The 69,024-nt window shown below is 33.2% G+C and overlaps 11 protein-coding genes and 1 non-coding gene across 17 annotated transcripts in view; 7 read left to right on the forward strand and 5 right to left on the reverse strand.

Annotated features, from left to right (window-relative positions):
- Window positions 1–364: 364 nt before the first annotated feature.
- Window positions 365–3,257, reverse strand: LOC100777742 (uncharacterized). Its single transcript, XM_003520834.5, has 2 exons — window positions 2,587–3,257; window positions 365–1,287 (listed from the first exon to the last, which is right to left on the reverse strand). Exons 1-2 carry the CDS (start codon window positions 3,149–3,151, stop codon window positions 1,259–1,261), a joined length of 594 nt encoding a protein of 197 aa, XP_003520882.2. The 5' UTR covers window positions 3,152–3,257; the 3' UTR covers window positions 365–1,258.
- An 8,441-nt stretch (window positions 3,258–11,698) lies between these two features.
- Window positions 11,699–13,077, forward strand: LOC100791962 (60S acidic ribosomal protein P1-3). The gene is made up of 4 exons (XM_003521777.5): window positions 11,699–11,810; window positions 11,924–11,999; window positions 12,515–12,730; window positions 12,835–13,077. The coding sequence occupies exons 2-4, from the start codon at window positions 11,931–11,933 to the stop codon at window positions 12,886–12,888; spliced, it is 339 nt and encodes a 112-aa protein (XP_003521825.1). The 5' UTR covers window positions 11,699–11,810; window positions 11,924–11,930; the 3' UTR covers window positions 12,889–13,077.
- A 1,347-nt stretch (window positions 13,078–14,424) lies between these two features.
- On the reverse strand, window positions 14,425–14,496 carry TRNAC-GCA (transfer RNA cysteine (anticodon GCA)). Its single transcript has one exon. It is a non-coding gene; the product is annotated as a tRNA-Cys (tRNA).
- Window positions 14,497–15,410: 914 nt separating this feature from the next.
- Window positions 15,411–19,357, forward strand: LOC100778279 (pyruvate dehydrogenase E1 component subunit alpha-3, chloroplastic). Its single transcript, XM_003520835.5, has 3 exons — window positions 15,411–15,964; window positions 16,535–17,315; window positions 18,816–19,357. The coding sequence occupies exons 1-3, from the start codon at window positions 15,767–15,769 to the stop codon at window positions 19,091–19,093; spliced, it is 1,257 nt and encodes a 418-aa protein (XP_003520883.1). The 5' UTR covers window positions 15,411–15,766; the 3' UTR covers window positions 19,094–19,357.
- Window positions 19,358–20,355: 998 nt separating this feature from the next.
- LOC100778820 (conserved oligomeric Golgi complex subunit 4-like) lies at window positions 20,356–28,230 on the reverse strand. Its single transcript, XM_014774061.3, is given in 5 exon segments — window positions 20,356–21,050; window positions 22,807–23,773; window positions 24,078–24,735; window positions 26,284–26,303; window positions 26,773–28,230. Coding segments are annotated over 5 exon segments (3,663 nt in total). The 5' UTR covers window positions 28,161–28,230; the 3' UTR covers window positions 20,356–20,420.
- A 3,829-nt stretch (window positions 28,231–32,059) lies between these two features.
- On the forward strand, window positions 32,060–36,913 carry LOC100779346 (two-component response regulator-like APRR5). 3 transcript variants are annotated; one of them, XM_006577292.4, is made up of 9 exons: window positions 32,060–32,218; window positions 32,308–32,505; window positions 33,343–33,504; window positions 33,599–33,729; window positions 33,836–33,982; window positions 34,282–34,450; window positions 34,536–34,941; window positions 35,431–36,199; window positions 36,519–36,913. In XM_006577292.4, exons 2-9 carry the CDS (start codon window positions 32,325–32,327, stop codon window positions 36,630–36,632), a joined length of 2,079 nt encoding a protein of 692 aa, XP_006577355.1. In that variant the 5' UTR covers window positions 32,060–32,218; window positions 32,308–32,324; the 3' UTR covers window positions 36,633–36,913. The 3 variants fall into 3 exon arrangements, with proteins under 3 accessions (XP_006577355.1, XP_006577357.1, XP_040870188.1); XM_006577294.4 differs by having other exon boundaries at window positions 34,339–34,450; XM_041014254.1 differs by lacking the exon at window positions 32,060–32,218 and having other exon boundaries at window positions 32,227–32,505.
- Window positions 36,914–38,426: 1,513 nt separating this feature from the next.
- LOC100792483 (NDR1/HIN1-like protein 12) lies at window positions 38,427–39,546 on the forward strand. The gene has a single exon (XM_003521778.4). The coding sequence runs from the start codon at window positions 38,741–38,743 to the stop codon at window positions 39,332–39,334; it is 594 nt and encodes a 197-aa protein (XP_003521826.1). The 5' UTR covers window positions 38,427–38,740; the 3' UTR covers window positions 39,335–39,546.
- Window positions 39,547–41,852: 2,306 nt separating this feature from the next.
- On the reverse strand, window positions 41,853–43,720 carry LOC100793015 (protein CURVATURE THYLAKOID 1B, chloroplastic). The gene is made up of 6 exons (XM_003521779.5): window positions 43,144–43,720; window positions 42,939–43,066; window positions 42,762–42,848; window positions 42,601–42,663; window positions 42,286–42,323; window positions 41,853–42,188 (listed from the first exon to the last, which is right to left on the reverse strand). Exons 1-6 carry the CDS (start codon window positions 43,445–43,447, stop codon window positions 42,131–42,133), a joined length of 678 nt encoding a protein of 225 aa, XP_003521827.2. The 5' UTR covers window positions 43,448–43,720; the 3' UTR covers window positions 41,853–42,130.
- A 1,913-nt stretch (window positions 43,721–45,633) lies between these two features.
- Window positions 45,634–48,436, reverse strand: LOC100793902 (protein DMR6-LIKE OXYGENASE 1). Its single transcript, XM_003521781.5, has 3 exons — window positions 48,133–48,436; window positions 46,561–46,808; window positions 45,634–46,477 (listed from the first exon to the last, which is right to left on the reverse strand). Exons 1-3 carry the CDS (start codon window positions 48,352–48,354, stop codon window positions 45,898–45,900), a joined length of 1,050 nt encoding a protein of 349 aa, XP_003521829.1. The 5' UTR covers window positions 48,355–48,436; the 3' UTR covers window positions 45,634–45,897.
- A 3,731-nt stretch (window positions 48,437–52,167) lies between these two features.
- MYB114 (MYB transcription factor MYB114) lies at window positions 52,168–60,819 on the forward strand. 4 transcript variants are annotated; one of them, XM_041013823.1, is made up of 8 exons: window positions 52,168–52,403; window positions 52,522–52,699; window positions 52,915–53,106; window positions 53,198–53,309; window positions 53,537–53,598; window positions 58,334–58,558; window positions 58,649–60,061; window positions 60,144–60,704. In XM_041013823.1, the coding sequence occupies exons 3-8, from the start codon at window positions 53,068–53,070 to the stop codon at window positions 60,537–60,539; spliced, it is 2,247 nt and encodes a 748-aa protein (XP_040869757.1). In that variant the 5' UTR covers window positions 52,168–52,403; window positions 52,522–52,699; window positions 52,915–53,067; the 3' UTR covers window positions 60,540–60,704. The 4 variants fall into 4 exon arrangements, with proteins under 4 accessions (XP_040869757.1, XP_025983483.1, XP_040869756.1 ...); XM_026127698.2 differs by having other exon boundaries at window positions 52,186–52,403; window positions 52,674–52,699; window positions 52,882–53,106; NM_001249471.2 differs by having other exon boundaries at window positions 52,258–52,403; window positions 52,674–52,699; window positions 60,144–60,819.
- Window positions 60,820–63,878: 3,059 nt separating this feature from the next.
- On the forward strand, window positions 63,879–66,845 carry LOC100779880 (probably inactive receptor-like protein kinase At2g46850). The gene is made up of 3 exons (XM_003520838.5): window positions 63,879–64,858; window positions 65,255–65,338; window positions 65,567–66,845. The coding sequence occupies exons 1-3, from the start codon at window positions 63,904–63,906 to the stop codon at window positions 66,628–66,630; spliced, it is 2,103 nt and encodes a 700-aa protein (XP_003520886.2). The 5' UTR covers window positions 63,879–63,903; the 3' UTR covers window positions 66,631–66,845.
- Window positions 66,846–67,737: 892 nt separating this feature from the next.
- LOC100780413 (soluble inorganic pyrophosphatase 1) overlaps window positions 67,738–69,024 on the forward strand; it is a 2,641-nt gene continuing 1,354 nt past the window's right edge. The window contains exons 1-5 of the mRNA XM_003520839.5: window positions 67,738–68,031; window positions 68,176–68,296; window positions 68,386–68,414; window positions 68,684–68,749; window positions 68,860–68,967. Coding sequence (XP_003520887.1) covers window positions 68,176–68,296; window positions 68,386–68,414; window positions 68,684–68,749; window positions 68,860–68,967 — 324 coding nt within the window. The 5' untranslated portion in view covers window positions 67,738–68,031. The remainder of the gene's footprint in view (window positions 68,032–68,175; window positions 68,297–68,385; window positions 68,415–68,683; window positions 68,750–68,859; window positions 68,968–69,024) is intronic.

The following is a 69,024-nucleotide window of genomic DNA, read 5'->3' on the forward strand; positions in this document are numbered from 1 at the left end:
CTTTACAATACAAAATCAACTATTAATTTTTTTTAAAAAAAGCAATACCCATTAAATATAATAGTCAACTACTAATTGTGTAAATTACACTTGAAAGACACCTAAAATTCTAAAATATATATTGTTTGAAAATAAAATAATACATTTTTAAAAAATATTCTTAATTTAGTATCAACTTTTAATTACTAGATTTTTAAAAATTGTTTACAAAATTTATGGAACCCCACAAAAGTATGTCTTAACGGCCTAGTTTATATACTATCATGATAGTAAAAAAATTTAAAAATTATTATGAATCGGCGATCTGTGAAAAAATGAAGGACATTTTTGTCCTTTTACTGTTTTGCTGGGTGTCCCATAAAAATATTGTGTACCTCTAGAATAACCCTCGAGTGAGCTAGGCCAATCCATATCAACCTATTTTTATTTTCAATTTTCTTGGTGTTGTTTTTTTTCTTTTTTACATGCTTATCATTTGAGTTTGTTTTTATGAATTAACATGTTGACAGAGTTGTTGAATTTGTGACTTTTTGTTTTTCTTGTATTTTCTAGTTTTTTAAATTAATTAAATTCATAAATCTTCAAACTCCATGAACATAGATAATTATTATTGTGCCAATTGCATCATGAATTTTCATTAAGCAAAATAATTAATTGTATTCTTTTGCAGCCATTTTTAGGTTAGTAATTAAAAAAAATTGTGAATCATCTTTGATTTTTCGTATAAGCATGTTAAAAGTCTATTTTTACATCCTTGACACCATGGGCCACACAAAAAGAATGTTATAAAAGAGAGATTCATTTTGTGTCACAAAAATTTTAATATTTTCAAAATTAATGATGACAAATTCAGTGAAATGTTTTTTTTATGTATTTGTGGCCAAGAGATTACTATTTTTTTATAGTAACCAACTCATTATTTCCTTCAAGTATTGATTTAAGTAGGGATATAATGATAATTGTGAACACCAACATACAAATTAGAGGCCTAGCTAAGCCATGAGTAGCTTGTCTTCAGATGTAGCAAACCTTGAAGTTTCCTCATGGACCATAGGCAAACCATCCTTTGAAATGGTTCGAGCTCCTCTGAAGTTTCCTCCTTCATCACGCAGGCACATGCTAACTCCCCAACGCTTTAGGTCTTTGAAGAAAGCAACATCTATATTATCACTTTCATTGAGGTTCCTTAACAGCTCAAAAATCATGTCTTTAAAAGCCTCCGCTCAATCTACAAAAGACGATATCTTGATCCATAGTTTCAGCATGAACGCGCAAACGAGCATCCCACTAGCACATGCCAACAGTTCTCTAAATCAGTGCCATATTTGACACAGAGGCCAGCAACCCACAATCTCTAACTGCAATCTTCAAACTCAGCAACTTATGCCAAGAGATTACTAAAAAAATAGTATTGTGATAACTTAAATTACCTTGAGACATTAAACACAAATTGCCTTCTCATAAAATGTTTAGACTATATTGCCCTTTTTTACTTTTTTATTTTTTATTTTATTTTCGGAACACCATTCCAACCTTTTCTTATCTGAATATGGTCCATTTTCTCGTTGACCATTGATCCAATTTATATATATTACATGAGGGCTTGATACTTGAAGGGGAATTGCTACTCTCAATCCAAATTTTCTACTTACACCTCACGTGGTTTAAAAATTTTATCTCCAAAATACCCTTTAATTTTAATGAAAATATGTTTTGATTATATAAAATATTCAATAAAAATATATTTTTGTTATTTGCATCCCCTCTTACATAACATAAATATGTTTCCATTGTATATCTTTTAAAATCCAACATGAAATAATCTATCTGCATGCATATATACATACGATATTTTTTGGGGCAATCTATATCATGAAATCGATTATATACGTAAATAATATATATGTTTTCTAAAATCCAACATGAAATAATTAATCTATTTGCATGCATATATACATACGAAATTTTTAGGGGTGGTCGGTGTATAGTTATGTACAATATATTTAGATTCATAGAAGGAGAGAATTTGCTGTATTCTTAGAAATTTAAAGGGTTTATATAAAAAATAAAAAATTAACGGTTTTAGTTTTTTTTTCCTAAATGAATAAGGGTTTTAGTTTAACGCTACTATTGATAAAATCTCTCTCTATCCTCCCTTTTTATTTCTCCTTAATTTTGTAGCATAGGATTTAAAATAAAACACGCATACCGTTAAACCAAAACTAGACAGCTTTTGATAAATAAAAAAAAAGTTATATTATTTTTTGTGTGAAATATTATGAGATCTTCCTTTTCAATTATTTTTTTTAATTACAATCATAAAATTTGAATGCGAAATTTTACTCAAGAAAACCATGTCGAGATCAGGCATACAAAGACTTATTGGTTAGACTACGAGTGTGTATACTATTTTCTTTTCTCTATTACTACAGCAATTATCTTCTTATCTTATAAATAAATAAAAGAAAGGTAAAAGACTAAAAACTAGCTGTGAGTTTGTGAAATAAAGATAATCTGGGTTATCAATTACTGTAAATAACAAAAGGAGCAAATTATTAATTAATTAATTTAACCATCTAAATTAACCTTGATTCTGAGTCACAGGGGATACAGTGGAGTGATCGGAACTCGCCCCCGACGGCATCCCATTGCCGCACTTTGCCACCGTCCTCAAGGTCTCTACGAAGGCCTCCGTCCGCGACTCCTGCGACAAAATCTCCGACAGCTGCTCCGGGTTTATCACCAACTTCACCTTCCATACTCCCTTCCTTGGAAACACTTCAGCTGCTTCCGACCACATCCTATTGTTATTGATGTCGCATGTAAACATTCGGTACGGCGTTAGGGTGGCAGCGTTGTTGGATAATTGTCTGGTGATGTTCTTGGTCGATGACAACCTACAAGAAGGGTCGAGAGGGAGGAGGTAGTAGAGCTCCCCCGCATGAAGCTCCTCGTCGTGGTGCAGCTGCTCTGAGAACAAGTCGCGGCGGCTTCGGAATATTCCTTGGCCGGAGAACTCGTTGGTTATGCACTCCGCGGTTATGGGGGTGTACAGCTCCATGATGCCTCCGTTTGGAGTCACCACCTTCACCATCTTGTCATCAGAAGCTCCCTCACTTGTGCTAATCCCTTTGAACGCACAGTTCCCCATTGATGGATGCGAACGGTGGCAGCTGACAAGGTTTCTTGTATATGGGAGGAGGTTTTGGAGGATAATTAACTAGCCGACACATAAAGCATCAAATTCCTTTCTTCTTTCTTTGCGAACCTTTCGGGGTATCTTTGTATGTTCCATGGTTTTTAATTTACTGGGGGACGGACCCACTTAAATATTTAAGATTTGAATTCGAAATAACTTATCAAACTAAAATAATGCTGCACCGGTTGATGAATATTGAAATGTAGAAGGTTTAAGACTTTTTAAAAATAATTAATAAGATGTATATAACATTTTTCAATCAACAATATTCTTGAAATAATTGCTACCATCTGTAATAATTATTTTTGCATGCATATCCTCTGTTGAATCAGTTAAAACTTAATCGTATAATAGTTGCAACAATCTCTGAAAAAATGGGCTGGGCAATATGATATGATGTAGAATGCATAGGATAAGAACTAAGAAGCATGCATAATGTCAAACAACGTTTGACAGATGATGGATTCATGGTCAATGGACCGTATGATGAATTCAAGGAAAGGGCAACGGGGGGCATGTGGCGTCGACTGGCATGAAAAGAGGAATATTAATGGGTACTGTGGAAGTTTCAAGATGAAGCTACAAATGTTTATGATTTTATTTTTGGCAAATTATAGTTATATATGTAGAAGAGAATGAGATTGAGAAGTGAGCAAGACTGATGTATATGACGACCAAATTCACATGTGCCCCTTGACGTACTTGATTACAATTTGACGCTTCACTTATGATCATGGACTCTTTCCTTTTTACTTTCTTTTCTTGCTGAACAATGTGCATACTTTTCACACGTGTAAGCAACATATGCAATAAACTATATATAAATTTACCCAAACAATAGTAACATGTACATTTTTAATCTTGGTCCATCAATATCGAAAAATATTTGTTAAAAAAATATCAATTTCTTTAATGAATATCCGAAAAAACTCTTACGTAAACACCAGCCTAACACATCATTCGGCACAACCAATAAGAATTTTATAACTAATAAATAAAATAATTAAAAATCAAAATATCAAGTAAAATTAAATTTGATATTCTTTCTATTTTTTTATAACCTTCTTCCTAGTTTTTTTTGCTAAATTGCATTGAAATTATCAACAATAATTGACACACAAGTTATGGTGATCACTTGTTGTATTCCTTAACTAAATAGTTTAGAGTTTTAATAATGATTGATTCTTGAGTATGTAACAAATCATGTAATAAAATATTATTCACTTTATGTGCACTCAAAATTTCCAATAAATATTTGTTGTTATGTTTTCGGTGGAATAACATGGTTAGAAAGAATTAGACTGAAATTGAAACATATACAAGATTGTAATTTGAATTTAGAATATATAATTTAAATTTAAAAATAATATATTTTTGTGGTGTAAAACTATAGAATATTTTATTTTAAATAATAAATTTATTAATGTAAATAAAAAACACATTGGTTTTAAGCAATTGTAAGACTTTGTTGTTGTTGGGTTTATAATTTTAATTTTTAGAATATAATTTTAATTAAGATTGATAATAAATATTATTACTGTAATATTACTATTCGGCATATTTAAAAAAGAAAGGCATGTTGAGTTTGATACAATATATAATAGTTTAAAATTAAAATCAAACTCTAATTATAATTAATAAATTTTAAAATAAAAAGTTAAAATTAAGGAAAAAAATTTCTCAATGTGAAGTGACCTATTATATCAATTATAAGCAAAATAAGTCTTACGCTGTTATATATATATATATATATATATATATATATATATATATATATATATATATATATATATATATATATATGTGTGTTATTATTTCATGTATCTTGTACATTTCATAAAATCAAATTTCTTTAAAAATTTAACCTACCTTTAATATTATATATTAACAAAATAATTTTGAAGAAATTTTTTATTTTAATTTATTGTCATTATAATTCATTTACTTTGTAATTTATTTACTTAAATTATTTGTTGGTTTCTAAAATTTAAATTATGAATTTTTTTAAAACATTATTTGCCTACGTACTTAGACTTTTTCTTATTATAAAAGAAGAAGTTTTAATGACTTCTGCCCAATCTATCTCTTATAACAAAATGATTTTGTAGGTTTTATTTTATTATTTTAGAAGTTTTTCTCATAATCTGTCTCTAATTTACCAACACTCGGGAAGAAGATTAAGAAAAAAAGACGGAAACATACCAATTTATTTTTTATTTGACATTTTGATTTTTTATTTATTTTATTTTATTAGTTGTAAAAATTTTATTAGTTGTGTCTAAAAATAACGTGTTAATTTTGTGTTTACCTAAGTATTTAACTGAATACCAGTACTTTAAAATATTAATCATAAAATTTTGATTAAGAGATATTTGTGTTAAAAAGATGAATAAGTAGCTAGCAAAAATATAATTTAAAATTATTTAAGAAATAACTAGTTAAAATTATTTTTCAACAGTGAATAGATTAAGAAATTAAATTACCCTAAAAACAAAAATATGCATATATATATTAAAAGAAGTTACTCTATATTTTTTTTGGACAAGAACATTAAAAGCTTAATAGAATTAATGGCCAAGAATAGGCGCAAAGAGATGACGAAAAATTGAAATAACTTTGATTTCAATTGTTATTGAACGCACAACTTTTATGTTCCAATTGTCTGTTGTGAGAGACAAAGCTCTTTTTCCTTTTCCTAATCACTCATTAGTTTTTGTTTTACAACTCAAAGTTACTTTTAGCAGATTCTTTTTCTTATGTTTCACTTGAAAGTTGAAACAAATGCTATCCGGTAAAATCAGTGTTCGATTTATAGAAGATAAGATAGGAGATACCATAGGGGCGTAATGATATTCTTCTCAATTATATATTAATCTCTCATGTATAACGTATTTCTAATTATGGAATAATTTCTCCATGATGTTTACAACAGGCTTGAACACTTTTTATTAAATCAATATAAGCATATAAGTTAATTTTAATTTATAAAAAACTCATTTTTTTTATATTTTTCTTCAAGTGTTTATTAAAAAGTTTATCCAACATATTACTTGAGTATTTGCTTTATCTCTTGAGGCCCATGGGCCTCAACTTTAAGTCATCCAATTGAAATAGGCAACAATGAGTGGTCATATAGGGGTCCATCACTTAAGATTTTTTTGGACTAAAAACTGACATACTAAATGTACCACTCTCAAAATTGCTAAACGGCCCTTCTTCTCCATTTTTGGTATCCTCACAAAAGAATACCCCTATCTGAAAATTAATTTCCGAATGGTGCAAGTGCAATATGTGAATGCTAAGGTGTTCGACTTCTCCAGGGCCATGCTAAACGTGCATGTTGACCCATGGACTTCAAAGCTTACTTCAAAATTTCGGGGCATTGCTTTGTGCACCCAACACAATTATTGGTACACCCAGCAGAATAATGTAATTCCAATTTTATCCTTCCATAAAGCAGATACGGATGGCTCAATCTGTACGTCTCATACAGACGGTCCAAACGATTTTTTTAAAAAAAAAATTAAAAACATGAGCCATTAATTCACAAGTTCCATTCTTGCGTGAGCCATTAATTCGTAAAACATATTTTTTTGTTAAAAAATCATTTGGGCTGTGGAAGCTATCAAATAATTAAGTACATGGTTAATCCGAAACTAACATGGTTTAGCAACGAGGATAATTTTAAGGATGATGGTGTTGGAGACATCAACGGATTTGAAACCAAAGATAATCCCCCTTCTCTTGCATAAACCTTGACATGACCATAAATCAACAATGGTGGGGACTTTTTTATTCCTATGAGACAATTTTTTGCTGTTTGGACTATTAATCCGCAGATTTTCCTAATCAGAACATCCTTAATTGCCAAATATTCTGGAGAAGGAAAACTAAAAAATGACAAAGCTAAGCTGTGGTAATTCTAAGGATTCCCCCGGGAAAAATAGAGAATCAGAATTTGAGATGCTTTAGGGTGCAATATGTATGCTTTACAATTTCAGAAAGAACGCACTTGCAATCATATAATTAATTATACACCACTATATCTTTTTTTGGTAAAGGTGAAAACTAAATACACTACCATATCTAAATACAATTTTACAATAAAATAGTATTTTATAACTTTTTAAAAAATTTGAGAAATCCAATAAAAAAAATGTTATAAATGAAAAGAGTGAAGAAGTGTAAAAATAAGCATTTTTATTAAAAGAAAAGTGATACATTTTTTTTTTTCAAAATATATTCACAATTGTTATATTATTTATTTAATTTACATATATAAATTCAGGTTCGAGGTGCATGCTTTAACATTTTCCTGAGCACTTTATGCATGTTTGGTGTTAAATGTAATACCTGGTTGTGATAGCTAGGCTCGGGAGAATACGCAATGTTAAGAATGAAGCCTGAGCATGCATCGTGCATCATGGTTTCCACCATGGCACCATCAATGAATGACTACAATAAACCAAGTTGAAACCAGGACTTTGTCATTTCATAATACGACTAATTTTAACATTTAGAAATTACTCAAATTAGAAGTTAGAACAAAAACTAGAACGACGACGTCAACCTCTCTGCGCTTGCGTGCCAAACAAAAATACTTTCGTAAACTCTACTTAATCATGGCTGATTAGATTAATTAGAAATAAATATTTTTTTTGACTGCAAAAATAAGTAATTTGATTTTTATAAATAAAATTCATATATTTATTCAATAAATAAATAACTATGTATTTTTTCTGTTTAATTTAACGTACTTAATTTGCGTAGAAAGTATCTGCAAAAATAACTGTCTGGAAAATGGGAACACTGCCAGAAGTCATAACGGTGAATTTTAATTTTTAAGCTTATTGTGGCCATTCCCATCTGATCACGAGTCTGCAATTTTCAATATCTACAGATTCTTTTCATGACGACGAATTATTTTAAATTTTATATTTATGATTAATATTTTGATTTTTAATTTAATAGATAAATATTCAGTGCGCTATTTTATTTTCTTAATATAATAAAAACTATAAAAATACTTTAAAATGAAAATCATTGAAACAAAAACAATAAGTAAAACGTATTGCTGATATTATGAAGTGTAATATAAAGGCATATTTAAAATTTAATATTGCCATGACTGAATTATATAACTTTATTAGTGAAGCTCACGACGTATATGTTCATTAAATAAGCACTTGATTACACTGCTGCCCAAACACACACTAAATTTGTAACATGGTAACTCATTAAAAACTTATAAAATTGTGAAGCTTAGTAAATAAGCTAAAAATATAAATGGTTTAAACCAAATTCATTAAAATAAGTCCAAAATAATTTAAAAAAAAGGTAAAAATCACTTTCACACGTATGAATAGTTATAAGTTGTATCGAAGGCGTCCCCAAATGAATTGTCTCTATGCCCATACACACATGTGACATGTAGGAAAAGAAATGATGTAAGAAAAGAAGCAAGCAATAAATAAGATTTGAAAAAGACGTTAACTTGCTGACCAAAAACGGAGCAATAAATAAGGGCAATGGAGAATTCTATTTTGTTCGGCAGAATGGTCCTATTGGTCCATGCATGGTTTCAGCGAGGCTCATGATGTTTATGTCCAATTGTCAACCATAATGTCTTAGCTTCATACGTTACTTTCTGTTTGTTGCACAGGTTTTCTTATTTAAAGAGGACGGTGTGCTTTCCATGAAGTAAATTTTCACCAAGGAGGACATAGACACAATAATAATGGGTAACGCTTGGTTTGGGAAGAAGAGAAGCACAAAGGCAGTGGTGCACCCTGAAGTGGTTCGAGGCGTGACGACAATCAAGGTGCGAATGACCAAAGCCCAACTCATGGATTTAACACAGAAGGTGGATATGACCAATAATTATGGCAATTCTGAATTAGGCCGTTTGATCGTTCAAGAATGCTCCAAAGGAAGGTTTCATGCTCGTGTTGTTGTTGTTGCTGCTGCTGCTGCTAGTGCTGGGCATGATTCACAGAGGGCACACATGTTTTCAAGGGAACGGGGTTTAACTCCAATTCAAGAAAACAGCGATGAATGATGAATAGTTATACCAATATACCATATCTTTCTGAAAGAGTTATTTTGTGTTTCTAGTTTCATCAGAAACATAGAGATTGTCAATCTTTTGGGTTTTGAATAATTATTACTAAGATAACAGCTTAATGTCTTAATTTCATGACCAGGATGGAAGTTATAGAATACCAAAAGCAGAGCGTATACAAATGTAACATATATACACAGATTCTATAAATAAACACATATTGCAATTGATTCCAAACAATCCCCCTCCCCCAACTTTTTCTTCAGAAGAAAGAACTCCTTTATATATTTTAGCCTCTAAAATCCGGTACCATTAACTTATCACAGTCTCACAAGAGATTTTAATTTAGGTTGTTATTTCAGTGTGACTTAAAAATAAGTCATACCATTACATAAGATAATTCGGTTTAATTTTTTGTTTGTTTGATTAAAGTATAAAGGATTTTTTATTTGATATTTTTTATATATTTTTTTAATTTAATGTTTTTGTTAAAAGATACTTTATTCCTGATTAATATTCCTATTCTTCCTAATTCTAAATCTAATATTCTCTTTCATGTTTATCAATCTTCTTTTTTAGGATGACAATATAAGTGATGTGACAATACATAATTGGATAATACATAAAAATTATATTATAACTTATTTGTAAGTTACATCAAACTAACAACCTCTAATTTATCAGTTGATTATCATTTTATTTTTGTCAGTTTTTTTTTCATGAAGAAATGTTAGTATATAATTAATAGGTTATGTTAGTAAAAATATACAAACTCATCACCTTCTTATAATTTCAACCCTTATTTCCCTCCCTCCAACCACCAAACCACCATATGACTCCCTTTATTTCGATAACTACTAACTAGCCAACTTTTTTGACATTTTATCAATTCATGTGTCTGTGTTTATCTATATCTTACAAGCATTAAGCAGCATACTGCGTAATTTTCTTGTAATTATATTTAGTTTTAAGCCTTTGGAAATTATCACCAAAGACCCAGGGTACTTTTTAGTTTAAATTTCTAAAAAGTAAAATTAATTTTGGGGGGTTTTATTTTTCCTTGCTACTTTAAAAGATGTTATTAATTTATAATTTTACTAGAAAATTTATTGACAAAAATAACAACAATTTTTCCATAAATTATGTATTCTTTTATTTCATATTAAACAGAAATTACATGAGCAAAAATCATGAAAAATAAAATTTAAATTAAAAACATTAATATAACAGCAACAATAATAATATGGTTTTAGCACAGTCATTAGATATAATAATAATAATAATGATAATAATTTTTAATTTTGTGTATGATAGTCTAATCTAATTTTATAGTTTTCACATTAAATTGGACATATTACGTACATACAGGATTGTGAACAAGACGAAAGTATTGTACATGTAATGTGATTTATGATGATCTAATGAAAAGGATCCTTGCTACTCTTTGGTGAAAAGGATAAATGATATTCATAATCACAGTGAGAGTGGGAGAAACATTTAGAAGCATGTCTCCTGGGGGACAATTTAAATGATAGATTTGTTGGCAAATCATGGAATGAATTCTTTAAATCAGAAAGAAATGAGGCGAGGTGAATAAAAATTCTAAACCCTAGCATGGGAAGCCAACCAATTCGCTACCAAATTCCCCTTAGGTATCTGGGTATGTGCATTAGATAATAATTAATAATGTTTTATTATATTTGATTAAATTAACTCATATTTCGTTATATAATATTCTTTTTGGTGAAATTAGTTAATTAATGTGAAACTAGTTACTTTTGAGTTGGAAAGGAGTATTTTATCATTCTTGTTGGGATTTTATTTTTATATTTATTCTAAATTTAATTTAGTATTTAATTCAAACATCTCTTTATATAATTCTGAATAATTATATTGAATGAGAGCGTTTTTAGTTGTTTTTGTTTGATTAGAGAATTTATATAATTTTTGTTTTACTTATTATATTTTTAAATATATTGTTCTATGTTGGATTTTCTATTTTTTTTTGAAAGAGAGTGTCAATATTTTTTTAAAATATTATATTCACAATAAATTACTTATCATAATTATAAACATAATTTATAGTTAAAAAATATTTATTACAAATTTTAAATTTTATATAATTTATATATTTACAATTATTTATTTAATCATCTAAAATAAATATTTATTCTATGTAATGCATTAATTAAAATATTTATGCTAAGTAATGCACTGATTAAAATTAATGTATAAAATATTTTTGAATTGCGAAAACAAAACTTGGATAATCCATTGTATTGTTTGACATTATCAGAATTTTGCTTTTTTTAAAAAGAGTTGGCATTATCATAAATAAGGTGCACCAAATGCTTAAAAAAGAAGAAGATATAATATAGAAAATGAAATTGCTCTAAGGTTTAAACATATGGGCCCTGAAACGACAAGGCCCATGAACTGGTTTCTCACCTTTTAAACCCTCAAACCCTAGCCAGGGTCGCAATTCACTTGCGGCTGCAGTAGAGAAGCACTCTTCGTTCTTCGACTGTCTACGATCTGCTTTCTCTGAATGTAACCCCTTTCGCATCGATTACTTTTCGCGATTTTATTTCATTTTTTTTGTCTTTTGAATACCCTTTATGATTTTGTTCTTCTGATTTTTTCTTTAATTATCTGTTTTGCAGTGTGAAAATGTCGCTCGGAGAAACTGCTTGTTCATACGCAGCTCTCATCCTTCATGAAGATGGAATTAGTGTAACTGTATCCTTTTCTGTGCCCTTAGGTTTTGCGTTAACGAATAGTGAGTGAATGTTCGAAATAATTTCTTTTCTTTGTTTCGAGTTATGTTTTCTAGTGTTAGTTTAGATTTGAATCAATTGAAGTACCGAGTAATTGGGATTAAATCAAAACTAAAAAAAGGTTTCTGTGACGTAATTTTTATTGAAAAATGTGGTTTTAATTTAACCTGTATTTTGTTGTTGAGATTCATTTGTAAACAATTTAAATGTGGTTGCATTTATTTGTTTCTGGCTTTCAGCTTATATTTTCTATTTGTAGATTTCTTATTGAATCAATTGAAGAGCTGTGCAATTGTGGTTAAAACAAGATGAAACGTGATTTTTTTGGAGGAAGTGGGTCGCATGGTTTTGATAACATTTTGTTTGAAAAAAGTGGGTCTAAGCTAAAACGTTTTTTTTTTTGTTTTTGGTTTTCCGGAGAGAAATAGTGGATGAATTTGTTTGGATATGGTGTGTTACTCCTTAAGTCGTAAATAGGCTGACAAGATCAGCACCTTGTTGAAAACTGCAAAGGTTCCAGTAGACTCTTATTGGCCAACCTTGTTTGCTAAACTTGCTGAGAAGAAAAATCTTGGCGATTTGATAGCAAATGCGGCAGGCGGTGGTGCACCAGTTGCTGTTGCAGCTGCCCCAGTTGCTGCTGCTGCTGGTGGTGCTGCTGCCGCAGCTCCAGCTGCTGAGGAGAAAAAGAAGGTAACCCTCTGGTGAAATTGTTGTTCCTGCTATTGTTTTTGAATCCTGCCTTGTGGTAGCTTATATGTATCTAATATGGAAATCTGCTTGTTGCAATTCTATAGGAAGAACCGGAAGAAGAGAGTGATGATGATATGGGATTCGGCTTGTTTGATTAGGGACATTCTCAATGATTTGGTTAAATTTTGTGGTTCTTTACCTTTTAAGGTTACTCTGGATATTGTAGGTTTTATTTTTGTGCTGGTTATTTATATTTGTATACGACTTGATTTTGTAGTGTTATATGAACTTCGGAATGTGGGTTTTATGTCCATTTGAGAATTCGGATGGGAGAAATGTTTACTTTATATTCTGTTTCTTCATTTTGTATCTCTTTACCGTTGTCTCTTATTGTCTCACATTGTTATGGTTTTTTTAACCGACATTTTATGCTAAATTACCACGTTGGCTTGTTGGCATGTGGTATTTGATCGTAGTAGCAAGATGTTTTTGTTGAGGTTGGATTTACTATATAAACCAGTTTTGGTTTCACTGCTGAAATGTTTTGGGTAAAATTAATTTCATTGTCCATTCTTTTGATTTCGTTTTAATTAAGTTTTGTTGAAAAGAAATTGTAGCAAGTTGCAACTACCATGTAACGTTGCTTTTTAGTCTTCCCTTGAAATCTAGTAAAGCGAACATAGTATATTCTTGATTAAGTGCCACTGTTACCGGAATGGAAATTTAGGCATTACCTGACTGAATGGGAATTTCTCATTTATACATCTTACTACGGCGGAAGCGTTTGTTCTTGTTCTGAGTCCACCCGCTGCCAAAATCTCGAACGAGAATAAGTATGTTCATTGTAGTAATGCCAGTTGAATATTTCCCTTATGCCAAATCAGGGGAAAGCTGCTTATTCAATCAGTTTAACTTTAAAGCAATATGTCAATGTTATTGGAGTTGCTGCTGTATTCTGTGTAACATGAAATAATTACATATTTTCTATTAGCAGTTAATCTACCTTCAATCATAACCACGCTACTTAATATTAGGAATTATGAAAGTTGAGTAACATGATCCTTGAATTTTTTGTTGGCTGTTTATTACAAGACGGGAAGAATAATTTTTTATTTTTTATTTATAATGATACTAATTGATCTTTTTAGGGTAATCAGGAAAATCTAAATTATCAAGGTAATCAATATTTATGCAGTAAAAGAATGGAAATTTAATTTCTCTAAAATTTTTGTGTTTGTTTATGAAGATAAATAACATTTCATAATTCAACGGTTGGATTTGTAAGTTTTACATTTTGAAAACATTGATTCCTCCCCTCAGATTGTGTGTTTGAAAAGGCGTGAAAATTATTTTAAAAAAATCATAATGTAGTCTTAAAAAATAAATTTACTCAACTACTATTGAAATCTAATTCAAAAAAATTGAAGGAAAAATTTGAACTCAGGCGATATTGTTCTAATTTACTTAACTATTCTTATTGAAAATACCATCATTTTATCTTCAATTATATATATTACTTTCAAGTGACAAGAAACATTATTGTATTTTTTTTCTTCTTTGGATACTTTGTATTTTGATTTTTATTTCCTTGTTTTAATTCATTACTTTATTCCTAACAGCGGAGGTTATCCAAAAAAAAAGAAGAGAAAATTCAAATGTACAAAGAACTATGAAAATAAAAATAAATTTACAAAAGGGCCCAACCGGGTTCGAACCGGTGACCTCTTGATCTGCAGTCAAATGCTCTACCACTGAGCTATGGACCCATTTGATATTGAGAATGCCATTAAATATTAATATTTCTGGTATTGGCGTAAGCATTTTGACGAAGGTAAAAACATGAAATTTGTCCACATCCACACCCAACTTTATGTAACGCAACGACCAAACCAAAGCGTGTGAAATCTAAGTGAAACTAAATCGTTTTTTTTAAGAGAGTATTAGAAAATCATTTTTAAGAAATTATTAGAAATCATTTTTAAGATTACTACTACTATAATTAGTGTTAGCTTATTATTATTATTATTATTATTATTATTATTATTTAACATGATATACAATTTTAAAATATTTAATTAAAAATTAAAGATAAAATACATCAAATTAATTTGTCTTTGACAAAATTTGCCAAAATGAAAAAAATTGGAATAATAAAGTAATTAAGTCATTATTTTTTTTTGTAAAAGGAACTATGTGTGAAGTAAAAAAAAAAATTAACCGTCAATTTTGTTTTCAAATGATTTTTCTTTTTCACCAACAAGTCTAAAGCAATTGATTGATTACAGTGGATGAGTTGTGATAAACTTTCTAATACCTATTATTAATTTATACAAATAAAAAAACTCTCTATCTCACATAATACATAAAATAGTTGTTTAAATGAATTTTAAAGTGTTGGATATTCATCAATTTACTTCTTAAGTTAATGTATTTTAATAAAGTTTAGAGATTAATTTGAAGAATTTTTCAATACTTTTAAAATTATTTAAGTAGTTTTTCTTAATTAAGAAGAGAAAATAATACTTTAACAACTGAAACTATCAAATTTATAATTTGTTTTCGGTGAATTTAGAATATCTCTAACCAAAAGAGAAGGACTAAATTATGATCTATTTAAGAAGTTAACCTTTACCAATATTTTTTTTATACAGAAAAACCTGCATGATGTTCAAACCTCTTAACTATATTGGTTGGTTGATGTAGTGTGATTTTGTAGGAGCTGCAAGGTGGTATAGAATAGAAGTTATGTGCCGATTAAATAGGTTGAACAATTATTTGAATATTATAACATAAAAGAAGAAAAAATAGCATTTGCTGGAAAAGTTTGTTGTGTATTGGTGGCCTCCCTCTATCGTCTCTGTGATCGTCGTTTGAAGAGTGTGTTGATGATTTATAGCCCAAGACGCTGATTTCCACGTTTCATTCATTCCCTCCCTCAGCCTCTTGTTTCCTCCGCCCCCTTCCCATTTTTTTCTGCTCTTCTCAAACTCAATAAGAATAACTAACCTTTTCTCATTCATTCACAAACAAATCTCAATGTCTCTCTCCGTACCCAAGTTGGTTCAGCCTCTTCCTCTCCAACATCACAGATCCAATAGCACCCTCTTCCTTGGATCCACTCATAAGTTTCGCTTCATTTCCCCCATTAAGCTCAATGCTCCTCGCTCTAATTCCACTGTTGTATCTGTCTCCAATCTTGTCAAGAACAACAAGCCCAAATCAACCACCAATCTGGTACCCTCTTCCCTCTTTTCTTTTTTTCATATCAATGATTTATCCCTTTCCACAAGTAATTTATTCGGAAGATTTGTTTATTTCTTCAGCATGACATGGATCCTGCATAATGGGTTTCTGAGAATTAATTTTTTTTTAAATAATTTAACTTTCCTTTTAATTCAACCTACCCAACTAGTTGATGAGTAAATAGTATGTCGACTCACTGTGTAAAGTGTTTTTACACTATCAACTAAATGGAATTTTCTATGTAGGATAATTTTGTTATTTTTAACAATAATTACCTTAAATATCATTCCTAGTATGTATGATTTTTTATTGATTTGACAATGTAAAGATTGTTACACTGAAGGTACTTAAAACTTAAACTTTAGTTTATAAGTAAGCTTCATGATTCAATATTTTATTGCAAATGCGTTGATACTTCACAATTTGATGGTATAGATTTTGTATTAACAGTAAGGAAAGAAGAGATCTTCTTATGCCATCTGCCCAATTAGCTTCAGTTTTGCTGTCTTTTGGAAACGAGTGTTTGAGACTATTGTTTTTTGTTTGTATCTGTGTGTGCAGCTTATTACGAAAGGGGAAGGCTTGCAGCTCTATGAAGACATGGTATTAGGCAGGTCCTTTGAAGACATGTGTGCCCAGATGTATTATAGAGGCAAAATGTTTGGTTTTGTTCACTTGTACAATGGCCAAGAAGCTGTGTCAACTGGATTCATCAACTTTCTCAAGAAAGAAGATTGTGTAGTGAGCACATACCGGGACCATGTTCATGCACTGAGTAAGGGGGTCCCGGCACGTGCTGTAATGAGTGAGCTCTTTGGGAAGGCCACAGGATGCTCCCGAGGTCAAGGTGGATCTATGCATATGTTCTCAAAGGAGCATAATTTGATTGGTGGGTTTGCTTTCATTGCTGAAGGAATCCCTGTGGCCACTGGAGCAGCATTTTCCAGCAAGTATAGAAGGGAGGTGTTGAAAGAGGCAGATTGTGATCATGTGACATTGGCCTTTTTTGGAGATGGAACATGTAACAATGGACAGTTCTATGAATGCCTAAACATGGCAGCTTTATGGAAATTGCCAATTGTGTTTGTGGTGGAAAACAATCTGTGGGCTATTGGGATGTCACATCTCAGGGCAACTTCAGATCCTCAGATATGGAAGAAAGGTCCGGCATTTGGAATGCCTGGGGTTCATGTTGATGGTATGGATGTTTTGAAGGTCAGAGAGGTGGCAAAGGAGGCTATTGAAAGAGCCAGGCGAGGAGAGGGACCGACTTTAGTAGAATGCGAGACCTATAGATTTAGAGGACATTCATTGGCTGATCCTGATGAGCTTCGTGACCCTGGTGAGCCTTTACATTATGCTTTATTTTTTTAGAGTCTACTTCAGTTATGTTGTTTATTTTGTAGTAAACTAGATTTGAACCTCTGGGTTGCCTGGGGATCATATTTATTTTTTAATTACTTAGCATTTTTTTGTACATAGTATTTAATACGATTTTTTTTTCTCTGTAAAATCTCAGCATATATTTTACATGTTATATAGCAGCAAGTTATATCAAATATTTGACCTCAAGATTGAATTTGATGAAAAAATTGTTTTGACAGTAATCATCATTCTGCAATCATTTAAGTAATTTGAGCCACATATTGTCTTTTCAAAGCATGCATATGAATAAGTATTTGTCAAATTCCTGTAGGAATTCCTCTAGAAATTATCATCCAAATTTATGTTAGGTTGATCCCTCAATTCTTCATCCAAATCTATAGAAATACGCATCCTTGAAGTTGTTGCTGTTCCTTTGTATTTCTGATGGTGTCTTCAGTGGCACTATTCACAATCCTTGTACATTTATTCTGCTATATGGTTTCCTGTGCATTAACTTTGTAGTTAATCTTGGGAGCACTTTTCTCTGGATGTTAGTTGCAATGATGTGGATAGTAAGAGTTAGATCATGGATTTGGATCACTGACTAGCTTGCATGTTGAAGGAATTGAACTCGTAGTGGTGCAATCTAAACCTGTTAATGGTGTAAAAGTGCAGCACTTAATAGTTTGGTAATGTAAATATGTATAACTGCATTATAAGCTTCAAAATCATGCCAACATGATAGAGACGTCAAATTTTAATCAGCAAGTGAAGATTTCTCTAGCCTAAATTACATGTTTTTAAGCTCAAGCTATTATCCTCAAATTTGGAATGATTGAACAAAAAAATTGTTGAGAGTTGGTTCAGTATGAGACCTTAGCTACACTATACTACACTTTCTTGATTTGTTTTTCTGAAAAGTAACTTTTCTAAGCATTTTGGCGGCAAGTGCAAAACATCACGGTGCCTGATATGAAGAGATAAAAGCCAATGGTTTGATTATCATTTACAGATAATTTTCATAAACTGAAGTTTTGAATGTTTTTCATTTTTCTGATAGTTTGATATCAGATGTTTTAGCCAGGATATATTTTTTGCCTGTCAATGTGTTAAAAAATGTGAAAGTCAAGTACTTTAACCATGGTGATCTAATTCAAATTTCCCTGCAAAGCTTTTAGTCGCTTAATTAATATGTAGGCTGATAAATCTAGCTTGGTTGTTCACCCTTTTAAATTGTCCTGCTAAATCTATGTTTTCATTTTCTATGCATATTTTAACTACGTTATTCTTACAGCAATAGTAATATGATTTCCCCAACTATTTTTTTTTTTTACTAATTTCAACTAGTCAGGATATTCGTGCCATGATCAAATGAGTCATATCTAGCCATATTTTTCTTTACATCTTCTATTTGTGTGTCAACCAAGTTCATTATAAATTTATTATTATTCACCGTGATCTGCTTGTGCTTTCACAGCTGAGAAGGCGCATTATGCCGGTAGGGATCCCATCTCTGCACTGAAGAAATACATGATTGAGAACAAATTAGCCAGTGAACAAGAGTTGAAGACCATAGAGAAGAAGATAGAGGAGATTGTTGAGGATGCTGTTGAGTTTGCGGATGAGAGCCCTCATCCACCCCGCAGCCAGCTTCTAGAGAATGTCTTTGCTGATCCAAAAGGTTTTGGAATTGGACCCGATGGCAAGTACAGATGTGAGGACCCAAAATTCACCCAAGGCACGGCGCATGTCTAATGTTTTTCATGTCTGACATCTGGCATCTATCTGTTTGGAGTTTTCAGTTTTAGATTCATGTTCTTTTTCTTATACTTACTAGAGGATCAAACGTTACAGACAAAATGCCCTTCATAAAATATAAGGAGGATTTGTTCTTTAGGTTCACTTTTCTTTTTCTTCTATTATATTTATTAGGTAAAATTGTAAATTTAGTCTTTCATTTGTCTCAGAATTGCAAATTTGGCCCCCTATAATTTAATTCATGAATTTAGTTTCCCAGTTTTTTGCAATCCTGACGGTCAACATTCAATAAAAGCACGATACGATCAATGTTGACAAGTAACCGTCAACGTTTCGGGACTGAGAATTGAAATAACGAGATTGAAAAAACTGGAGGATTAAATTCGTAAATTAAATTATAGAAAAATCAAAATCGAATTTTAAAACAAAAGGGAGATCAAATTTACAATATGCCTATATATTATTATTCATGAAACTACTTGTCAATTGTTGCAAATATGACAATCATCTATGCTTCTACTGCACTTCTCTAATCTAATTTTTCAGATGATTTTGACCTTTTTACATTGTAAACCCTGAATTCCAACACCATGGCATGCCCTCCCAAAACTTAACTAATAGTTTACTTTATACGAATATTAAAACTTAAAATGAGGGACTAATAATAAAAGAATGCTAGGAAAAAAAATGCTAGAAAACTATCCTTATTGGAAACTTGGGTTATAAATAAATTCAAATAATAAAAGAAAAGGACTAACAAGAATTGGTAGCTTCAACAATGCTGACAACTTTCCATACCAAAGTGGCAGAGTGTTTAATTTTGATATCCCCAGTTTGACACGGGTTTCTAAACATATTTTCAGCATGCCTGATGTGCCTGCAGAAGTTATCATGCAAAGTGGCGCCGATATACAAGTGATGCTTTGGACTTAGCCAGCATTATTGTTTAAATAAGAATTAATCTTACAAATAACAGCAATCGTATATTCTACAGCGAAATACACGATAAATAAGTTTGGAAGTAAACGAGCTATGAACGAAACTTACCAAACAAACATTAACCTCTCAAAAACGATTTACAAAAATAAAAATTAGAAAGTGGTTAATGAGGAACAAAGACCGTTTCGCACATGATGCTCTGTATATAAGCGTGCTATCTTGGCCTCTAGGGTGACAAATCTGAACAATACACTTGCTTATTCTTTTGTTTATGCAAATCGCATAATGGAACTGTATGTTCACTTCCCAAACACCAAAAATAGTAAGAATGAAGATGTAATAACCCAATAAAAAGAAGAATGTGAAGAGACCATATAAACGGATATTACAACTTCAGAGCAGCTATTGCTTCTGATTTAAAATCAACTCGCAGACCCAATACACGCCTAACCTCTGCTGGAGTTAATCTCCAGGTCATAGGTCCAGAGTTTTCACCCCAGAAATCTAGAATCTCAGAAACCTTTTCTAAATTTAGAATTGTTGCCATTTGAGTAAGACGTGCAAACTTGTCTCTAACAGTTCTCTGTGTCATGGCACTGAAATGGCTTACCAAAGCTCTAGCATCTCGGTCAAGCTGAAGACCACCTAGCTGACTAAATCTTTTCTGCATCATAATGACTTCTAGCCTTTTCACAATGAAGTCAATAATCAAATGAACAAACGTGTCATAATTGTTAGCAGTCATTAGTGGCTGCAGCCATGCCACATTTGACTCAACGGCATGGAGAAGTCTCTGAACCCATGGGTCATTCACCTCATTATCTGCATACTCAGCCTCTGAAAGCTCATAGCTGATTGTTCCTACACTGTCTAATAACGGTCTTATGCGAGGTGTGATGGTTGCCACAAGTTGTTCTATGCCAGCATTCAAAGCTTGCTTGAAAGCATTGCTGCTATCTGCCAACTCAGTCAAACAAGATTTTACCTTTTCTCGATCAGCCGGTGCAGGAAATACCTGCATAAAGTAATTCAGTCAGTTAATTCTGCAATTTTAAAATGATATATACTATTATATAGGCAAAGCAAAGTGCCATAAATTAAAATATGAGCTATAGTTTATGATTCCACAGAGGACCAACCGACAAAGAGCTATATAAATTGAGAGACAATTCTTCAAAAAAATAAATAAATCTGTAACTCTATTCCAGCTACATTCTTACATTTAAAAGTGAAGGGGGAGCAGTTGATGAAGCTAAAGACAAATATTCCATATTTAATTAGCAAACTTGCACCAGTTTAAAATGGAAAAAATCCTTCCCAACAAACACAGTTCTTTGCTATATGGATACATAGAACTATAGATTTCATAATGAGATGAATCAGAGTTCTTTCTGGGGTCATAAAGAATCAGGGCATTAAGCATGTAAGTACTTCTATACCAATATATAAAGGAAATACAACTTTGCATAACTATTTTTGGTCTCTACAATTTTTAGGCCATTTTATCCTTATTCTTAATAATATTAAAGTTGTAACAATAATTAATCCTCTTTAATTATGCATATTAAAACTGACCCACCAACCAAAATTAGGTAACCACCCACTAACCACTTTCCACTTTCATTGGACAATTTTATCTTTAAAGCATTTCTTAAATTTTAAATTTTTCTTTTAACTTATATTATCTTCCCACTACTTTTATATTATTAGTTTTTTTTATCCTCATTTTTTTATTAACTGTATTTAACTTCTATTTTTTTATTATTTAAAAAATTTAGAGAGGCATGGAGTGCCTTTCTTCCCCTATTAGTTCATAAGGTGAAATCAATTCATCAGCATTACAACTTTTTAATTTTTAAACCATACTTCAAATGCATTCCTTGAATCAATCATCTCCATATTTATGTTAACAAAAGAATTGCTACAAATTTGACCATGTATTCATCACAACATTAAGGGGAATTTCATCAATACTTTGAGCATTAAGCATTTAAGTCCATAGTTCATACAGTGCAATCATCAATACTACAATTTTTTAATTTCTATACCAAACTTCAAACACATCCCTCTAATCAAACATCTCCATATTTATGTCAACCAAAGGATTGCTACAAATTTGACCATGTATTCATCACAGCATTCAGGGGAATTAGATCAATACTTAGAGCACTAAGCACATAAGTAAATAGATAGAAATCATCAATACTACAATTTCTGAATTTCTAACGCATACGTTGAGCACATTCCCTAATCAATCATCTCCATATATTATGTCAAGAAAAGTATTACTACAAATTTGACCATGTATTCATCACAACATTCAGGGGACAGTAACATCCTCAATCTGTGATTTTGAAATTGCCAAAATGCAAATCTTGAAATTGGTGTGTTCTATTATACTGTTGTCTTTATATATTTATCCAAGACTTATTTGTACATATCACATAAAACTCTAAACCATGTTATTACAGTTCAGAATTACATACATCCTGCACAAATTAAACAACACAAACTCCACCCACATGCTTATGCCAAAAACAATTGCTCTATTGATTTTCATCATGATTGTCAATAAAAATCAAAATTCTCTTATGAATGATCCATACACTAGCAATCTCAAATTACCTTATAATGGGACCCCAGGCACACCATGCATAGGGAAACAGTACGGCAACCATACTTACTGCTACAATTAATTTCATAATTCAAAATTTAATGAATTTCATCAGTCAGTATAACTGTTACGGTACAAAAAAAAATATAACACTCACCTCAGCACACTGTTCTTCAATTTCATGTTTTAGCTTCAGAACATATTCACTGCTAACATCCATATTATTCAAAGCTGTTGCAATTTCTGTCCCCGTCTTTTGCACGCCAACACCACCAAAGAACAACTTTGCACCAAGGTTTGGCTCTCTAGTTTTGTGCTGCAAGGCTTCATGATATTCATTACCAAGCAAACTACTAGCACCACTCAAAACTGCGACAACAGAACTGATATTGGAAGTGGATATAGCCCTCCGCAGGCAACTTTGCAATACATAAAACACATCATCCACCATAGAAGTGGTAAGGCTGTCAGGCACCTGTTCATCGATCTTTATCGCCTTCCTAACATTCTCCACCATGAAAAATCCCTCCAAAATGACATAAAAGCCTGTTAAATCCTGCGCCACCTTGCTGAAACTGCCACTCCGGAAAGCCTTGGTGGCGCGAGGGAGCAATTCGGGGTCAACAGAAGTAAGTGCTTTGATCTTGGAAATCATGAACTCAGTGTAATCCTCACCAAGCTGCATAAGGTTGAGAATCTCTTCCAAATACAACTCAACCTCCCGTGGATCAGGACCCTCAGGACCTCCTCCAACAGCAAGCAAATTGGTGTTGTGTGCATTTATCTCAGAGGACAACTTAGCCAACTGCCTATACTCCATATACTTGTTCAAAATCACAGAACCGCGAGAATCACACTCCTCCTGAAGCTCACAGATGGCATACACAATACCATCCTCCCCACAAAGACCACTCAAGATCTCACTATTCTCCTCAATCGCCAACACAATGTCCTTAAACAAATTGGTCAAACACCCAACAAAATTCACATTCTGCTGATCCATCATCTCAACCAACTGCTCAAACTCCATCCTCGACCTCATCGCAATCACCTTCTTCAAGTAGCCAACATACACCTGCAAACCCTCCTCCTCCACACCCAGCGGTGTGAAGAGCCGAATGAACCTGAAGAATGATGGATCGAGGTTGAGCATCGTGGCACAAGCTTTTTTAACTCTTAACATAATATATATATATATATATATATATATATATATATATATATATATATATGCACTTTCAGTTTGTAATATTTTTTTACATTGTCATCCAATTAGAAAAATGAAGGTATGCATTATGCCTATTAATTAAAGTAGCTAGCAAATGTAAAAATCGACAAACTCGTCATAGATAACAATTTAGTGTAAAAGTGCTTTACACTCATAGTGCATATACTACTATTTACTCTTATAGATCCATGAGTGAGAACCTGAGAATGGCGGGGTGGTCGCGCTGATCGACGGCGGCGGAGAGCTTCTTCCTTACAATTCCTTCCAACTGCTTCTTGGCGGCCAACAAGCGATCCCTCTGAAGCTGATCGGAGCCGGAATCCTTGTACTGGGCGTCGATCTGGAGGAAGGTCTGGACGTAGCAGGCGGCGGATTCGTAGTCCTCGGCCTCGAGGGCGCGGTGGACGCCTTCGAGGGAGTTGGCGCGTTCCACGATGGCGTCGATGCGGAGGAGCGTGTTGCGGACGCGCGACTGGGCGAGGTCAAGCTCGCGGACCTTGCGGCTGACCTGGTCGGCGAGGTCGGAGGTGGAGGCGACGTTGGAGAGCATATAGTCTGCGTCGGAGTTGACGATGTCGAGGACGTCAGAGGAGCGCTGGAGCTGGAGGAGATGGCGGTCGAGGTCGGTGCGCTGCGACAGAAGCTCGTCGAGTTCAACGTCCACCGCTCTCTGGTGAGCGATGCATTCGTGAAGGAGGCGCGTCATGGCGCCAACGTCGGTGAGGGAACGGACGTATTGAACGGCCTCCGCCGTGCCGAAATCGATGGATCCACCAACGCTGCTCCCGTTTTCTTCGTCGGCGACATTTCCGTTGGCCTCTGGAATAGCACCCATCATCAATCACATTCAGATCAGATCTGAAACAACAACTACAAAGAGACGGACGTTTTTATTTGAGTTATTAGGGGCATTTTATTTCATCCCCAATTTACATGGTAAAAATATATACTTATAAAAGAATATGTACTAAAGTATGTTTAATTATGAGTTATTTTTATAAATTAAATAAATAATAGATAAAATATATAAATATCTTAAGTTCTTTAAGAATTTAATTTTGTTTTGTATAAGAAACATTCTAAAAATATTATTTTGTTCTTTATATGCATAGTCAATTAAAATTAGACTAATGAATATATTAACGAAGAGAGAAAATAAAAATTTTCAAATTAAAAAATAATTAAGAGTATGTGTTATTAATATTAAGAATAATTGATTTAGAAGAAAGTTAATATTACTTCATATAAATTAGTTAATAAATTGTTATTTGAAGAAGAGAAAGATAAAGTTGAATGGATAGATTCGGCTTTTGGACATGGCAGTGATGGCAGCAGCTAATGCCGCGTGATTGGTGAAAGTAGAGGGAGTGCTTATGTTACAATGGCATCTATTAACTCACTTCCACTCCCTGCATCTATTTCATTCATATCTTCTGCCTCTCAAAAGGGAATCGCAGAACGTGATGCAGAAATGTCGCTCGGTGGAACAGTAAAATCTGCGTATGCCATTTTCCATTGTTCTGCTTCTTATTTCTATTCCTTGACTTGTGTCTGATACCCCGTCTGGTCTGGTCTTTCTTGCGTAGAGATTGTTGCAATTTTGCTTGTTTTGGGAGGATGCTCTATGTTCTGGTAACTGGTAAGGCTTTTGGAGAAATTATAAGCTCCTTTTGACCAAACTGAGATTGATGCGAGACGAGAACATTCCTGAATTAGAAAATGTCAGCAAGCAGAGTTGACCTACTGTGAAAAGTCCATTAAAATTGCAATGCTTCACTTGTTGCTGATATGGATGGTGATCCAAAAAAAAAAAATAGTTTTCATGGAGTATCGGTAGTGCGTAAACATTGAACAAGGAAGATTGATGATTGTTTTGGAGTCCCTATTTCTAATCTCGTGAGGTAATGGTGCTATATAAACCAAACTGCAATTTATTAAAAAAAAAAAAAAACAGAGCTACTATAAACTGCAGCTATATTATTCAACCACCAAACTAAAACCCCTACCAATCCCGCTAGCATTCATGGACTCATCAGCTCCACCATAACCTACTTTGCCAAGTAAAACACATTGCAAGGAATTTTACAACATATGAAGGTGCAGCCTAATTTGCAAATGGGCATAAAGGCAATATTCAAAGAAGAAAGAACTTCCAATCTGGCTCTGCTTGCCATAGTCCTCCTCCACACACGAGTCACGACATACCAGATTAAACCGTTTAGCATTCACAACCAAAACCAATACAGTTTGTCTTCACTGCCTCAAACCGCCTGCATACCATGGCCAGCCTCAGAGTCAATGGAGGAACAAGGGAGCACTGATCACAACAAAAGAATTATAATACTCAGGGTCCGATATTGGTGGACTCTTGAACTAAAATTCGGGTTGAAATTCTTTTAGCAAAACTTATAATTTTTTTTTTACTTCTTTTGGGTAACTATTTGTAAATATTATAAACCTGTTCCCCAATTTTCCCGGACTTAACACCAACCATGGATTTTATTTATGCCAAATAAATGGTTATAAATTAAAAGTGCTCATACTTGCCTAAATAATATGCTGGCTTAGAAATCGGATATCTTATTATAAAAGCTGTACACAATCTCAACTATTTATTGTGGACTTGCATTCTGATTCTGCAATCAATACTGATCTAAATATTTTGCATGCTCTACAACATTTCCTGATTCCTGATACGCATGCAGAAGTTATTCTAAAGCCCTTAATCGTTATATAAGTGGTACTTGTGCAGTATGCAAGTGGTGTTGTTCAATTAAGAATTAGTTATCGAAATAGATGCAACTTCAGTTACTTCACACCTCACAGATACAACATGGATGACAAAAGCATACTTGTAAGTTGCAAGTCCTACAGACATTTTACTAAGCTCTTGACCTGGCTCGTATCTTCCTAATCAAGTAGTTCTCTAAACCAATGCCAACATCCACAATTCTAGTATGCCCTTTTATTTCAATCTTGAGAACTTCCTCCAAAGCACCACTGATTTTCCCATCATCATCCACTTCACATATTACAGGCATTATGGCCATCCAAGTATCCAGATGAGGAGCTTCCCCATGCTCTAGTGCCTTGGTGAGGACTCCACAAGCATCCTCTACCCTACCAACATTGCAAAACCCCTTCACCAAGGCGTGAACAACAGCAAAATGAGGAGAAAAATCTATGGACAACATTTCCTCCACATACTTACTAGCCTCATCAAGCATTCCCATGTCACACAAACCACTCACCAAAGTACGATACGACACGAGATTAGGCAAACACCCATTGGCCCTCATGTCAGTGATAACCTTGCAAGCATCATGAGCACGCCCTTCTCTACAGAAGCCCAATATAACAGTATTATAATGAACTATATCAGGATTGCACCCTTTGACCTTCATCCTACAAAGAAGCTTGTAAGCCTCCCTGAGCTTCTTCTTCCTACACAAACTATTCAACAAAGTGGTGTAAGTCAAAGAATCCGGAACAAAACCTTTGTTCAGCATATCCTCCAAAAGATCAACAGCTCCATTCACCTGGCTCTTCCTACACAAGGCCTGCATCAAAATCCGGTAAGACTCGATATCCGGAACAAGATCTCTCTTAAACATTTTGTTGAACAGAGAATAGGCAACGCTAATGTCCCCGTTGAGACAGAAGGCGCGCATGAGAATGTTGTAGGACTTGGTGTCGGGTTCCACGCCGTACCTGTGAGCATCCTTGAAGAGATAGAACGCGGGACGAATGAAGTTGCGGTGGGAAACGAGAACCTCGAGAATGCGGTTAAGGTGTTTGGGGAGAGGCTTGCAATTGAAGTGGAGAATGGTGTAGAAGGAATTGAGGGCTTTGTCGGGCAAATCGGCCTCGGCGTAGACTTTGATAAGGTAAGTGAAGAGGGTGGGAGTGATGGGGTGAGAATCGAATTTGAGGCGACGGAGGAGATCGTCGAGGAGAGAGAAGTGTTTGGAGCGACCCAACTTGAGAAGGAGGATGAGGTAGCTGGAGTAAGTGTGGCGGAACTTGGGTTGGCGAGAGGCTAAGTCGAAGATTTCTTTGGCCAGAAGAGGGTCTGATTGGGAGGCTATTAGCTTCTGGACTCGAGTTGGTGACCCGAATGGGGTGTTGCCGCTGTTGCAGCTGGAGGAGTGGGAAGCTTCTTGTTGCTTCTGCCTATACAAGTAAAGGGGTTGCCATGGATTCAACGATGTTGGTCCTGAAGACGAGATGCGATTGGAAGCAACGCTGATTAGGGTTTTGGACCGAACAAATGCTCTATGCATCTCTTCGCTTTCCCTGGAAAGGGGACAGGCCAACAATGGGTTCCTTCTTTTACTTGCTTTTCTGCTTAAGAAAATACTCACATTCTTCTCAACCATTTAAATTTAATCTCTTAATGAACAATAAAAATTTAATGATAATTTAGTTTCTAACTTTAATAGTTATCTAATAGGTATTCTAAACGCCCGTGTTTTTCAAATATTAACTTATAATTTTTTAGTTTTTATATATATATATATTTTTATTTTTATTCTTCATATATTTATTTTTTTTGTCTTTTTTAAATAAATAATAATTTTATTATTTTTTTTCATTTTATAGTTTTCAATTACTTTAACAGTTAATTTTATAGTTAAACATAACATCAATATTAAATTGATAGTTAAAAAATATAATTTATTATTAAATTGATCCATAAATATTACAACTTAATAATAAAATTTTCTTATAGATTTAACAACATAACTAATATATTATATTTTTTTAGACATTTAAAAATTAAAAATTTATTTTTCATCTTAAAGATGAATTCATTCCTGTACTCTCGAGATAAATTCAGCTATTAACCCAAATATTTAATTTAATCATCGCTAAAGTTTTTTCCCTCCAGTAGAGTGTAGCCTTAAGTGCCTATTGCTCGAGTAAATGAACTTGAAATCATTATTGGAATAGAGGCAGTGGTGGAGAGTGATGCATAATATTTAGGCCTTCTTTTATGACAGGTGGAAAGAAATTTCAAGTTTTAATTTTGTTCGAGATTGTGACTAGAAAAAGTTCAAGAGTGGAAGGGAAAAACTTTGTCTAAAATGAGAGAGGTCTTTGATTAAATTTGTGGTCCAAACTCCAGTCTCCAATCTATGTATACGTATATGTCATAGGTGTTGTTTGTAATTGTCACACTCTTTACGTAGTTAGGTTGATCTTGTTGAAATTTTTTATATATTGAGGTGGAAATGTTGAGAAACAAAATATTCATTTGGTTGCAGGATGCAAAGATATCCTCCTAACAAGGTGCAATATGATGAAAAGAGGTATTGACTATTGAGTGAGTATTGACTTGAACATACACTATATGTTGTGGAGAAGAAGAAGAAGAAACAGTGCTTCATGCACTCCCGTCAAAAAAATGGCCTGGTTTGCCTCTCATTTTAGTATATATTCACATAATCAAGCATTGAGCATGACATGTGAGCTTTCCATAGGCGATATGACATCATAGGAATCAACATGCAATTCCTTCATAAAACAAATTAAACTTTTTTTCTGTCTTCAACAAGAAGAATCTGATACGAGCTTTCTTTAAATTACGAATGATATAAACTTTATACTTGGCGTCCGCCTGAAGTAAGCAAAGTTAAAGCATACTTCTTCTATTTTGGAAATGGCGAGATGTAGTCGTCAAAAAAAAAAATTGAATCCCAACTATATTGAGCTTCCAGGGGACGAGAGCAGGTTTGGTGAAGAATTGAACAACTAAATACTCCAAAAAAATCTTGTTGGGTTTGGCTTAATCCTTTGAGGCCATGGTAGCACTAGGAAAAGTATTGCTTATTCCTGTCTCCTTCAAACCAAAACCTGCTAAAGCCAAATGTTTGCATTGGCTTTTGAGGATAAAAAAATAGTAGTAAAATATTATTAACCATCAATCATGACAAATGCACCAATTAATTATGTAATAATAGTGGACAGTAAAGTATTGTTCTCACCGAGAATTATGACAAGTACCAATTAATATCAAATAAAATTATTCCAGTAAAAAAAATCAAATAAAATTATCGAAGCAAATTAAAAAATCATATAAATCGCACAAAAATCACAGAGAAGAGAAGAAACAATAACCTATAAATGATTAAGGTATGAAACCTACTAAAGCCAAATATTTTTTCATTAGGTTTGATATGGATATAAAAAGATAGTATAACCGCATACTACGGCAAGTGTATTAGTGGTGTTAATTTTCTTTTGTTGGAATATTAGTCATGTTAAATGGATAATAGTTGTTGAAAGATAATAGTTGTTGAAACATAAGTGTAAAGTGAAATTTCATATCGAATAGAAATAAAAAAGTTAAATTTTGTATAAATAATGAAAAAAAATCATAAATCTAACTCTTAAGATATATCAGTGTGATATCAAATTTACTTATCTAATTGTTCATAATTTATTGGTGTAAATTTTATTAATATTTATCCTTGATTTTCTAACAATAATGGAGAGTAAAGTATTGTAACAAGAACCAATTAATACCGGGTAGGAATCCCTTTCCTCTTCACCACAAGCAACAACTCAGTCTTTTAAAATCCAATTCTTGTGTTTGTAATTTGAATTTTTTTAATTTAAATTAAGCCTAATTTCTAAGGTCAAAATTTCTTTTCCCAAATGAATTAGTGTACCTAATCCTTAATTAATATATCTAACCTAGTTAAGTGATGAGCACAAAGATTCGATTCCTAAGAATTCATATATTTAATGTTGTATTTCTAGGTACACTCAAACATCAACTTACAAGTTACAAGTAAGCCCGCCCAATTTGTAGAATATTTTCGTCAATGAACGGGTACAACAACGGTGACACTTCAGAGTATTTTTAATGGTGACATTTACCAAAATTTCTTAACCAGTTACAGTTTTAAAAACAAACTATTGTTCTTATAATTAAAAATATAGCCAGGAACACACCTTTTGGACACACTTCTTTAAGTATATTATCTTATATGGGTTAATATTTATTAAAAATTACAAAATTTTATGTTTTCATTCTATTTAATGATTCTTTTTATTTATTTTATAATTTCATTCAATTTTAATTAATAAAAATATATTAATAGGAGTATGTTAGAAACACAAACACTTTTCTAATTAAAATATATGGAATTAATTCCATCACTTTTATCTAGAATTAATCAAGTAATCTTTAAAAAATGAAGTAATAAAGTGCTTAAATAAAATTAAGTCAGACGTTTTTTTCAAATGGGGTACAAAGTAAAATAAAAAGAATTGACCCAAAAATGGTCTTAATAAACTCTTTGTACAAAGTCTAACAAATAACGATCGTTAGTATCTCACAAAACATGTGGTACAACTCTTCCAAAGATTTTTGGGAGCGGAGAGAAAGCACACTTGTCCATTGTCCAAGGTGGGATAAGTTGTTGGATATTCGCGAGTAAGGCTAAATTTGTCATCCTCTTGTATATTTTAAATTTTAAGTAAACTATTACACAGATTAAATCATTATATTTTCTTTTTCTGCATTTTAGCCGTGCCCGCTCAACATGATTTTATTATGTCTTTGAGCGTGATGATTAGTTCATTCGAAGATTTGATTAAGTAAATAAGTACATAATCAAGTAAGTAATATAATTTAAATAACATTAAAAAAAAGTCACTTTAGAATACAAATACAAAAGACCTTTAAACATTTCATATATATTTAAAGTAGATTAAGAAATTTAAGCATTTTTGTTATATCCAAATAAATGGTTTTTTACCAAACAATTTGTCTCATTGAAGAAACCATAACGGGACCACTAATGAGATTTTGGCAAGAAACGATTTGCACATTTGTTTGTCAAGTGAGTCAATTTCAACACAAAAAGTCAAATAGAAGGTGGACAAGGGTTACGTAGATTCAGTTAGAAGTTGGGCGAAAAAAAGAAAAAAAGTGGTAGGAGAGACAAATGTGAGAGAGCATGATTGAAGAAAAAGATGCGGTGGTGGGAGAGCCACAGAATCAGGAACGTTCCACGTGTCAAAGTGGACACCAGGAGCTCCGAAATGTGGTAGCGCATTAATGACGTGGCATTCCTGGGCAAAATAAATATCTAATTGGCTGAGTGGACCCATGGCGGAGAATGGGACACGTCTGCACTCCGCTGTTTTGACGGAATGGAGTGAGAGTCATGAGATTCACATGACAAGATATTTTCTAGGATTTTCGCGGTTGAAGGCCGTTTCAAAATTGCGAAATTCTCTCTCTCTCTCTCTCTCTCTCTCTCTGCCTCCACTCAATTCAGCCAACTTTTCAGATATTTTCACTGCTCAACTTAAGACTAAGCATGAGGTGCCTTTTCCTTCTTCTTTCTTTTCTTGGCCTCCAATTAGGGCTTTGACATTTCTTGCTGTTATAGTGTGGTGTTTTGATTAATGCAGCCGCAACTTGTTTGAAAATGGGTCTAGTGGCGGCTGACAAGGGTTCGATGCAGACCCAAGAGGAACAGAGCGACAATGCCTCCGCTGTTCAGTGGGAACGCTTTCTGCCTCGGATGGTGCTTCGGGTCTTGCTTGTCGAAGCTGATGATTCTACTCGACAGATCATTTCTGCACTTCTCCATAAATGCAGTTACAAAGGTTCTTTTCTTTTCTTCTTTAAATATGTTTCTGAAGGAAATAAAAACCACCTTTCTTTCCTCTTAAACATGTTTAATAATAGAACACAAGTAGTTAATTCAATAACAACGTTTTCAAAAATTCACTTCTCCTTCAACGAGGAAAGCAGCGTTTCCTGTTTTTGAGGTCATTCCACATCGAACTGCATTTTTTGTTATCCATGCATGTAAAGTAGAATCGTGGAGAAAAACATTGAGGCTATGTATGTATCTCTAACGTCATCAAATTGCTTCATCACAAATATAGTAATTGGTAAGTCAAACATAACAGCAACAAATGGATAAAACCCCAACAGCGTTATTTTCGAGAGACGAGGATCAAGGTAACGGCACTCGTTAATCAGGGGAAAGGAACGGTTGGAGAGGGTTTCTGAACTTACAGTTTTAGAGGTTTGATCTAACTGGCTATCAATCTGGTTTGATCCACTTACAGCTTTATGTGGTCGTTTTCCAGCATGCCCAGCTTAGCCAAGTAATTCACGCGTGCATTAGCTGAAGAACATGATCCACCTTCACTTTGTTATGAGAAAATCAATCTTCAAAATGACCTTTCGACCTAGAAGCTTAATTTAAGTTAAAAAAAAAAAAAAAACTAATCACAGTGCACATGCACTAAATAATGTTTTTTAATTAAATATTATGGGTAGCTTTGCTCATGAAAATGTGTGGTGTTTGATTTATGTATTGCGTAGTGTAGGCACTGTATATGTTAATTCCTTCCAAGCTAGTGTGTGAAAGATAAATTTATCTTTAAGCTCAAGATGCTTATGAACTTCTTAATGGTAATTTTTACATGCAGTTGTCGCATTTTGTGACGGCTTAAAGGCATGGGAGACATTGAAGAACAAACCATCTGACATAGATCTCATATTAACAGAAGTGGATTTGCCATCAATATCTGGATTCTCACTTCTTACTTTAATCATGGAGCATGACATTTGCAAAAACATTCCCGTCATAAGTATGTGTTGACTTGGTACTGTGTAGCCTTAATTATTAGTAGTTAGATGTGGCTAATGGACTCAAATTTGTCTCAACTCCTTATGGTTTTGCAGTGATGTCTTCTCATGATTCCGTTAGCATGGTACTCAAATGCATGTTAAAAGGTGCAGCTGATTTTCTTATAAAACCTGTTCGCAGGAATGAGCTAAGAAACTTGTGGCAGCATGTATGGAGAAGGCACGCCGTATGTCATATGCTTCAATTTTATTCTGGCAACCTTCTGATGTTTCTTTTGTCTGTTAGTAACTTATATTTACTTTTCTTATTTTAATTTTATATTTTTTATACAGATAAGCAGGCCTCCTCAAAATTTTACACTACCAGAGATTGAAATTGGTTTTGCTGCAGAAAACCATGCTGCAAGCAATGACTCTAGTGGTTCTGTGGCTTCTACAGCAAAAAATGGTGAATGCAGCGAGAAAACAAGTGAGGCTCAAGTAAGTTTTTCCTCCCCTGGCCCCTAAACCTTCACTGGAATGTTAGATATGTCAATTTCTCAGATTTCAGCGTGTTAGGTGTGAAACAGCGGTTAACTTTTAATTGTCCTGATTTAATTTCTGAAGTTTTATCTACACTTTCATTGCTTGACCTGAGAAACATACAAAGACATAAACCTAGGATCCCTTGTACAATATGATGCCAATCTTCTCCCAACTAGGGAAATTTTCCTTTCTAGGTTAGGCTGGCTTCATGAAACTTCACATAGAAACTGCATGTTTTGCCAACTCCTGTGCAGAGCACTTGTACATCGCCATTTTTGGAAGCTGAGAGTACATACTTGGAAAATATGCAGGATATATCGCAGCTGAAGAGGTCTTCAAATTTGAGCAATATTGACACGGTGAAGCATGAAAATTCTACCAAATGTGAAAGGGAATCAGATAAGCATAATGATGAAGCTGGAGGTGTGCAACTTTCTTTTATTTCTTACTTTTGCTCAAATTTTTTACCCTTATTTTGTTTCTTAGTGACAGTTAGCTTGTATTGCAGAGAAATCACTGTTTGTATCAGAAGATTCAAGGTGCAACAAAACTTTTAAACCAACAGGTTTAAGGCTAGGTCAAGGCTATGAATGCTGTGAAACGAGAAATCAAGATGTAGTTCTAAAAATAGAGTTGATCAAATCCAATCCTGAAATTAATACAGATATTCATGGATGCAGTGATGAACTGGTAGATCCTTATACTGGGGCCATTGACTTGATTGCTACATTCAAGAATCTTCCAAAGAGCACTGATGAAAAATGTAGTTTCAGTAGTGGTAACACTGCCAAGTTTGATTTTGATACACAATTGGAACTTTCTTTAAGAAGAAGAGATTTTCCTGGAAGCTCATGTAAAGCTGCATCTGAGGAAAGGCAATTATTGAACCATTCAAATGCTTCTGCCTTTTCTAGGTGAGTTCACTATTTGGTTGTGATTTTTTAATTCTTATTGAAGTATTGAAGATTGGTGTTGTACAAAGCTTTCCTTGTTCTAACAAAGTAACATTCAGCAAAATGAAGTTTATCTTTGGTTTCTATAATTTGTTTTATACATCTTCTTTCTAGTGTCTTTCTTATTTTTGCTTATGTTGTTCTACATGTCGGACTAATGGTGTTAAAAGCTGACTAAATGGTGATATCATATGGACTAAAACAATTGACACCAGATATATTGTTGTGTTTTATCCTCAGTCATCAGCAACTTAAATAGTACTTCACAAAATTTGAAAGCCTGAATTTTTTTTGGAGGAGGGGAGGAGGGTGTGCTGACCTATACATAACTGTACTTTTTCTCTAGGTCAAGAAATCAGTATCAATTCTTGCATTCCAAAGCATGTTTGCTATTGCACTTCTCAAAAATACGTTAGAGAATTTCTGATGTGATAAAATCCTTATCTGCAGGTATAGTAGTAGTAAGTTGTTGCAGCCCCTTTTTCCAACACCATCAACTATCTCTGCTAAATTAACAAATTCCAGTCTGAGTTCTCATGAATCCCATAAATTCTCAGAAAATGCATCTACTTCTCATCAATATGGTGGAAAAAATCAAAATCAGGAGAAAATTATCACTCCAGTCATTGGTCAGTCTGGACAAGTTGATCCAAAATTACCAAACAGTCAACTTGGATATTTTCCTGCTACAGGGGTTACTTCTGATCACAAGTCTACAGGAAATGGAAATGTCTTCCCTTCTATGCTTTATGCAGAATCAGGTGTCCATCCCATATGGACTCCAAAATCAGTGTGCCAGAAAGAAAGTTCTCCATTTCCCACAATCACTTCATCCCAGTCCAATCCTCAAAGTCACAACTCAGAATGTCATCTCTGGTCGGAAGATTCAACCCATGCTTCTGATAAAAATTTAAATGATCAAATTAATTTGGATTGTGAGACACATGACTCTCCTGATGCTAGTCAGAGTGCTGGTACTAGTTTTTTCCACGACACAGCAAATCATAATAGTAGCGGTGTATACAGAAGCATGGGCTGCAGAAGTGATGGAAATGCTACTTCAGCTAAGGTAGCCAAGGAGAGCCATGGAAGTTTTATTGATAGTGGTCACTGCAGTTATGATGGATTCATAGGGACAGATTCTCATCGCACAAGCCACCGAGAAGCAGCTCTGACAAAGTTTCGACTGAAGCGGAAAGACAGATGCTATGAGAAAAAGGTATTGCAACCGTGCTATCACTGCTTCTGAAAGAGTTACTCTGAAAATATTTATGGTAGTAGCTCTAAGGGTAAATGTATAATCGGGGCATCATGCAATTACTTGGTGCCATGTATTCCTGAAATTACCAGAATTTAGGATTTGAAACTTCATTAATTTATGATTAATGCAATCAGTGGTTTTAGTCAATTTGGAAAGTCCTGTAGCATATTTTTAAAATCTCACCATGTTGAATCTGGTTAGTTTCTTGTCTTAGTTGCTTAGACATACATATTTGGAAGATTCTTTCAAATGCTCATTATTCAAATTTCTTGCACAGGTGCGATATCAAAGCCGGAAGAGATTGGCAGAGCAGCGCCCCCGGGTGAAAGGGCAGTTTGTTCGCCAAGTACAAGATGATCATCCAGTAGCAGATGTGGGTGGTGGTTCCTGAAATTGTTTTGTTTCAAGTTACCTTCATCATTGAATTACAGTCTGACTTCCAAATCTGATTTGCCTTTCTCGACAAGGATTAACTGTAGGGTCTAGTTTGTCTGGTGAAATTATGTTTCCTCTTAGCGTTGTTAGTATTTTCTTCTGGCTTGTTATATTGGCTGTTTCTTAGAATGTAGGATTGTAAGTATTTTGTAGGTTTGTTTTGAAGTTTTGATTTTACCTCGTGTATATGCTTTCTTGATTGAATACTAATATAGGGCTACTATCGTTATATAGGCAGTATGCTTGTGTCTTGAAAGATTGAATTTTTATTTTTTTTTATCTCGGCAAGCATCTCTGGTTTGCAAGCAAACGATCTTTTTTTAATCTTTACATTGATCATTTGAGCATCCTTTTAGTTGCACTATCCAGAGAATCTAGTTAACATCAGTGTATTGGCAATATGTATGAGATTCGCAGTAGTCACTACTTAAGACTCCTGGAACATTGCACGTTGAAACTATTGGCCTCTGAAGTTCCCTTATGATTTGTAAAAGTACTTGTATGTTATGGGGTCATGGTCCCCCCTGACCGTTCATGTACTTCACTTTTCTTTTTCCTGATTCCTCTCTTTCTACGTGTTTCATTAATTCCATCTGAAATGATCGCCAAGCGTGTTAACTAAACGCAGAGTGTTAGTGAGATGTACTCCAGAAAGCATTTTCTAGGCTTGTTGGAACTTGGAGAACACTTGGTTCCGGTTGCAAATACATCCATATCCATATATTATACAAGAGTAATCCTAGATGAAAACAGGGCAGCGGTTTTGCACCGAATGCATAAATAGTGTGAACAAGCGTGATGTGTATAATTAAATTGTATGTGACGCGTGCATACCAGTTGTGGGACAAACAGTATGAAGAGTTTGCTGTAGGATCTGACGAGGCATATGGTCCAATCGGAACCAAACATTTGTATAATGGAAGTGAAAACACATAATCACTTGTTATCTCATCTCTCTTTCATTGCATGCATAAACTGTTCATTTTTCTAGTCTAAGCTTATCCATATGTCGGCCAAAGGAGTCAAATTGAGCCACATCTCATTCTTTAGTTTTTGTTTCCTCCTCTACTTTTGTTTTCTTAGGTGCTTCATTTATTTTCGAGATAATTTTTTTTTAAAGCATCATCACCTGCCCCACATGCCAAAATAAAAAAAGGAAATTATTCTCTGTTTTTAAACACAAACTGCAAAAGGAAAGGGTGAACTTTGTTGGTTCCACATTCGATTTTCATTATAGGTTTGACTATTGGTATCATCTGACATAAGCAGCATGAAAGCTAATTGTATAGCTTACATGTGAAGAAATTAAATGAGGCACTTGATTTAATTAAACTTAAGATTTTATATTGTTACTAATGAATTAGTATTGGTTTATCTTTTGTTTTGGGGATAGCTAATTATAGGATATAATTATTAATAATATATTTTTATACTTTTATTTTTATTATGGAACGAAATTTTATGTTAAACATTGTAAATAGCTTGTATTTACTTTTCTATATAGGAGTCATTATGAGATTTCATCTTTCGTCAAAAGACAACCTTGCACATACAGTGTAGATGCAATTTTTTCTATGGAAGATTTTACGTTTGTCTGATAGGAAAGAAAGAAATAGAGTAGATAATTAAAATGTACATTCACTGACTTATATACTTAGTATAGTAAGAGATAGAAAAAAGAAAAGTGAAAAGTATAATAATATAAGTAATGTAAAATCAAAAGAAGAAGAAAAGAAAATAGAGTGAAAGAGATATAAAAGTGCTCCTATAGCAAGTGACCCAAGTCCAACTCTCCTTTGTGACATTGGTGATCTTACGACAGCATCTTTCGCCAAGAGTTACACGATTAAAGTAGTTAATGTAGAAAAGAGAAAGAGCTGCCTAAACAAACAAATGCCATATATATACAAAAAGAAGAAAAAGAGACCCGGCAACACGTGTATATATGCAAAAAAATGTGAAGTGAAGTAAAATTATGTAACAGTTTCCTCGTAGATTCCTCTCCTATATTGACCTCCCATCTCTCTTAAACAAACACACAGCGACATAGCAAAATACTAAAAAATGTCAAAGGACAAAGTTTCCGGTGATCCAAGACGCGCAGTGTGCACAGGCATCACCATCTTCCTCCTCTTAGCCGGCGTCACTCTCCTAGTCCTCTGGCTGGTCTACCGTCCCCACAAGCCGCGCTTCACAGTAATCGGCGCCGCCGTCTACGACCTAAACACCACCACCCCACCGCTGATGTCGACCACCGTGCAGTTCTCCGTCCTCATAAAGAACCCGAACAGGCGTGTCTCCATTTACTACGACAGGTTCTCCGCCTTTGTCTCGTACAGGAACCAGGCCATAACGCCGCAGGTTCTGCTGCCGCCTCTGCACCAGGAGAAGCGAAGCTCGGTGTCGGTGTCGCCGGTGATGGGAGGCACGGCGCTTCCGGTGTCGGTGGAGGTGTCTGACGGGCTGGCGGTGGACGAGGCTTATGGGTTGGTGGGTCTGAGGCTGATATTTGAGGGCAGAGTGAGGTGGAAGGCCGGGGCCATCAAAACTGCGCACTATGGACTGTACGTTAAGTGCGATGTTTTGATGGGTTTGAAGAAAGGGTTGGTGGGTCAAGTTCCTCTCCTGGGAGTTACACCCTGCCATGTCCATCTATGATTATCATTTATATAATATCTGGTTTTGTTTCTGCATGTCTGTAATAATGTTATATATTGTGAGTTTGCATTTGGCCACTGGGGTGTACGTGGAGTCCATGCTTGTGAGTTTGAACGCAGGGTGTAAGGCATCGTCCACAAATTTCTATGCTTTTGTTCTATCCCTTTTTCACTCCTTTCTTGATATATATTTATTTACAAGGGAAAAAGAAACTGTAACTTATTTGTAGGCAATGTGTGAATGGATTAATCGATTTTGTCCTAACAGAAGAAATTAATTGATATCAATTCAAGTTTGTATAAACCGCTTAAATCTAATTTAATTAATCCATTTTAACAAACTAAAGTAAACGCTACACTCAACATTTTCATTTCTCTTCATAACCCCACACACACGAAGCACGCTTTAGAACTTATTTGGTCCACACTTTAACATTTGCATCAATTGTTACCTTATAATAAAATCCGTTAAGTTAATGCAGTAAAGTAGTTCCACCGATGAATTGCTCTGTTGCTTATATGCGGTTTTTAGAAATTCGCATGGTTCCTCCGCTTATGAGATGATCAAATAATTGATGAATAATTAATTATTCTTTTTTATTTATCTATTTTAAACAGTAGACGAATAACGAAATATAATTAATATCTTTGTTTTATTTATTATTTTTTTAACTTTCTAAAACGACTTTTATTCTTTCTTTCATTTATGATAAGTATATAAGATATTTAACAATTATTTTCCACGTCTCTTTTATTTGTTGTTAAGGTTATAGCACACATATTAATAAAGGTGATTTATTTATTTATATGTGTTAAAATTATTTCAAATTTCTTAATATGTCTCATATCCCTCTTATTTATTATTTAATATTTTAAAATTTATTATTTCTCCTTTTATGAGATATAATTAAGAAACTGAAAATTAATATATACTTTTATATTTTAAATATAAGTTCACATATTGAATGATAATATTTTTAAAAATTTTATTCAACGAGAACATTTTTAGAATTTTTATTAAATTAAATTAAATATTTATAAAAATTATTATCACGCTTGTTGAGTCACATGTCATATAATAATATCATGTACTGAACATTTTATTTTAGTTTGTAATTTTTTATTTCTTTCATATATGCTTCTTAGTTTTAATTTTAAATTTGATTTGATTTAACAACTAGTCCTAAAAAATTATTTTTTTCCATCTCAAATCACTTTTCTTTTTTTCATTATCCGTATACTTGATTTTTTTAACTACTTATATCTTTTAACTATCATTTTCATCTTTATTTTTAAATTATATTTTGATATATTTTTTAAAAAATTATCAATAATTAAAAATAATCTTGTATCAAAATATAAATATTTTTTATAAATCTAAGAATATAATTTATATGTTAGAAAATATTTGTTCACTAAGAATTTTAATTATAATATTTTTTTTTTCAAAAGCTACAAATGAAAAGAAATGGAAATAATAGATAAAGATGAAAGTATAATTAAAAAGAGAAAAAAAGATTATATATCTGCAAAAAGTTTTATACAAATATTTAATCATTTTATGATAAGTTTATTGACTTTTAAAATAATTATTTATGATTAAATAATAGTATAAAATTATAGAATAGTATATAAGTATTTAACTCAATTAAAAATATAATAATTAACAGATAAATCAACACTGAATGTTGGGCATCGCATCTATGAAGTTTCCTCTGTTGGAGTTTGATTTTCAGAGTGAAGCTTTGTTCTGAGGGTAATGGAATCCCTTTTTTGTGATGCCAGTGGATGATTTGACTGACTAGTGTTTAGTGGAATGAAGAACCAGAAATAGTAGTTGGTAGAGGGAATCACTTTTGGTTATGCGCAGCACTGCACAGAATTGATATTCGATCCAGGGTCGAATTGTCGAAACGTGCAAAGAATACAAAGGCACAGGTGATGTCATTCCATTTTACGGTTTTTAACGAAGCTGTTAGTTTCAATTCAATATTCCTTTTAGCTCAAGTTCAATTATTTTTATTGAGTTTTTTACCGGCATAATTGTCATTTAGGAGACTAATTTTCGTGTTGAGAGGTACTGAATAAGTTTTTTAAATAACTCTGAAATTGAAACTCTTAGTAGGTAAAATTCTCAAGAGTGATAGGACTTACGTCTAGTGTCTCTCTATTCATCTTTTGATATATTTTAAATGATCTTTATTGAGTTATTCAAATATATTTAAATATGAGACTTATTCAATAAAATAAATAAAAAGTGTGCTAGCTGTTCGAACTTAAACTCATGTTCTTGTCTCTCTCTTTTCTTTTCTCCTAGGTTTTCCCCTCAAATTAAAATCAACAAGATCAATTCCTTCCCAAATTATACCCTTTCTGCAGATGCTTGTTGTCATGCTCCAACATTGCTTCTATCTCTTAAGCAACTAAGATAGTGTTGATGTTCTTTTTTAATTTACACGTTATATATATTTTAGTGAGATCCTCACTAGCTCCCAAAGAAAATCAAATAGATCAATATATACAATGATAAGGTTTCCTTCAAATTCATGAAGTCATCCATGCTAGCATTAGATGTTTTTTCTTAACTTTGAAACCACAAAGGGATAATTGAAGAAATGATATCTACTTGAAGTAGAATGATTATTACAAGAGTTACATTTATTTTCAGGCTAGATTACATCACATGCGATAAAGTATGGTCAGGAAGCTTATTGCGACAAGGTTGCATCTTCAATAAAATACTGAAAGACAGATCTCTTTTGTGTGAACAGAATCTAAGCATCAATTCCTCACTCTTTTAGCTGCTTCCAAGTATTTCGCTATATGTTTCCTTTACCTTTCGTAGAAAAGCTTCCCTGTAATTGTAAGCAAATTATTGAAATTAAACATTTATCATGAAGTTAATTCGTTGAACCAAATTTCAGTAAATTATTAAACGTAATTCGGCTCTACCTGTCTGGCTTGAAAACGAAGTTCTTGTAAGCAAACCACTGCAAAGAAAGACAAATTGCAGATGAATAAATAGATAGAGGTTCCTAAACCCCAGGAATCTATTTAAAAAAATAAATAAAATAAACTACTAGTGTTCCTTTTCATGTAAACAAACAGTTCTGCCTTACTCTGATTATTTAACAATGTAAATATATATACTATCATACGAGAGTTAAAATATAGAATACTATGTAAGAAGCAAATTAATTAAGGGAAAGTGTTATTATCCAAGTATCTGATGCAGTTAATGGAAACAGTAAAATTGAATGGACTTACCCCAGTGTAGCCAATGCCTACGACCTCAAGAAGCCCAGGAATTAAAGGAAGCCTATCAATTGCCTGTTATGAGTGACAATCATTAATGTTAACAACAAAGTATTCTATACATACTTAATGATGATAAGATAATGCATTTAAAAAGTAAATAAATAACGTACTGAGATCATCCCAGCTGAGCCCACCAATGCAACCACACCAGCAACTGCCAGTGAACTCACTGCATATTTATCTTCAACTTTGTCCCACTATACGTAGCCAAGTAAGCAGCAACACAGTAAGTGTAAGTAACAACTAACAACAGAGATCGATATATACATTAATTAGTTGATCCTTACAGCTTCTTGAATAGTCTTCACAATCTCTGGCGTCTCGGCAATAGAGAGGTCAGTTGTGGCGGCAACTTCTGCTGCGGCTGCCTCTCTTGTGGTGGCCATTGCCATAAAATTGCGAGCAAGCCTACGACCTGAAAGAATCGAATTATGAGACGACAAAAGGTTTTTTTATTTTTATTTTTAATCTGTAATAAATTGATTGACTCACAGAAAGCAGTGGTCTTCCAAGGACGAGTCTGAGAGTGAAAAGGTGGAGGGGGAAGAGTGGGAAGGGTGACGCATTGTCTTGGAGTTGGAGGCTTGGCATCAACAAGGGTGGATGAAGAGGATATAGAGAGAGTGGAGGCCATCCCTGCAACTTGTTCTGTTAAGGATTCTGAGGCCCCCAGGGAAAGAATATAGATTATGTTGTTCAGATATTTATTTTCCCTGTGTGTTTCTAATTTTTCTTGGCTTATCAATGTCAATGCTGTTTCATAATCTGCCACAGCTTCAATTGCTGAACCACTCATTTCTTTTCATTCTAGATAGTGTGTGATGACATGGCCGGAAGATAGGGCTTTTATGGTTTTTCATTGGATATTAGGTTCCTGGTTGCCCTTTATGAAATCAAAACTTTTCTAGATCCTTATATATTTCTTACAAGGGTAAAATTAACCATGCAAAAGTATCTTCTTTTTTTGGAGACTTGAGTTCAGCTTTCTGACTATTTTCTGGGTAAAAAACGGCAGCACAAAATATCTGATACCTCAATTTACTATGCTGGGAATGAGCAGGGGAAGGGGATATAGAATTCTCCGATCTAATATATTATATAAAACACAATTGTATTGTGTCTCTGTCGTGACATACATTGATTCAATTAAGACTCACATAAAATCATAAAATATAATAAAAAAATAAACAAATCTAAATATTAATCAAATCAAAAATTTAATTTAGGCTATAAAAAATTATTAAATTATAGTTATCATACATTTTCCCACCAATTCAATTCAATTCAATTATGGAATTTTTACGAATACACATCTCTTTGGATCATTCATTCATTCTCTAATTCTGCAGGGGTCTCATACATTCAATTGTGAGACAGGTTTATTTGTATCAAAACAAAAGATCATAAATGACATTGGTATTCCTCTAAATTTCAACTATGTTTTTTTTTTTTTCATTTGCATAACTTTTTTTAAACATTTAACCTTATCAAAAAAATTCTCTGGTCAGTTTCAAAAGTTATGAGTGATTGGAAGGACCAATGTATTAAAAATATAGTATTTTTTTTTTTCATTTATCATGTTATCTTCAATTATAGTGAGTTAGTGACAAACAAGACTTAACTCTGGAATTTGGTCAAAAAAGAATTGTATATATATTTGTATAATGGAACGTAAGATTAATTTAAACTAAGATAAATATATAAATAAAATAATTTAAAATTTAAAAATGGAGCAATGATTTAGTAAATTAGATAAAATCATTAATTATAATTATTCAAATTAACAATTATAAAATTTAAACCATTGTTATTATAAATTATTTAAGGAGATAAATCAAAGATTAATTTTAAATCGGAGGATATAATTATTTATAATGTTCCCTTATTATTTTCAAAGGATATTAATCAAAGCTTGAAATGTATTGGGAAATCTTATTGTTTATGAAAGATTTTTTTTTAAATAATCAATTAACGTGTTATTAGTTACTATATTTTCCTGCACAGTTCAATTTTAACAAAGTTCTTCATACCCACAAAGCTTTTTCTAGAGTACGTTTTAGAGAGATTAAAAATTTTGCTGAAAAATCATGAGAACATGTCTAAAAAATATATAATTAATATTCTATATAGAAATTTTTTTGAGAATTTATCCTAGTATATAAGATATTTATTCATAACAATTTTTTTATTCTTAGATTTTATTGCTTAATACAAAATTTTACACACTATTTTATATTTTTTTTCCAAATATTTTTTTATCACTATATTAATTTAAAAACTAAATCATGTATACCCTTGCATGGGACGAGTATCAAACTAGCTATTTTGATAATTGGACAATTGGTAGGGTAATCACAACCAATCATTTTGTTTGAGATGGCTGATATACTTCCGTTGTACAAAAGATTATTGATAAATATCAATATCATTTTGTTATTTCCTTTTCATAAGGATGCGTCGTTGCAGGTAGATAGATACATAAATCATAAATCGACCGATGGATGGACAAATATCAATACTTAAATCCTCATATATAGAAGTCTATTGTTTAACTTAGCATTTTTTTACTCCTTTCAATTTTTAAAATATTTTTTAGTCTCTCATATAATTAAAAACTATCATAAATTATATTTTTAAAGATAAAAAAAATAAGCCAAAGGGAAGTAAAAAAAGCAACTCGTAAATTTGAGAGATTTAAAAAATTAAATTTTATTTAGAGAGACAAAAAATGTTAAATTTAAAATATAGTGAGAGAAAACAGTCATATTTAAATCATATAAATATATATTAGTGAGAGATTATTATCCATGCTAAATTTATTTACTTTTATATATAATAGTTATTTTAAAAATATTATAGCCTATCATTGAACACATAGGTCAAAATTGGTGTGAAATTCCACCAACTTTAAAGTCTTAAGTTTGAATCTTAAAAATGAGATTACATTAAATATTCAAGAAAAAAAAATCATCGAATCTTATCTAATTCAAACAAATTATTCATTCAAACAAACTAACAATTAATATTGTCGATAGAAAAAAAAGCACAATCTCACAATCTCGAGTGCCTTAGCATAAATGATTAAGATTGAGAGTGCCTTAATCATCAAACAACTGGCCCAGCCTAGTGGTACAAAATTATGTCCCATAAGACATTACACACTTTATTTTGCAATGAGTTTGTTTATTTCTCATTTTTCTATCATAAATAAAGAAACACACCACACATACATTGGAATGATCAAACTTAGGCCTTGAAGATATCGAGGCAAGTTTCTTTGGAAAGTCCCCTGTTCCAAAAATTCTGGTAGTATTCATTGTACGTAAAGTTGTTGTACTGAGGCGGATGGTGATGATGATGTATGAGTTGTGGAGCGGGTCCTATGATTGCGTCATTTGAGGGAAAATAGAATGTTGGAATGGAAATCCTGTCCTTGTTGCAATTCACCACTGCTCGATGCAGTACACTCTTATACTTGTCATTGCTTATCACCTGAATTTGATCACCCACGTTCACTACGAAGGTGTTGGGGATGGGATTCACAGCCACCCACTTGCCATCTTTGAGAACCTGTAATCCCGGTACCTCATCTTGGAGGAGTATGGTTATCACCGTCGGATCAGTATGCCCTGGCAACCCATATGTCAGCTCTGGCTCTGGACACGCTGGATAGTAGTTCATTGCCAAGTGCTGTTGTTCCTGCCCCTTCTTCCCTCCAACTACCCTGTTAATGTAATCCCTCTCCAAACCTAAGCTTTCAGAAATTGCCTCCACCAATTTCAATGATACTCCTCTCATCTTCCTGCAGTATTCTGCAACATCTTCTCTGCTCACCATATATATACATACCAAAATTAATTATATATGGCCTACCCTTTAATTTTATATATGCCTATTACCTTCTCTTACCTTAAAGATGGAGGGTTGGAGGGCCATTCCTTTATGTAATCCTCTATAGGGTGACAGTGAAGTCTCAAGAAGTCCCTCCAGCTGGAAACCTTCTCACTATTCACGTTGAAACTAGTGGACAGCCTGCTTGCCTTGAATGGATCAGTGGAGTAACTCTTCAATTTCTCACTCTCTGGTAAACCGAAAAACTCCCTTGTCACCTTCATTATCTTTTCAATCACACCCTCTGGAACTCCATGATTTGTCACCTTCATTCATTTCAAATTTTACACAAACGTAAGGTTAATCACCAATTCTTTCTCTGTGTGTCAATTGAATGGCACTAGCTAGTTGCATCTGTGAAGATGCATGCATGTGTGAGCTAGGACAAGCCACGTATCATATCTATCTTAAAACATAAAAGAGTGTATTTAAGGAAAAGTAAGTTTTTTCTTTATGCTTTGTTTTGTTCTCTATTTTTCCAATCATGCTAAGAGAGAATTTTACTCTTTTTTTTTTTTTTCATAAACAACCTAAAAATCTATTTTTTTCAATCATGTTAATAGATTATTTTACTTTTTATTCTTCACAGTATAATCAATCGTGCAGATCAAGGCACGAATGAATAAAAAGTCTAACTAACTTGGAAAAATCTTAAACGTACCAATTTTTCGGATATTTAAGTGGAAGAAGGAGAGATAAAGTAATAGATGTAATAAATAATATAATATTAAAGAGTGAGATAAAAATAAGGTCAAAATAGTTCATAAGCTAAAATAAATTTTAGTTCTTTATTTATATTTTTTGTCTTAATTAATTAGTACTTAAATTCTATGTTTTAATCACGATTTTATCAAATTAAATGTGGATGGGAGCTCTTTAGGTAATCATGGTGCGTTGGGCTTCGGTGGAGTGCTACGTGATTCTATTGGTAAGTGGATTATTGGTTTTTCAGACCATTGGGGATTTACTTCTAATCTTCATGCTGAGGTCTTGGCAATCTTCCATGGTCTTCAAATTGCTTAGAGTAGAGGTCTCAAGAAAATTATCGTCTGATGCATTGATGGCTTTGGATCTTGTTTTTAATGATAAACTAAGGTTTCATCCTTATCAGTCTGTCATTAACAAAATTCGTCAGTTCAATCACTTTGATTGGGAGGTGGTCTTTAAGCACACCTATAAGGAAGGCAATAAAGTTGCTGATTGGCTTGCTAAAAATGGAGCTTCAACCAATCAGCATTTAATTTGCTCCTTTAATTTGGTCATCCTGCCCTCATCCTCTTAGTCTTGTTTGTTTGAGTGATGCTATGGGTATAGTTAAGTTTAGATAGTTTTGTGTTTTGTGTTTTTTTTTTGGTTGCTTTCTCATGTATAAAAAAAAAATCTTTTGTTAGTTTATCACACCAGACAAATTGTGAAATATGTCATGACATATATGATAGTAATCAAAATTGATATTATTTTAAGAGACAAAAATAAAAAATTTAAAACTTGAACGATCAGAGTGGGATAAATAATATAACAAGAGATTGAAAATTTTATTTAAGCCTAAGGTTAAATGTGTGAATATAATAATTGATGAAGTTTACATACCTGAAAAAATCCATAATTTTGGCAAGCTTGGTCAATCTGTTGGATGATGTGGGAGCGATTGGGGCCATGAAGGTCTTGGAGATCGATGAGAGGAATGCAAACATCTGAGGATTGGACGACGCCTTGAAGATTTGGACGGTCACCGAGTGGCCTGATGAAATTAGAGGGAACCTGCTTCATAGTGGAAGCCATGTCTGATACCAGCACTAACTTTTCGGCCATTTGTTCCCTATGTAGCTAGCTAAGTATACATGTAGCCTTCATTTATAGGAATGGAGTAACTTGAAAAAATTTAAAATTTCTATATTGCTAATAACAGGTATTCAAACTCTCTCTCTCTTTTGATATGTTTTTATATATAGTTTGGGATAGAGAATTTTAATTTATCAGAGAATTTTAATGTATGTACTATAAAACTTATTATTTGGATATTTCTTTATGAAATTTAAATTTTTAAAATTTTAAAATAGAATTTTAAAACTAAAAATGTGGGATCTTTCAAAACGTGAATGATTCTCTTCTTCAAAAAATATTACCTGAGCTCGTGAAGCATGAATTAGGTGTGAGCGTAGAGGGACGCGTATAACTGCACCCCCCAATTAGGGGAGCACCCATCACGCAGCGGAGGTGCTCGTTGGCACGGAGGACCTGGGTCATGCCTTATATCGTTAACTGAATGCTTAAGTTGGGTGTGGTGGTGTACACTAATGTGTGTCCTGCGACTTTTCATGCCGAATCACTATTATTCTCTTTAGAGATACATCAGTCATATTTTGTGTTCTTTTTGTATTCATTTTCTCACCCTCACATTTTCCTTATATTGTTGACTGAATGCTTAAGTTGGGTGTAGTGGTGTACACTAGTATGTGTCCTGCCACTTGACTTTTCATGTCATATTCTTTTTGGAGGCACATAAGTCATATTTTCTGTTCTCTTTGTATTTATTTTCTCACTTTCATATTTTTTAATTTTTTTATCCAAACATAAAATTTTAAAAATAAAAGAATTTTAATTAAAGTATTTAAAATTTAAAATTTCTCGTAATTTTAAATTCCATTGTCCAAACACAAAACTTTAGGGAAAAAAAACAACCGTTCATTGGTTGGCAAATACAGCTAATACAATTCCCTACTGTGGGAATTAGTTTCATTCTTCGTAATGATGACGACAGAGGTGCCTATGTCAGACGTGAAACCTCATATTAGTTCCATTCTTGGCAATGACCGTCCAATAATATTAAAAATTATATTTATTAAATGTAATAGATAGTAAAATTATTAAGAATAAAAATTAAAAAATAAACTATTATTAATATATATTTCTATTTTATTTTTTAAAATATATTTTTTAATTCATTAATTAAACTATTATTAATAAAAATATATATTTCTATTTCTATTTTAAGATATTGTAATCAATAAAAAAAATTATCCCTAAATGATGGGTGTTGGGTGGCGTACAGACAGGGATTCAATGATTTTTCCTACTTTTCTTTTTCTTTTTCAGTTATTGAACTACCATGGATCTAATCTTATGTGTTGCAAAACAGAGAAATTCTATTTCATATTCTGAATTTTAATTTGTTTAACGGCGAGAGCATTTTATGATCTGGATTGAGAAAATGAATCTGATTACTCAAGAATGATTTAATGGATCAAACTTGTATTTGAAAAGGAAGAACTTGTGGTGTTAAAACATAAAGAAGATTGAACTTGCATAGAAGGTGACTGAAAATTTTGTGCAGAAGTAGTGAGAATGACGTAAAAAGGTAAAAAACCAAAGGGGAGAGAGGAGAAAGAATTAATGGGAGAAATAAATGACAGAATAGAGAAAAATGAGTTTTCATTTTTTTTTTTAAAACTTAAATGATAAATTACTATTCTATCCTTAAAATGAATTCAGCAAAACAATATAAGTAATTAGTTTTTTTTTTCCAAATATTTTTGTATCGAAATAATTGAAACTGCCCCATCTAAGCAGAACCTTGGGCCCGACCGTTTCATTCATTTGCTGGCAATCCCACGACGGAAATTTCACCACAATATACGCTTACCATTTGTATTGATAAATGATAAAAGCAGATTCTACCCAAGCACAAACAATTAACAGTTAGAAAGTAAGGGAAAGAGGGTGTAAAAGTGAAAAGTGAAGTGTGTTTAGGAGAAGCCTATTCTGTGGCACTTTCTCTTCTCTTCTGCTTATTCTTCTTAATGTTTGTTTGTTTGGGCCTCAGGCCCTCCTTCTAACAAAAAATAAAAGAAATCAACATAATGCCATTCTCCTAACCAAAACATTTACTCACAGTAATTTATATGTATATATATTTTTAAATAAATTTTAATAATAATTTTATGGATATTAATTAAATAATTATTAAAAATTAATATATTATCAAAAATATAAAATTATTCAATATTATTTTTATAACAAAAAACATATTAAATAAAATGTATCTCGCTACCAAAAAAAGATGTATCTAAATAATTTTTTTATCAATATCTTTAAAATCCATGTAAATATTTTATTATTATTTAAGTTTAATTTTTCCCATCTTATTATTATTATTATTATAAGATAATATTGCAATAAATACGAGTTTGATCTGGATTAGGTTAAAAAATTGAAAATTAGATGAGTTTGGATCGGTTCTTGGATTTTATTTTTGAAAATCCAATCAAATTTGATCCACCCGATTATTTATTATTTTTTTTATATTTATTCTAACCTTTAGAGTTTAGGCTTTTTAGCCCAATCCAATTTAATTATATTATTTTATTCCAAGGATATTGATTAATTATTACTATAGTTATAATATAAAATATAGTTTAATTTTTAACTTGAAATATAACATGTTTTGTATTGGACTAGCTAGTAGTTAAAAAATAGTTTTTAAGTTAAATGTATTTAATTGCATAATATTAAAATCACTTTTCTAATTATTTTTAAAAAAATTACTTTAAAGAAAAATCATTTTTTATTTTTATTTTAAATCCAATTCAAGCCGCTTATAATGGAGTTAGTTAAAATCATATTAGAGACTTAAATTAGGAAAATTTTCATTAATCCAAATCAATTAAAATTAATCAAAATTACTTTTGACCACAAATTCGATCCAAAATGACCCATGCCCACCCCTAAATTGCTTAGATTATTATCATCCAGAAATGGGCAACAGGACAAGACCTAACACACTCTGCTCACCTCCTTCCTTTAGATGCCACATGGCAACTCCTGTACCACAAAAATACAAAACCAGTTTTGTTCCAGAAAGAAAATATTAAAAACAAATTATTACATCCACTATGTTCATTTCTTGCAAAAAGGTTTCCATATTTGTGCTTTAAGCCTTAAAGTTGTGGCCAACTAAAATAGCAATATACTTGTCAACCCAGAAACAATAAAATATACTATTAGGAAGTGTAGTTATCACGTGTAACTTAATTATTATAATTTAACTTCATTAAAATACTTTTATTTAATAAAAAAGTGTGATATTATTAAAAATACTTATTTTTTAATAATCACTTAAAAACTATATATTTAATTTTTAGTAGAGAATACCCTTGGTTTTTATAAGCGTTCAATGAAAACCTTGTATATTAATCAATTAACATGCTTCATGATACCGTAAAGGTATAGTATCTAAAAAAAAGTACTTGTATCTTGATAATATAAAATTCTGAAGAGAAAAAAACCACCAGGAAGAATCGAAGGGATGTCACAGGGAGTCATGGAACGCACAACAAGTAACGAACCATAAAGAGAGCGCCACGTAGCAGTCTCTGAAAAGCGAGGTGCCACGTTGGCGAGGCAACTTGAGGGGCCCACATGTGACAGCTGGCGTTGGAGTTTGTGGATGAGATTTCACTTTAAGGGGGAAAAGGCCACAAAAAACAATATTAAAGAGTGCAAGGATTTGCTTGCGTTAGCTCCACCAGCCACTGAATTGATGCCACTTGTCCCAATCCCTTGCAGTTTTACACTTCCACACTTAGCAGCCTCAAATTAAAACGTCGCCTTCCTTTTCACCAAAATAAATAAATAAAAATGCCAGCAAATTCTAGTGGCTGATATTGCTTCTGCTTCCTTTGTTGTAGTTGAAGTCGCTCCCCTCATTCTTCTTTCGTTGCTACTTCTACTGTTTCTTCCTCCGATCCCTCATTGCCGCAAATGACTCCTCCTGCTAGTGTTAGGTGAATTCCCTCGCTTCACATGCATGATCGCACCTTCAACTCTCTTCTTCTTCTTCTTCTCCATGGCTTTTTTTCAAGGTACTTTTCTCTTCCTTTTTCAAAATTATTCAGTTTCCCCTCTTTTTGGTTACCGAGAAAATTTAATCGCCGGAAACTGCCAAACGACTGAATAACTTTCCGGATTTGTATATATCAGGTACGTTGAGTTAACCTCTGCTTGCTCTGTGTGATTAAGTATTCTCGGCAACCCATTAGGAGAACGGAAATTGGAGTATAGTGGCAGAGATAGTAATTTTGAAGTGTTGTTGTGATATATACACTAATTGTAGTTCTTTCCGCGTTTGAAAGGTTTTGGCGCCGTGGAGTTCGTTTTGGTGAGGATTCTGATTAAAGAGTTTTCTTTTATTCTTTCGGAGAAGCGTCTCTGTCTCTCTGTTGCGGTGGATTCTTAAAATTTGCTAAATCTTTTTTTTTCTTTTTCTAATCTCTATTAGTATCATCCTGCGTGTGGCTTGTGATTGGAATGCTTAGATTTATATTTTTTGTTACCAAACAGAGACGGATCTCTACCTTTCTATTTCTTTTGCAGTAGCATCACCGTATCATCAGCTTCAGCTTGCTTTCACCAAAACGGCTTTACTATTTGGTGTGTTCCATGTCACAAAAAACGAAAGGAGATATTCCTTTTACCCACTCCTCGTCAGGGAAGATCTGAAGCAGCGCTAGCAGCACACGTCCTCTAATGGACGCCGACTCCTCTGGAGAAGAAGTGGTTATTAAAGTAAGTACTTTATTGTGGTGGATTAATGGCAAACTTCGATACCCCAAAGGGAATTATTATTATCTTCTGAGTGGTTACTTGGCAATTGCAGACAAGAAAACCATATACTATCACAAAGCAAAGAGAACGATGGACAGAGGAGGAACATAACAGATTTCTAGAAGCCTTGAAGCTATACGGGCGAGCATGGCAGCGCATAGAAGGCAATATTTTGCTCACCATTAATACTTTATATATACTTCATATCTTCAGATGCATAAATGCATTTTAGATTGCCCAATAATCATGATATCTAGCATACTCGAATATCTTAATAGGAAATGATAGAAACTGCTCTCTCTATTGGATTAAATCTGTATATAGGAATAGGACTACTGTTTTTTCTCACGCCCCCTGACCCTTTTTGGGGGGTTTTACTTTTGTTGTGCAGAGCATATAGGAACAAAGACTGCTGTACAAATCAGGAGTCATGCTCAGAAATTCTTTACAAAGGTAAATCCGTACCTTCTCACCTTGGATTATACATTGAAAGTTTTGGTCCTATAATTCAAATTTATGCTTCATCTTGATTTGCTGCTGATTTATTAATCAATTTGGTATTTTGTTTGATTCATAAAATTTCCATTCAATGGCAGAAAATAGTTCTGTATCTGAACTGGTGGATTTCAAACTATATCGGGGTTTGGTTTCTAAAATAAAAAACAAAAACAAATACAAAACACTTACCTATTCCTCGCCTGATGTGTATATATATCACTATATATTATGGCTTATGCCTTACCTAGGAGTTTCCTTTGAATATCCTAATGAGTGTCCCTTGGAGGAGACATGAACTGTCTGATCACATGTATAGAGAAAGAGTAGTGTCAGATAATGTTTACCAACCAGCTTCTTTCATTCATCACCATCATATGCTGAAAGCTTCCCATTAGAAATCATTTAGGTTTCACGTGGTTGGCTCCTGCAGTACCTGTTACTTTCTGGACTGGCAAATCAAGGATATACTTTCCTTGAGAAAGAAATATACTCTTGTCCCATGCCATGTCAATATCTAAGAAATGCTTCCAAGTACCCAGATCTTTAGAATGGAATTGTATCTATAGAAAAGAAGTTTCGTGGCATGATTTTCCATTAGGGCATGACTACTAGAGTTTCATGTAGAATTGATTAGGAACCTTCTATGGTTTTCAAGAATTTAGGTTTCTTATGTCCCGTTTGGGGTGATTTTTCGTTTTTAATTTTGAAATATTTGAAAATCAAACCCAGTTTTCGTTATAAAATTTTAATTTGAACTGACTTTAAAAACTATTGCAAAATAGAAAAGTAACTTCATAATCAATTTCAAAATCATTGCCAAATTTCTTTCATTTATCTTCAACATCAAAATTTTGTAATTTTAAAAAAGGTCAATCTAATGGACCGATGACTAGTGACCCGCGATCAGAGACTGCATCGGGCAATCAGAGATAAGCGACCACGACTGACGAATGGCGACCGTGACCATTACCGGTGAACGACAATATCGCGGCCATTATTGGCGACCAGTGATCGGCGACCACAACTGCGACCATTACCGGCGAACGGCGATCGCGACCGTTACCGGCGACCACGACCGACGATCGGAGACCGTTACCGGCAAAGTGAGAGAGAATAGCTTGAGAGAGACCAACAATAAAAATACACATATCTATTTTTGTTGTTATTAAAATGGGATAAAAACTGTTTTGAAAAATAGCAAAAAATCAACTCAATCTCATTTTCACTAAACATGTTTTCGTTTAAAACAGAAAATTAGAAACTAATAACCACCCCGATCCCGTAGGAGGCTTAAGTAAAATGGTTTGAGTATTGATTTAGAGTTCACACCTTTTTGGGTGTGCAGGCGATTCAGTTATGTCCGGTCATAGACTAAATACTAGTAAACTGTTTGGAGATTTGGGCTTTCTATAATAATTGAATGCTGATAATAAAAGAGTTTACAGGCTGTTCGCCAGCTGCAACAGTATCAATATGAACATAAATGCAATTTATTATTGTTTACCATGAGATCTCTCGTAACATTCTCCTTTAGTCTCCCTAAGTTCTTCTTTAGTCTCCCTCTTCTCCTTTTTACACGACTATAAACAATGCAATTTTCTCTCCTCAGTCTTCCCTGGAGCTTTCAGTGGCTTTCTGTGTATCCAAACCACATTAACTGTTTTTTTTTTTTTTTTATCTTTTTCTTAATTGGTGCTATACCAATATATTCTCGTGTATAATTATTTTGTATCCTGTCCTTTTTTATGTGGCCATATATTCATCTTAACATTCTCTATTATCATAGAGTATAGCCAGAGTATAATAATACAATAAAGCTTATATGTAATGAGGAAATAGTTAACAAGACTTGAACCACTGATAAGAGTGAGGCTCTTATTCATTTTTTACGGCCTTTACTATTACCTTGACTAATGCTAGAATTATAGTACATGCCCTTACTAATGATAAAATGAGCTGAAACTTTTTAGCTTAGGTGAAGAGAATGTGAAGGATATAACATCAGACTTAGGCATTCAAGTGATTTACCTCTTCTGTTGCATCTATGGTTTCTGTATAAAGTTCAAGTAAATAACTATTTGGGATTCAGTTTTCGTGCTGAACCCTTTTATTGTCTATATTGAAGAGACAAGGGGTTCAATGCTTTGGTGGAGAACACAAATGCAATGAAGACATATGAAAACAAATTGATTTTAAAGAAGATAAAAGTGTTAAAAAATAAGGGGAACTAGTTTGGCCAAGTGGTCACAATGACTGTTTGGTGAAGTCAATTCTCTCCTCTCTTTTTTTTTTCAACTGGACTACTATTTGTGTCATATCTCATATAAAATAGAATCACATCAAAATAATGAAAAGAAAAATTGTGATGCGTAAAATTTAGGCAAATGCTAATTAATACTTTTTTTAAAGAAGATTTTTATTAGTTTAATTAAAAAAAGAAAGATTTTTATTGAAATGTGCAAAATTGTATTATTTATTATTATTTTTAGTTCTCCTATGATTTTTTCTTTTAGTTCCTGAACCAATAATATTCTAAAGATAATGGTTAACCACACCCAATAATTTGTATTACACATATAAAAGCTTTAAAAAAATTGATAAATAATTAGTCACAGTTTACATGCACTTACCATCAATCTGGAGTAATAACAACATAGTTATGAAGTAAAAAAAATTAAAGATGACGGTTAAATATTTTTTTAAAAATCATATACCACCTCAGTCTTATACATATAAATAACTATCTAATTCATCCATTATCACTAAAATTAGTTAATTTTAATTAATAATATCATAATTATATATGTAAGGATATTATATATGTAAGGATAACACTTCATAGAATGATCTTCCCCACGTAGCTCTGCATAGCAACGAGCTATCATGGTACATTAATTTTTTTTTAAAATCAATATCATAAATTTAAATATTATTCACAATTACTCATAGAACCAAATGGTTTAATTGTAGTTATATTTAATGGTACTACACGTAAGTCAATAAATAATTTTTTCAACAAATGAGTATGATTTAGGTGCCGTTTGGAAGAGCTTGTCAACAATTTATTTGTATTCTCTTATGTTATATGTACTTACGAAAGTATTTGGGAGAGCTTATAAAAATATCTGTCTATAAGATGTTTTGCATATTTTTATAAGCTCTCTAATATAGCTTAGGTACACGTATTTTTTAATATTTTTTTCTTCCTTCAAATTAAATATTTTATTTTATTCGTTTCTTAACTAAAATTAATATGAATATTAATTCTTACACAAACCAAATTATAATTGTTTGTTGCTAATAATTTTTTTTGTGAGTGTTTCCTTCTTTTCTCTAAATATAATTTAATTAAATAAATTTATATTTTTATATGTTGCTAGTAATTCATTTTATACATCGTTAGTAATTTTCTTATGTTTCCTTCTACAATGTTGTGTACTGGTGAAGTTTTTATAATGGTATACTATTCTAATATACATATTTATACATGAGAGTGGTGATTTTTTTAAAATTTATATAATGATTTTATGATATATATATATATATATATATATATATATATATATATATAATTCTTTTAATTTTAGCACCTTAATTTATATTTTAATTATTTTTTTCAAATTTATGATACTTAAATATTTATTTTAAAAATTAAAAGTAGGAAAATTGTGATTGGTGATATTTATTTTTAATATTTTTGTGATACATACACACATATAATGTGATTATATTAATTATTTAGTTGGCTTATAATTTTGTAATATATTTTGAAATTGATTTATTTATTAATTTTTAAAAAGAGACAATATCCTTTAAGTGCTTATTATGTAGATATGCATTCAAACATTTTATAATTGTGTAAGCGCTTATTGACATGTATATCCAAACAGAAATAACCCATTGAATTTTTTTATCAAAAAAACCCATTAAATTTAAGCACTCATAACATAAGTTCTTATATAATAAGAAATTATTGAAAATGATCTTAGTTAAGTTATTTTTTTCAAGCAGGCCCATTTCTCTGTTATTAATAGCTCAATGAATATATTCATTTCTATGAGAAATGAGTAAATGCATCATAGATAGATTTTATAATAATTTAAGGGTATAAAAAGAAGTTATTAATTAATAAATTCAAAAATAAATTTATTTTTATATTTAGGATAAAAAATTGCTCTCATTTGTTTCTTATACAAAGAATCAACAGAGTAACAAATTAGATAAAACTTTGGAAAATGTGAACTAGGAAGGTTAAGGGGAAAGGAAGAATGGAACATAGGAATAAAATAGTGATGTAAAGTGTGAAGGAAGAAAGGTCAAATCAGAGGTAACTTTTTGTGAAATGCTTAAGAAAAATCCTATAATGTTTTGAAAAAAATCCAATTCCCAGAGATGTAGCTAGCAGTCTAGCACGATCTTTCCACAGGAAGAATCAAACCATCACTTAAAGCCAGTGTGTTTTCTTTGAAGATTGTACTTTATTAAAAACCATGTAGATAGTTCATTATACTTTATTATTGAATGCACTGAAATGTTACTGGCACTGATGGAGGTATTACAATTCTCTAATTAGTATTTTGACAATTCCACAAAAAAAAAAAAAATGATGCTCAAATGCTCCGATTAATGTTTTTTAAATAGTTTTTGTGAAACTTCCACCTGCTGAGAATACTACAATCCTTACTTTCAGTTGGAGAAAGAGGCCTTTGTAAAAGGTGTTCCAATAGGACAAGCTCTTGATATAGACATCCCCCCTCCACGGCCAAAAAGAAAACCAAGCAATCCTTATCCCCGGAAGACCAATGTTGGTGCCCCAACATTACATAGCGAAGCAAAGCATGGAAAGTCTCTCATTTCAATTGCATCTTCACATGGTAAACAAGCACTGGACTTGGAGAAAGAACCACTTCCAGAGGTTATATTTTTTTTTTATATATATTTTACTCGTCATTCAAATTTTCTGCTTTTTTCGCTTTCATTGAAATCATTCCGCCTGTTCCTTTAGAAGCATAATGTCGACCTAAGGCCAACGACTGTAAAAGAAAATAAGGACGGAAGCTGCTTAAACGTATTTACCATTATCCAAGAGGCACCCTGTTCATCTGTATCTTCCGCCAACAAGAATTCAACATCAATATCAGTGCCACTGAGAAATTCATGTGCCCTAAGGGAGTTTATACCTTCGGTAAAAGAGGTAATAACTCGAGATGAAACCAACGAATCTTTTGTTACTGATGAGCTTGAAAATCAGAAGTTGGAGATAGATGATGGCAAGCACACACAAAAGACTAATGACACTTGTGAAGTCTCTAAGTTGGAGAATTCTGGTGCTTCAGAATTGGTTCAAACTGAGAAAACAGATGGTCGTAATTGTGCATTAACAATAGATGGGGTGCCAGGCAATCAGAATTACCCAAGACATGTCCCTGTGCACGTTGTTGATGGGAACCTTGGAACTAGTACTCAAAATCTATCCCCAGATATGGTGTTTCAAGACTCCATATTTCAGCCGAAGGGAGGGGTTAATAGGCAACCTAACCTTGTCACCAATTCTGCTACATCACACATAAGTGAATGTCAAAACAACGCCGCACGGTCCTCTATTCATCAATCATTTCCTCCTAGTCCTCCTTTCGCACAGGATGATTATCATTCATTTCTTCACATGTCCTCCACATTTTCAAGTCTTATTGTCTCTACCTTGCTGCAAAACCCTGCAGCCCATGCTGCAGCGAGTTTTGCTGCTACATTTTGGCCATATGCAAATGCAGAAACTTCTGCAGATTCTCCCGTGTGCACTCCAGATTTTCCATCAAGACAAATTGGCTCGCCTCCAAGTGTGACAGCTATTGCAGCTGCTACAGTAGCTGCTGCAACTGCATGGTGGGCTGCCCATGGACTGCTTCCTTTATGTGGTCCACTCCATACAGCTTTTGCCTGTCCTCCTGCATCAGCAACTACAGTTCCATCAATGATTATTGATGAATCACCACAAAAAACAGAACGAGGAGAGATTAAACCACAAAATCCTCCTCTGCAAGATCAGATACCGGATCCAGAACACTCGGAAGCTCAACATTCAGCTCCTAAGTCACCAGCTGTTTCTTCATCCAAATCTGAGGATAGGGGAGATGCCAATTTAGATACTTCACCAAAGGCTACTAATCATGAGATGAACCAAGCAATTTCTGAGAACCCCGATTCCAACAAAATGAAGGGCAGAAAACCTGTAGACCGTTCCTCATGTGGTTCCAACACAACCTCTAGCAGTGAAGAGACTGAGTTACTAGAGAAGGATGAGAAAGAAAAGGAAGAGCCCAAAACACCTGATGCGAACGTTTTAGATACCGAGCTTAGTAATCGTCGAAGTAGAAGCATTAGCAACCTTACTGATTCTTGGAAGGAGGTCTCTGAAGAGGTATGATTGCATATCTTATGATGAAATGTTAATGTAATGTACGGATGTATTGCTTCTTTCCTCATGCCACTGTTATTTTCAGGGGCGGCTTGCCTTTCAGGCTCTATTCTCCAGAGAGGTGTTGCCACAAAGCTTTTCACCTACTCATCATTTGATAAATAAAGATAATCAGATAGATAGCATCAAGGATAACGAGCTAAACACAGACTACAAAGATGAAGACCTTGAAAGCAAGAAATGCAGTTCTATTTGTGATGGGGTGCAGAAAAATCTGCTATTTGTCAAAGATAACAATGAGGAGGAGGGACTGCTAACCATAGGTCTTGGACCAGGAAAGCTAAAGACTCGTCGAACAGGGTTTAAACCTTACAAAAGATGTTCGGTAGAGGCCAATGAAAACAGGATCGGAACAGCCTGCATCCAAGGTGAAGAAAAAGGTCCCAAGAGATTACGCTTGAATGGGGAGGCTTCAACTTGATGCCTGATATTCCCATGCAACCACACAAAGAAAATCTCTAGTTTTGCATATATTTCTAAGTTTCCTTGTTCATTGTCTGTATTGCTTATTTTCTAATTCTGCAGCTCACGAAACTTGTCGTGTAGGTCTGTGTACCATATTAAATTACTACATACACACTTTTTACTTTCTTGGCCTGATGTTACTGCAGTTAAAAACTCCGCTAAAATAGACTTAGACAAGAAACATTAAGTACCGTTTGAGCATTTGATCATTTAAGTAATTTATGATGCTTCATTCAGTCACTTCCCACGTTTTAATTTTAGTTGTGTGGCATCTGTGAACTATTTCCTCTATAACAAAATCTGCCCAGGTTGAACAGAAACTTCTCGGACAGAATGTGCTTGTATGTTGGCTGTGGTGATCAACATACATATTGGTTTTGAAGAAGGAGGCTTTCTTTCTTTTTTGCAACTGCTTTCTTGAAAGTTACTTTGCACTACACGTATGATTCTCAAATTTTTGACTTATTTTTAGTTTATGATTAATTATATTGTTTTCCCTTTTTCTTGGTATCAACTGAACTACTTTTAATGTCAAATATGAGGGATAAATCTTGCAATAGTAGCAGAAATTTAGTGTTTTTTTGTAACCAGTTAGACATTGTAAATGATTTGGGGTATCGCAATAGTGAAATTATGACTATTTTCATTATAGCATTGTATAGATTACAAACTTGTAGAAATAAAGCCAGCAGTTTAAACTAGCTGAAAGGAACTGGATAACGCCACTCAGTATCCGCAGTTAAGGATGCAAGACTTGTATAAACAACCTTTCATGCGAAAGCTCTGAGGATCTGCACAAAGCCGCAAACAAATATAACCTGTTCGAAGGACGGAGTGAGGAAATTCCATGAACTTTATATACTTAAGGCAGCAAACGCACGGCTGCTAATGCCACAAGTTCATTGCTTTTTGAATTTTCTAATATTCCATGACCATAGCAGGATGGATCCCTTGCGAGATTTGAAACTCCAATTTCCATATTAGTCCTCTTTAAAGACCTGATAGAAACTCAGAAAAAGGTTTTTACATCGCCGTCCATTATAGAAAGGTAGTACCTAGAATCTTCTAAATTAAAGAAATTGAATGTTAAAAAAGTAAGCCAAGTGAAACTCCTAGTTTAGTTTGTGAAGGATGCTATATGAAGTTTGGTGCCATTTGATTATCGTTGTGTTCGAGAGAGGTGTGGGTGTGTTCATCTACAAAACTTTCTTTTATTAAAAAAAAATAAAATTGATAGGCTAAGAATTTTTCTTTTTTCTTCTCTTATCCTCCCTCTTCAACACCCCACAACTACGCCACCTTCACTGCGACGCCTGGTTATGTTTCTTAACTGTGAAGTCCGATACTCCCAAATGACCAACGTATTGGGATACTGATACTGTCTTGATACGTATTCAAGAAGTACAAATTTTTTATATAAAAGATAACAGATACAATACTTACTGGGACATGACTCCAATACGACTTCAGTCATCTTCTGAATTTTTTAATTTTAATATTTTTAGATTGAAATTTTAAAATTAAAAAAATGCTAAAATAGGGGGAAAACTCTACTTCCCTCATAAATCTGCATACTTGTATACACATATTTTTTTAATAATTCTTTAGTAATGTATCGAAGATGTATCATATTCTTATGTTTTTTTTAAATGTGGTATTATTGTATCCATGTCGTATTATACCCGTATAGTGTCCCGTATCTAGGTTTCATAGTTCGTTAATATTAATAATCCATTCCTTGCATGAAACAACAAAATTAATATTAATCTAACGAAAGAAGAATGAACTTGAAATCATTCTAAGCGAATTGGAATCCTAGGTTATCCATTGGATTCAATTAGTTGTGAGCTGAAATTCAACCTTGCCTCATGATCGGTGAGTCTTTGTGGTCCAACGTCTCCATACAAACTTTCGTATCTTTTTCTATTTTTTATTAATGAGTCTAATATTTTTAATATAACTTATAAAATTATCATTAATAAAACACTTAAATAACATTTTGCTCCCTATCAAATAGAGAGTTTTTTCTTTTAATCTTTTAAAGTTTTTTTTATGTTTATTTTAATTCCGTCTACTAATAACGTTAAATAATAATGTGATATTGATATTGACGTCAATATTTTTTAATTTTAGTTGAAGTTGATGAGAGATTTAAAACATAATTTATAAATAAAAAATAACATATGATTGTTTAAGTTAATTGACCATCAACATTATTATTAATATTAATTTTGTTTAAAAAGAATTGTTAGTATTAGTTAACACTCTTGACAGGAAGATTAAAATATACAATTTCAAATCTTCAAAGGATTAATTTTTTAAAAGGATTAAAATAAAAAATATCCTATTTTATTGAGAACAAAAGAATATTTAAACTTTATAAAAATAAATATTATATATATATATATATATAATAATTTGTGATTAAATAATAGTTATTCTTTATTTATAACTTTGTTGAGGTAAATATATTGTCATAGAATGGAGCATTTTCAACTTACACATCCGAAAGAAAGAAACCAATTGCTTCTCACCTAACTCATAAAGGTAAACCTTAATCACTACTCTTTTGGCTCTACATACAAGAATTGTGCTAGTCACAGGGGAGGAAAAAACAAAAGAAATAATTATATGATGAGAATTAGAGGTACGAACATAATTACATGGTTGCAATTAGATGTGCTAATATTTATTGTGTGTAGCCAAATTAGAATGCAGTTAAGTACAATGGCTGAACTGGTTGACAACACTTTTTGTGTTCTTTTGTTGGAGTTACGTAGTACTAACTTGGCCAATAAAATGGTATGGAACAGTTTGTGAATTCCCGTTTTCAATCAACATACTCAGACATCGCAAATGGAGGGATGAACGAGGAGGACTTGATGGTGTGGCGTAAAGAGACGAAAAACCAAGAGTCTGCCATGGATGGGTTGGGTGTAGGGAGAGCAAGAGGGAGACTGCTTTTAAAATTTTAAGTATACAAGCAAATTTTGTCACTTCACTTTTAGGTATACAAGCAAATTAATTAGCTTTCTCTTTCTCTTTTTCTAAGCTACGCATCCATTGTTCATTCTTCACAGATCTCACATTCCCTAATCTCATAAATAATTTTATTATATATATGTAGTACGCACAAGGAAGTTGCTATGGACTATGCTAAAATATATATCTATGTATAAATAGTGGGTAGTGTATTTAAAATGAAGTATCGGTTGAAATCTGGATTCTCATGCTACGTAATTAAGCATTGTGGAATTCAACAAGCTTGAAATGCTCACAAACTTGGCCACGCTCGCTCAGCACACGCCCCCATATACGAAATGTACCCCATTCCTCAGACCAATCGTCTCCTCCTTCTCCAATTTCTATGCCTTCTTCACACTACCCACTATCACCTCCCTGATTTCGCCACGTTACTCTTGAGCTCTTGTACCTTCTCATCACTACTTTCCATTCCCTTTTGGGCTATTTATTACTACTACACTGTCTTCCCTCCCTCTTCTTCCTCACAAAACCAACATATATTGTACACTACAATGTCACCTATTGTCCTCCTCACTTTTCTTGTGCTTCTTCTGTGCTTCCCATTTTCTTGTTACTCTTGCAATGAAACATGCGGGGACCTCCATGTTCCCTTTCCATTCTATGTCAACACTTCATGTGAGTCAATTTCCAGTGCCTTCCATCTCTCGTGCTCAAATTCCTCTGCCCTTTTACTCAGAATTGGGTCAGTGAGCTACACAGTGTTGGAATTCTTCCCAGATGGTGTGCTGGTTGACTTTCCAGGCTCATCATCCTGTAGACTGTACAATGACTTGAACTCTTTTGGCAGAAACTTTGCAGGGAATAATAAGGACATGTTTGGAGTGTCGGTTGACAATGTTATTGGGCTCTATGACTGTGAGGATTCTTCTCTGTGCAAAGCAGATTGTGAAACCATTGACATGCCTGGATGTGATGGAAAGGGTGGAGGCTCCCTTGCCTGCTGCTATCCACTCTCTGACCATACCATATGGCATGCTGGAGATGGCTTTTCGGTGTTTTCTCAGTTTGGATGCAGAGGGGTTTCTAGTTGGGCTGTTCTGCGAGGCTCAACTTGGGGAAAACGTGGTGTCAAGTTGGAATGGGCACTTCCCAGGAACTCCTCCTCTACTCATGTTTGTGCTACGAATGCTAACATGGCCAATGCTACGGCGGTTGAAGGAGGCGTCAGATGTGTCTGCCAGAATGGATATGTTGGTGATGGTTTTGCTAATGGAACTGGATGTTTGCAGGGTCAGTACTTTTCATCATAATAATCAAGATTAAATAAGAGTATTTCTTTTGTTAACATCATATATTTACAGTTGTGTTGTTTCTATTTTTTAAAAGGAAATGTGATGCATGTGAGTAATACTCTCTGATATAATTCTTTAAAAATTTCGACTTTCTGCTTCTCATTTTTGTACTTTAATACCTACATTGGCCTTTTTTGCTCATAGAAAACGCCAGCAGCAGGTTGTAGAACTAGAAATAATAGTATAGCTCTTATAGTTTCTCACATGTCTATTAAGATAATATTAATGAGCATATAAATGGATTTCTGGGCTCTGGGCTTATAAAACTTTATGACTTATTAACGTTCTCCATTCACGTTTGACCATTTTCTTCTGGTTGTTGTGTTCCTGGCAGCCTGCATAAAGGATGGAAAGGAAGCATATGGAAGTGACTGCTATATCAAAAGACATGATCAAAGGAAATTTGTTATGATTGCCGGTAAGTAGTAGAGCATTGTAAAATTCAAGTAATTTTATTAATTTTCCTGAACTCTTTTGAGGGTGCCAAATCACAAATTACAACGTCATCAACCTAAAGGATTCATGACTACCAGATTTATTTTCAATTCTTCACCATTTTCCTTCATCTATATAATATGGTAGTCATGTTCAGTTATACTTAACATTTATTGTGTCAATCTAATGGCATCCTTAACTCAAAATGCAGGAATCATTGGCCCAGTTCTCATTGTTGCCTCCCTGGTTGTACTATTTTATCTTCTTAAAAGGCCAACAAAACCAGGGATGTTTGACACAGAGCAGGCTTACTATCAAAACATTACAATCCCCAAAGCTTGTAAAACTCGGTTATTCAGCCTCCATGAGCTAGAAGAAGCCACTAAGGGTTTTGAAGAGGGTCAGAAACTAATGCATGACAATAATGGGACAATTTTCGCTGGAGTTTTAGGGGATGGATCTCACATAGCTGTCCACAAGTTAAAGTGTGAGAAGAATGACTTAATCCAAGTCCTGTCACAAATCGAGGTTCTATCTTCTGTTGTGCATAGAAACATGGCCCGAATTCTTGGATGCTGTATTGAATCTGGCAACACTCTAGTAGTTTATGAGTATACTTCCAATGGTACTCTGGAGGAACATTTACATCAAAGCAAAGGACAACAACTTCGTTTAGATTGGTATAGTAGATTGACTATTGCTGCACAAACAGCTAGTGTTCTAGCATTCTTACACTACGAGAAAAATCCTCCCATACTTCACCATAACCTTAAATCTGCCTGCATCTTCCTAGATGATGATTATTCTGTCAAGATTGCAGGATTTGGCCTGATCAACTCCAATTTTTACTATGGTTCTAACTTACAAAAGAACTGTGAAGGATTTGGCATCTGCAAAAATGATGTTTATGACATGGGTGTGTTGCTTCTTGAGATTATCTCAGGCTCAAATCAGTTGGATTCACCAACGTTGGCCTTACAGCATATAAGGGCTGGAAAATTTGAGGAAATTATGGACCCATTTCTTTGCTATGATGAACAGCCACATTATCGGCAAGAGCAAATGCAAATAATTGCAGATCTTGCTACAAGGTGCCTGTTATTTGGTGTAGATGGAAGGCTAGGAATGATTGATGTTGTGAGGGAGTTAGTACACATGACTAAAGAAAGTCTTGATGGAGGAATTATGAAAGGACCTGCACTGGAGGAGACATTCTCAAATTCAAGCCTTCTTCAGATGATATCAATGTCTCCTGATTCTATGAATGTCCCTTGAATTTTATGTCCCAGTCAGTTTAGTTTGTTGTCAGTCCTTTCAAAAGAAGATAAACAACCACAATTGCATTTGCATGTGTGTACTATAACTCCCCTGCCACTGTACATTGGGCAATGAATCCAATATTCTGGTTCTGACATACTTCACTAAGGTAGTACAAAGCAAGTGTATTTGGTAGCTGCTACTTAATAAATTTAATCAACTGCTATTGTTAATGTGTGGGAATCATTTTCAGTTTTATTGGTATATATATAGATGAAAATTTTCGCGACAAATAACTGCATTGTGAATGTTTAATTTATTGTATATACAAGATGGGCACTGCAGCTCTGATTCATTGGATGATTAAATTGTTTATTTAAATAATTTTAGTTTAAAATGTTACTTAAAAAGAAAAGCAGCAGAGCGGCTCTGACAACCTAATGTTACCTGGGTTTAAGTAATTCTATGTCTCATTTCTTACAAAATTGATTTTTCCTATAAGAAACCCAAAGCGTAACATGCAAATATAGCTCCAATTTCATACATGGGTGGTTTGGAATGTTATAAATTAATATTGGTATAATGATAGTTATGAGGATCAAACTTATGTCCTCGTTTATCTATCTCAATTTCTCGTTATGAGACCGACTCTAATAAATTTCCTTTGCCTGCTTTTAAAATATTTAGTCATGTTTTTATAAAAAAATTGCATGTTTTATAATTTTTTTGTTTATCATTATTTTTTAAATACAAAAGGAGAGTCTTAACTTGGAACGAAAAAAAGGGGAAAGTGTGTCTTTGATCAACCTGGAAGAATAAAGAGAAGATTATACTTGGGCTAGAGCATTTCATCAATCATTGAATTCCAACCAATTCTTATTTTAATTATTATTTTTCTTTCAATACCATTGCCAACTCAAATCCCTCTTTTATTTATTATTTTTTGTTTTAATTTAATAAAAAAAAAGGTGGAACTTTACTAGTACGTGTGAATTTGACCATTGTTCTAGAAGTTAATTAACCAAAGAATATATCATTTTTACAATGTGTAACCAAAACTAAAGAGGATACCAAATTAGAAAAAAGACTATACCAGGAAAAAAGTCAAGAAGTGCCAATAAAAACCTCAGGCTTTAATTTGCTTAACTTGCCTTTCGGGGAGTCTAGAGGTTAATACCAAAAAGAAAAACAGATAACGAACTTTGAAATTTGCACAAAACATGTGGAGTGGTAAGCTAACATGTCTCCCGAAAAGACCCGAGGATTAAGCTCTAAGGAATTCACTCTCTCTCTCTCTCTCTTCTTCCCTTAAACTCTCTCTCTATATATATAAAAATACAAAAACTGTAGCACTTACTTGGATCTCTCTTCTCAACCCTTTACTCTTTCTTTCATTAATATTATTTACTCTCGGTCAAGGTACGTACGAGTTTTGTTTGTTTCAACGCTTATTATAATCTGCATTGCTTCGTAGCATATTTGGTACTGTTTCATGCATCAAGTTTGGCATCATTTTTTCATCCCATATTTGCTTTTTTCTATTTCTATACCATATCTTTAAAGATGAGTGAGAATGGTGAAGAGGCAGGAGAAAATCGTCCAGTTCCCCGTTTGAACGAAAGAATTCTTTCATCTTTGTCAAAAAGATCAGTAGCTGCCCATCCTTGGCATGATCTTGAAATTGGTACTGTTGTCAATATTATTGTTTATTTGTTCATATAGTATAATTAAGATTTAAATAATATTTCAAAACTACTTAATTTTCATTTGCAGGACCTGAGGCTCCTCAAATTTTCAATTGTGTAAGTTCTCTTCTTCTGCTTTGGAAGAATACTTGTTACCTCATTATGTCATCTATCACTCTTAATGCGTTAAAGATGAAGCTATATATTATTTTTAACATTTATTATAACAGAGAGTCTGTGCGCAATAATACTGTACTAGGTGTTACTGAATCTTTTTCTAATAACTCATACAGCAATTGCATGATCACACCACACCTCTAATTCCATTCTTGAGTTGCAATTAATTTTCTTGTAAAGGGGAGTTTCTGCTTGTTCAATGGTTGTAGGTTGTGGAGATCACTAAAGGAAGCAAGGTCAAATATGAACTTGACAAGAAGACAGGATTGATTAAGGTACAAAACCAATTGCCTGGTTATTGGAATTGAAGTCTCTACTTACTGCCAAATGATTTGTTTCCTATACACATCTATCTTTATGCTTACGATTTTCGAATAATTCATAGGTTGATCGGGTTTTGTATTCATCAGTTGTTTATCCTCATAACTATGGTTTTATCCCTCGCACACTGTGTGAAGACAATGATCCAATTGATGTTTTGGTTCTCATGCAGGTAAATCCAGTGTACAATATTCTATTTTAATTATTGAATAGGCGATAACTATTTATT

Source organism: Glycine max, chromosome 3 (assembly GCF_000004515.6).
Source record: "Glycine max cultivar Williams 82 chromosome 3, Glycine_max_v4.0, whole genome shotgun sequence".
NCBI classification, from domain to species: Eukaryota; Viridiplantae; Streptophyta; class Magnoliopsida; order Fabales; family Fabaceae; genus Glycine; species Glycine max.

Excerpts from the sequence above, each read along its gene's own strand:
- LOC100777742 (XM_003520834.5), bottom strand. The coding sequence starts at position 3,151 with ATGGGGAACTGTGCGTTCAAAGGGATTAGCACAAGTGAGGGAGCTTCT. Across the intron at positions 1,288-2,586 it reads CCCTGTGACTCAGAATCAAG|TGGGATGCTCGTTTGCGCGT; the intron begins GTTAATTTAGAT and ends GGCATGTGCTAG.
- LOC100791962 (XM_003521777.5), top strand. The coding sequence starts at position 11,931 with ATGTCGCTCGGAGAAACTGCTTGTTCATACGCAGCTCTCATCCTTCAT. Across the intron at positions 12,000-12,514 it reads AAGATGGAATTAGTGTAACT|GCTGACAAGATCAGCACCTT; the intron begins GTATCCTTTTCT and ends AGTCGTAAATAG. Across the intron at positions 12,731-12,834 it reads CTGCTGAGGAGAAAAAGAAG|GAAGAACCGGAAGAAGAGAG; the intron begins GTAACCCTCTGG and ends GCAATTCTATAG.
- LOC100778279 (XM_003520835.5), top strand. The coding sequence starts at position 15,767 with ATGTCTCTCTCCGTACCCAAGTTGGTTCAGCCTCTTCCTCTCCAACAT. Across the intron at positions 15,965-16,534 it reads CCAAATCAACCACCAATCTG|CTTATTACGAAAGGGGAAGG; the intron begins GTACCCTCTTCC and ends CTGTGTGTGCAG. Across the intron at positions 17,316-18,815 it reads TGATGAGCTTCGTGACCCTG|CTGAGAAGGCGCATTATGCC; the intron begins GTGAGCCTTTAC and ends GTGCTTTCACAG.
- LOC100779346 (XM_006577292.4), top strand. The coding sequence starts at position 32,325 with ATGGGTCTAGTGGCGGCTGACAAGGGTTCGATGCAGACCCAAGAGGAA. Across the intron at positions 33,505-33,598 it reads CAAAAACATTCCCGTCATAA|TGATGTCTTCTCATGATTCC; the intron begins GTATGTGTTGAC and ends ATGGTTTTGCAG. Across the intron at positions 36,200-36,518 it reads ACAGATGCTATGAGAAAAAG|GTGCGATATCAAAGCCGGAA; the intron begins GTATTGCAACCG and ends TTTCTTGCACAG.
- LOC100792483 (XM_003521778.4), top strand. The coding sequence starts at position 38,741 with ATGTCAAAGGACAAAGTTTCCGGTGATCCAAGACGCGCAGTGTGCACA.
- LOC100793015 (XM_003521779.5), bottom strand. The coding sequence starts at position 43,447 with ATGAGTGGTTCAGCAATTGAAGCTGTGGCAGATTATGAAACAGCATTG. Across the intron at positions 43,067-43,143 it reads TTGGAAGACCACTGCTTTCT|GTCGTAGGCTTGCTCGCAAT; the intron begins GTGAGTCAATCA and ends CGATTCTTTCAG. Across the intron at positions 42,664-42,761 it reads GCTCAGCTGGGATGATCTCA|GCAATTGATAGGCTTCCTTT; the intron begins GTACGTTATTTA and ends CACTCATAACAG.
- LOC100793902 (XM_003521781.5), bottom strand. The coding sequence starts at position 48,354 with ATGGCCGAAAAGTTAGTGCTGGTATCAGACATGGCTTCCACTATGAAG. Across the intron at positions 46,809-48,132 it reads AAAATTATGGATTTTTTCAG|GTGACAAATCATGGAGTTCC; the intron begins GTATGTAAACTT and ends AAATGAATGAAG. Across the intron at positions 46,478-46,560 it reads TCCAACCCTCCATCTTTAAG|AGAAGATGTTGCAGAATACT; the intron begins GTAAGAGAAGGT and ends TATGGTGAGCAG.
- MYB114 (XM_041013823.1), top strand. The coding sequence starts at position 53,068 with ATGGACGCCGACTCCTCTGGAGAAGAAGTGGTTATTAAA. Across the intron at positions 53,310-53,536 it reads AGCATGGCAGCGCATAGAAG|AGCATATAGGAACAAAGACT; the intron begins GCAATATTTTGC and ends TTTGTTGTGCAG. Across the intron at positions 58,559-58,648 it reads AGAAAGAACCACTTCCAGAG|AAGCATAATGTCGACCTAAG; the intron begins GTTATATTTTTT and ends CTGTTCCTTTAG.
- LOC100779880 (XM_003520838.5), top strand. The coding sequence starts at position 63,904 with ATGTACCCCATTCCTCAGACCAATCGTCTCCTCCTTCTCCAATTTCTA. Across the intron at positions 64,859-65,254 it reads TGGAACTGGATGTTTGCAGG|CCTGCATAAAGGATGGAAAG; the intron begins GTCAGTACTTTT and ends TGTTCCTGGCAG. Across the intron at positions 65,339-65,566 it reads GAAATTTGTTATGATTGCCG|GAATCATTGGCCCAGTTCTC; the intron begins GTAAGTAGTAGA and ends CTCAAAATGCAG.